Genomic DNA, 72,089 nt, shown 5'->3' on the forward strand with positions numbered 1-72,089 from the left:
TATATATAATAATATATTACAATTTGCCGACTACACCTTGCATAGATCTAGATGGTAAAGTTGATGTGCAGCGATCACAATCACTTTAATTAGAAGAACATCAAAAGATTTGGTCTTTTATGTCATTACCCTTGAGCTTTCACTAGCACAGTTGTTCATGGTTATTAGCTTTTGTATTAACATTGGCTAGAATTCTCCAATATCCTTCCCTTGTAGGCTTTAGGTAGTTGGATTTGAGCCACTCCAAGATTTGCATAATAGCAAGGCAGCATAGATGAGCTCCAAGTACGTTGATGGTGCATCTTAGTGAGCAGTTCTCTTCTTGATTTTCTTTGACCCATCAAAAAGTCAAGTCCATATTAGGTGGGAAGGCTAGGTTTCAAGAAGTAGCTTTACGGTGAAAAATATCCAACCTAGACACCTTTGCTACCATAATAGGGAATGCCGAGAATGGCATGGGTAGCCTCAGCATGTGCTCAAATGAATTCCATCGGGGGATCTAGTAGCATTGGAATTGCTTTTGTGTATTGGCATGTGTAGCAGTGGGGATGTGGGTTTAAGAACTTGTGCCACATCCATATTAGGCTTCCTTTGTAGGTATAAGCTAGCCTACTGTTAGGTCAAGTTCACTGGTAGATGTTAGCTTTGACATATGGACAAGCTCACTTTGGCCATACTAGGGTGAACTCAAGTTCATAGTAAGATGTTAGCTTGGCATATGGACAAGATCACTTGGGCCATACTATGGACAAGTTGTTTATAAGGTCAACTAGGTAGCCATAAGTTTGTCAAGTAGCCAAGGGTAATGCCTAATGCCGTATGACCCATTATAAGAAAAAGGCAATGGGGTCATTGAGTAGATTTTGCACCAAGCTAGTTTATGCAAAAGACACTAACTTGGCCCCAAGACTAGCCTCATTTGACTATATATGTTAAGTGGGCCTCTATATTATCCTTCTCTAATAAGAATTAACTTTGAATGAACAAGAATTGTAGCTTTGGAAGGTGGAAGCATTAATTACGAAGGGTATGTGATCATATAGAAGACAAGCTAGGTAAGAGAGGTAAAAGCTTAAAAAATTTGATCAACATATTATATTTAAGAATTGTTGTTCTCAATATATAACATCTAGCCATAGCTACCAAGAAAACTCTTTGAAAAGGTTAAGAAACTTGTTTCATACATGATCTCTCATAAACATATGAAAGGAAAGGCATTCCTTGAAAAATGTGTTTGAACTTTCCTAATGAACATCTACCATGGAGTTATAATATTCCCGCCATAACACTTCATATCAAGAAATGAATTGCTTGAGACGTTTTAAAATTTACTTATCGAGTTATCACATAAGTGACCACACTTAATTTTTTTAATATCGAGTCTTGCATTAAATCAATTTTGCAATCCGACATGAGAAGACGTCTCAATGTTCCCAGCCAACAAGAAGCAAAGACGCCTCGTAAATAATATTACAATGGCTTGATCATAATTTTTCCCTCATTATATTTGATTTAGTATTCCCGGTTCTATTTAATGCGTCAAAGATCGCATTAATTTTGTAACCGTATAACGAATCGTAAAAGCCTTAATCGGTAAATAAAGAACGCGCAAGAACGAGCATGATATTGAGTAAGTTAAGCATCAAAGAGTATGGCATGACTTTATAAACTAGATAAGTCATTTGGTAACTTGGCCAAAAACCACCATATAAAGTTATTTTGGAAAAAAAAAGACGTTTTTGAAAAAATATGCCAAAAATCATGACATTTTTTACGCTTGGAGGAAGAGAAAGCATTTTAAAATTATCCCCATGCCACCATCCAACAAGTAGGCAATCAAAAAAACATTTTTTATAAAGCTTACTTAGCTCTTGACAAGTAGCCAAAAGAATGAGTCAACTGTATGCTCCCCTTCATGGCTATAAATACACCCCCTCTCCTTCACAAAGAAAGTGAGAAGAAAGACCTCCTGATGATGGAAAATTTTCTCTACTTCTCTTTTCCATTCTAGCTTGAGCCTTGAAGGAGGAAAATACCCCTCTTCTATCTCATTTTCATTTTCTCTACCCTATATTACGCTTTGCTTTCATATAGCCATATCGCTAAGCAAAACGCTGGCAAAATTTTTCTAGACGACCACCAACTCTCCTTGAACTACCATGTTAAATTCAACTAACATCCATGGCTCCATGAGGTTGCAAAAATTCAAGTAGCCCATTTGAAGCAAGAGAAGCAATAAACGAAGTCGATGGAGAAAATGATGCGGTAGGAATGGGCGAAACCTCCATATTACAAACCTGATAGCGGTAACATCTCGTCGGTTTGAAAAAAACTAATGTTTTATAAGGTTATCGTTATATTTGCCTTTAAATAATTATAAATGCATTCTAAAGAAAATGCATATGAACTATCACTTAGGAAAAAAACCTAAGTAATATAATAATTAACTATTCATTGAAAAGACTCTTTCACTTAGAAAAGGATTATATGCTTGTCATTAATAAAATATCTTAATTATGATTTATTTTGTGATATGTATTGTTATTTCATTAATGATGCATGTGATTATAATATCAGGAAAAAAAATAAACGGTGTTAGAAAAGGGAATATTTTATATTTTTTTAAAAAAGTGACTATCTCTATTTCATTTTGCTAATGATAAACAAACACATATGAGTTTTACAATAATTTATAGAAAATCATTTAGATAGTATCATGAAATAATCAATGCATTAAATCAACAAAAAATTACATAGAAAAATATATACTAGATGCGCATAAATTAGGTGTGTGAAAATATAATTCGATGTATGAAAGGTAAAAGAAAAATTACACTTATGATTTTTTCATTGCTTAGAATAAAGTTTTCAGAAAAATAATCAACATTGCACTTAAGACATAGCTAAATGAAAATTGATCATTCTAGATAACGTTGAAAGTTCGACAAATGGTCGGACATCGTTGAATAAACCATGGAATATGAAAATTGATATTTCTAGATAACATTAAAAGTTCGACAAATGGTCGAACATCATCGATTAAACCATGGAATATGAGCAGAATAAAATAAAAATTATTTTCTTACTGAAAACACACGCAATGTTAATATTAATGATTATATTAGTGAGAGCGTCAATATCATGAGTTGACCCACATATGAGTCAGTGAGAAAACCTTACCTAAAATATCGAGAATGTTGAGGTAAAAACAATTGAAATACTCGACAACCCTGAAACTATCAGTATCAAGAAATTAAATAAACATTGGAAGTCTGTAAGACTTGTTGGACGTTGATAAGAATTTATCGATACAAATTCTAAAGTCTAAACATACTTGGAAAAGCATTTGAAATCTTGCTAAGTGTGGGTTAGGGCACGGCAGTACATGAACTGCCTGCCATAGGTATAAATGCCCATATTATCTTTTAGGGTGAAAATACCCAAAAATTTTCATAATGATAAAATAGACTTCAGATTTGCGAAATAACTTGCAGATCCGGAAAGAGTTGCAAGTAGAAAGTGAAACCCTAAGAATAAGGTGAAACCTTAAAAGAGAAACCTACAATTGAGTGGAGCTGCTTCCTGTGCTAAAAACACTTGCTGTTATTTCTTTTTTGATTTGTGCATGCATTGATGGTTGCACAGAAAATATTGATTGTACTTGCAACAATTAGATCTGATTGTAAATATATAATCAGGATCATAAGAGGAAAGATTGTGCTATGCCTCCCCCACGGCTAGACGTGAAACCCTGCTCCAAGGGGGATTGTTTTGCACCACCACGAGAAGCTTTAAACCGGCCCCAACGGTGAGAGGTCACTCTCGGTGAGGAATCCCTTAAGCAGGAGGAGGGGGGAGGGGGGAGTGCCAGGGGGGCTCTGGTCGTAAATCTCTCGATCACTCCTAGGAATTGACTGACCCTTACACAAATCAGGATGGGATCCTGGACTCCCCAATACTAGTGAAGGAACGGAAATCTTGGAGCATTTGTTTTCTTCTGCACAGATAGACGGGATTTTTTTATGAACGGAGGTTTATCTTCTGCGTAGGCAAAAGGAAAAAATCATTGTAAATAACTTTGCAAAATAATAAATAAATATGTTTTGCCAAAATATTATTTTCTCTGTCTTTGTGTTGTGCCATAAAATTATGCGAAGGAACCTATGATAACGGGTTAATTAATGAAGCTGCTTTCATATGTTATAACTTAATGTGATAGGTAATTAGAAAACTAAAGAAAACCATTTGTGGGAAGCGGGTGGGCGAGATCCCTAACAAATCCGTCCTACGGATGGGTGGTCCCGGTAAGCTGGGAGCTTCTTTCAAGAGATTGAATGAAACGTTAATTAGGGAAAATTAGGTAGAGTCAAGCGTTGCGTAGGGTCAAAGGTCTTAAAACCTTGATCATAAATTATTGTAGGGAAAAGGTGTGGCAGTTGTGCCAAAACTCCATTAAGGTTCCCTAAATTCTAACCAGATGTTGCTGGAAAAAAGCGTTGCACTCCATGAACCAAGGGTAACTACAATTGCTCTAGTCAGATGAGAAGCCCTTGTGGGACACCTCCGATGGAGCTAACTGATGCATTGAGACCTCAGTTGTCAAAGTAGGAACCCGAGCTTGTAGGTTGGTCCTTGTGGGGACGCCCGGTACCTTCCGTTATGGGGTGGAATCTGGGAAACCTAGATGATAAACCCTGTGCATTCTCACGAGTGCCGAGCAAAGCCGTCTAAAATAGTTCCCCGATGGACCACCAAAACATGCTACCAGGGAATTGTTAGGTAGGGATGTGACAGGATTCATTTGAGATGGTCTCTCATATACATACACAACATCTACCATACATTCATTTGACACACTAACAAGTATTGGTGTTGATTGTAGAAATTTTGTTTGAGTTGTTATCCATTATCCCTGTAGAGATTGATGGTGTCTTCAAATGTTAACAAGGGTTGTGGATAGTAGGCCATGATGCATGTAAATGTGATGTTATGTTAAACATGCATTTTTAATGTATAGATAGTGAGAATCATAGAGTCATGTTCTTTGGTATATTATATGGTCATATTTATATATATATAAACTTTCACTAAAATTTGCTTGAGTGATTCTCGTTTGTAAGATTTTATGAAACTCAAATGAGCCCATTTTATACTTGCTTAAGTTGTAGATATGTGTGAAGAGCTTAATTTGCCACATAGAATTGGAGAAAATGGACATTATGTATGTTTATGGGCTTCAAATTTTGTAAATATGACTATATTCATCGTGTAGGCATCCAAAAGAGCTCAAGAGGATGTTTAAACAATGGCAAAAGTTATGCACAATGGTGTGAAGGTACATCAATTAAGGCTATAAGGAAGAGGAAAGGAACAAGTTAAATCAAAGAAGATGCAACTACTAGTTTTGAGGGGAAAGCCAATGCCGCTACTAGGGAGCTTTAGGGACTAGGACTAGGTAAGCCATACCCTTGAATAATGATGTCTTCTTTGAGCTAGGTTCTAGATTCTTTATCATTATGTGGTGTGGCATCATGTGGTTGCTTTTTGTGTAGACTGGCAAAGTTTTGGAGGATTAGAGTTGATGGGCCGATCTTTTCATATGTCTATCAATGTTGGTTTGTGTTATTGGCAAGTATACTGAGCATCAATTACATACTTGAGCAGTATCCTACAATAGCAAGGAATTACCAGTCTTGGATCAAAGGTATTTAATTTGGTTGGCTTGGCCTTCATGGAGGTTGAAAAAACTATAGTTAAATATGGTTTTTCATCTAACTCTCTATCAAGGTAAAATAAATGTGTCTCTTGTACTATTTAGGAGAGAAGAATGTGTGCTTTTATATTAACCATATTAATCTTACTAAATTGAATGTGTTTTTGGCCATATCTAAGTGAAATGAATATACATTCCCCAATCTTTCACAAAAATATGCACTTACTTTCCTTTACTATTCATTATCACAAAGGAAAAATAGTATATCATAACTTTGTGAAAGTTTGTACGTATAAAGATTGTAGCTGTGTTTGCTAAAGTGAAGCATGTAATGATAAAATAGAAATGAACGAGTAAACCACATTAATTTAATTACATTGTGTGTGTGTGTGTGTGTGTGTGTGTGTGTGTGTGTGTGTGAATGACAAAACATTATATGCTAACTAACCAATTAATAATTAATTGAACTAATCGTATCTAACTAAATTAAATGTCGTAGCTAGTAGGTGTTGCTTTTGTTTTCTTAATTATGCACACTATTAATGTTTCTCCATTGAATTAATTGACATTGGATAAGTAAGCTCAACGGCTTGAAAAAAGAAAAATCTCAAATAGAGCTGATGAGATGTGTGTGGATAACACCTTGGCAATGAAGGGAGCTGTATGAAATGACAGTGTAACCCGTGTAAGCTGCATAGCCACTACACTTGCCCATATCAATGTTGGAGCATCACTAACATCACATAATCAATACCATCCATACTATCATTGGCATTGAACTCACAACCTTAACTAACTCATCACCATAATCCTCTTCTCTCCACTTTTGAAATCCTATTTCACCTTTCTTATATTATCCACAAAGGGTTTGCTCAAATTCCTTCTCTCTCCTCATTCAAAACCCTTTTTCAATCAAATTTTAAATTTAAAAAAAAGTTAGTTACGAAAGTATAGTGATTGGTCTGCAATGCAAAATGATTAGTAGATACAAAGCAACTCATTTTATAATAACAAATGAATAAAAATTTGAGAGTTCATTTTAAGATATTTTAGGGGGTTTTTTATATTATGCTTTTGATCAAAAAACAAGCATATTGATTAATTTTCTCATTTTTTAGAAATGTTTTCAAAGGTAAAATTGACTTTTCTAAATTTTGAAAGCTCTTGCACATCCCTTCTCTCCAAGCTATTTTGTTCCATTTCACCACTCATAGCTTAAATTATGGCCTCTTCTCTGTGTCTATACAAGCTTTCTTACATAGTGAACTACCTTGATTTCTCTTACTCGCAATGAGTTACCAATAACTAGTATATACAATCTGTCTGTGTTTGTGCACTCTACAATGTCTATCCATCCTCCCTCACACACTAAATTACTTGCTTTTCTTTGATATTTTTGTATGGCTATCTATGTATCTCCAGTTTATCTCTCAAGATATCCAACTCCATATTTCCATTAACATCTCTATTCATTCCTTCCAACCTATCTCTATAGATACCAAACCAACTATTTTCATTAATCTCTCAATATTTCTATCTATGCTCGCTTTTCTTTGATATTTTGGTATGGCTATCTATGTATCTCTAGTCTATCTCTTGAGATATCTAACTCCATATTTCCATTAACATCTCTATTCATTCCCTCCAACCTATCTCCATAAATACCAAACCAACTATTTTCATTAATCTCTAAGTGTTTCTATCTATGCCTCCAATTTATCTCCATAGTCTCAACAGTCCTAATTAATATATATGTGTTGATCTATTCCTCTAGTTTAACTCCATAGATATCAAACCTCTTGGTTTCATAAGTATCTCTCTATATGTTAACGTAAAATATATTCATACTCTCATTTAACTAAATCGTATAATCATTTCATATATTTGTAATTTGGGACGTAAGTAATGAGAAAAATGAATACATGCAAAAAGAAGTTGCATATTGGGATAGAGTTGGAATATGCCCCATTATTCGAAAGAATAGAGTGTACTAGTATATTAATCGTGAAGTTCTACCAAGTTACAAGTAGATGAGATTGAAGCACATGAACTTGTGGGTTGATGGGGGAATCTACCCATTTGATCCCCTAACCAATAAACCACCGGTTTTCTCAAGAGTCACATACTTACTAAAATGTGTGCGAGGGTAAAAATGGGTTGCTTGCTTACACTAGGCGACTCAATGATCAAGCATTCAAAGTGTTCACAACATGCCAATCAACTGTTAAAGACTGTCATGATGTGAAACATGTATGGTATTGAAACATGCTGGTTTGGCAGATGTCTCTCCATAGAAATATTCTCTATAATTTATTGTCCAATGATACTTTCTTCTATACAAGAAAAAGAAAGGTCCTTAGGTATATTCAATAGTTCCCAAACATTAAACAACCAGAAAATTTGGAATGGAGTGACCACTTCAGATTAGACATCAACCTGGTCTTCAATGATCATTCATTGAGCTTTATATGGAGCTTAATGAAGCTAGGAGGCTACTGTATAGTAGAAAAATCCCAATAAGGTGTTGCATGCATGAGGCCTGCTTGTTATTGAGAAAGTTTAATCAGACAAACTCATGAGTTACATTAATAAGCAAAATGTGTCCGTACATGCATACAAACTAGCACATGCAGCCTCACCTTTGGTCAAAAATTTTGAGGAAAATCTTTATGTCCTCATCACATAGTCTTCCCTCCATTACCCTAATGCTTCCAAATGATACTGCTGATCAGCTAATGATGAAGGTCAGAAGAAAGAAAACAGACTCATATGACTTTGTTATCTAGTTCTGCCTGCAGAACGGCCTTCCTTAAAGCATTCTATGAAGGCTTTTGCAAGTTTTTCATACATAGTGTCTTTCATGTATAATTTTCTAACTTTGTGCCTTCCTCTCAAGCCCATCTCCTTTCTAATGGATTCATTTCTCAAAATAAACTTCATGTGTTTGGCAAGAATAGAAACACCTTCAGAACCAACAGGGTGAAGCATGCCACTGACATCATTTTCAACTATCTCTGGTGTCCCACCAGAATCTGTGCCCAAAATCTGCAGACAGATGTAGATTAGCAACTCCAAACTATAACAAAGAGTGTATCTTCCCTTTAATTTGCTCTCTAAACGATGACAAAAGATCTTAAAAGGTTAAAATATTTTCCTCAGTAGAGATGAACAGCTTTCCAAGGATGGGAAGGATGGAAAAAATGATGGCATGTATTAAAAAAGTATGGTCAAGCATGCATGTGAGGAAACATTGCAAGAGATCCAACAGCACACTAGCATGGCTCTACAGTACAAACTGTTTGTTCGAGGAGCCAAACTATTTCCACTAGCACTGTTTCTAAAAAGTTCCTTCAACAGAAAAGCGTACAGTTCTTTATGGTCCTTGAGATCATTTAAGGTTTTCATTACATTTAGCTTATTGATCTGATACCTAAACAATTGTTGAACATAGGAATTTGTGATGAAATGAAAACCTCGAAGTCCCTGAAAGAAAATCATATATGGTTTGTAATACATCTAGCTTATCAATGCAACACCTAAGCAGTTGCCATGTCAAACATAAACCTTCACAATGAAAAATAAAACAGCAAAAAGGTCAGTTTGATGCCCATGATGTCTAACATATGAATTTTGAAATGTTTGCCAGGTTGCACAATGATGCAAAAGACTGCCCCTACTCCCATGCAAACTTGGAGTATCCTTGCATTTTCCATTTTGAAACAGTACAAATATATAGAGAGGCATGTGTGAAAGCTATACCGGCAAACCAAAGGCCATGGCTTCTACAGTCACCCTGCCGAAGGTTTCTCCAAGACCCTGAATTCAAAAATCATCCAGTAAGTACCCTAAGTCAATAAGTATCAAATATGAACCAATAAATGTCAAAAGACTTGCTACCCATTCCTCATACAGATTTTTTGTATGCATAGAACCTTTGCTACTTTTGTATGGGTAAGTCTTCACTGTAAACAATATTTTCCTTATGTACTATTTAAGATATCCACATTGCTTGAACTTCTACATGGTTTCAATTTTGAGGTTTTAATGACACTCAGGTAAAGTATTTCAAAATAGGTGTGCTATACAATCCTTACCTATGGGTGTACTTTCTCAAGCCTAATTCCGATGCCTTAATATATTTTTCTGCTTGGGTGTTGCTGGTGCATAACCAAACTAGTCATCATCTAGGATACATGAAGAGTGATAGTGGGAGTGAGTTCACCTCCCACAAGTTGGTATTTCATGCTAGCTTACATCTGCCAACTCCCCGTCACATAATGGAGTCCAAGGGCGTAAGAACCGGACCATCATGAACATGGCCTGCTCTGTGCTGTTCGTAGCAAAGCTCCTTGAGCGCCTTTGGGTCGAGGTTGTTAACACTTCAATGTACTTTATCAATTGGTATCTGATTGCGGCTAAAACCAGCCTTCCTTCTTGGAGAGGGAGGCAATTCCCTCATCAAGCACTTGATTCCAGCAATCAGCAAATAAACATAAATTGAAATGCATACTTTACTTTTAAAATGAATAATAGACACCTTGTTGGCCCCAAAACTCATGCCCCTTTCGATATTTATTTATCTTCAATTGCCAATGGATTTATTACAAGTTGAGATTCCACAATCTCCTCAAGCTATTGGCCAAATAACTATCCTAGGATCCAAACTGACACCAACTAACCACCAAAACCCAGTTGGCATAACTTATAACTTTTGCCTTTGACACCTATTGCATCCTCAGAGTCCTTGGCTCGTTACCATGAAGTAACTGCCCATAAGGCAATGCTCCAAACCCCTGCTCTGTTGAACTTGATTGAGTCTGAGAACTGAAGTCAGCTCTAGCTGAAAAGCATCTAGGTAAAGCTACAACAACTAAGGATGGTCTGCCAAGCCATCCTCTTCCATCCATTTTGCATCCATTGGTGAATAGTTCTCAAACTTCACCAAGTATCTCCTAGAAACTTTACCCCTAATCTTTCTTTCCTTGTGTGCCAAGATTTGTTGGGGTACGAAGATCTCATCCAATTCCTCAACCTTAGGCTGAATTTCACAAGATACATCCTCTAGCACATCACCATGAAAAGGCCTCAGTAAACTAACATGAAAGGCATTATGTATCCGCCAATGTGGAGGTAATTTCGGCTGATATATCACATCATTTATCTTTTCCAACACTTCGAAGGGCCCATAGTATCTCACACTCAACTTTAGATATAACCTCTCTTCCTTTCATCTTTTTCAGCCTTGCCTTTTCAAAATGCAGCAATATATAATCACCCTCTGCAAACTGTAAAGCATGTCTATGGCAATCAACTGTCTTCTTTTGCTTTTCCTGTGATTTCTAAAGTGCATACTTTATCTTTGCATAGGCTGCATCCAAGTTTTCCACATAGCGATCAGCCTCAAAGATCTTATCCTTAGTCTACAAGATAGACGATATCTTCTTGCCACCCTCAACCACCTCAAATGGAGCTTTGCCAATGGAACTATGCACTATGTTGTTGTAAGCAAACTCAACCAATGGCAAATACTGCTTCCAATGTCTTATGGTCTAAAACATAGCATCTCAAAAGATCCAACACTATGGAATTTGCATACTCAAACCGACCATCTGTCTGGGGATGGAAGGATCATGAGAATTTCAGTGTGATACTCATATTCTCAAACAACCCCTTCCAAAATAAATTGGTCATCCGAGGGCCTTGATCACTGACGATGAACTCTGGCATACCATGATACTTAAAGATATGTTGCGAAAACAATCATACTATATGATCAACCTTTATTTTCTTCCTCACCGAAATGAAATGGGCCTGTTTGCTAAACTTGCAAATGATAGTCCATATCCCATCATTCCATGTACGTATCCTAGGAAGCTCAAAAATAAAATCCATTGCAATGTTCTATCAAGGCCTATCTAGAATAGGCAAGGGCTGCAACAACAAGCCCGGTAACTTTTGTCTATCATGCTTTAGCTTCCGATATATGATACATGTCCTGACAAACTGCTCTACATCATGCCTCAAAGCTAGTCAATAAAAGAAATGCTCTGCTGCCTTGATTATAGCATCAATACCTCTGTGTCCTATATACGAAGGAGCATGACTTTTAAAGAAAACTCTAGTCTCAACTACTTTGTGAGATACAATCATCCATGCATCATTAGAAATCCATCTCCAAACACAAAGTACTCATATCTCTAACCATTGCAAAGCTGATCATAAGCATTAGCAAAGTCCGAATCAACAACATATTGCTCTTTCATGGCATCCAACTCAATGTAATAAACCATGCTGACGGCTGAAATTTATGGCTTACGTGACAGTGCATGGTAGACGAGCATGACATGATGTCCATAGGCCTACCTTATGGAGTTACTTTCGAAGTTTGGTATGGAAGAGTATCGGCCTATCTCTTGCCCCATGGACCCAGAGTCCAAGATTTTGGTTACACAAGATCCCCTCCTAGAAGCTACCCATTATAGGTGCCTTGCGGTGTATTAATCTAGCTTATTCACAGCCAGTCGAGTATTTCCTTTGTGGGGCATTATTGTCTTCTTTTATGAAAACTTCTACACAAGTTCACTAGAGAGCTACATTGTGCACTCTGTGCTATTTACAAGGGACTCAATCCTATGAGATCATATACGGAGAGGGGACCACTCTTTTTGGATGGAGTGTATTGGATTGGGCAAGTGATGTGGATTTGCGATAATCCACTATAGGTTATGCTCTCTCCCTTGGATCGAGAGCTATCTCATGGAGCAATAAGAACAGCCTGTTGTGACACTTTCTTCTACAAAGGTTGAGTATCATGCTCTTTGTTCTCCAACTCTGGAGGTAGTTTGGCTCCACGAGGTGTTAGCAGAGATTAGCTCTCCACAGATAGGACTTACTCAGTTGTGCATGGATAACGCACGTAGAGGTTTGGTATCATTATGTACAGGAGCAAATAATGGATTCCAAGTTAGCAGTGGTCTACTATCCCACTGCGGTAGATCTCTTTATGAATCCTTTTTCCAAGGCTTCTATGCTTCATCCCAGGATCTAAGAGGGGGTGTTAGCCTACCTTATTTTGTCAATATACCATCTCTTTGTTTGTGAGCCCTAGTCAAAATCTAACAGGACATTTGGAGCTTTTAAGATGTTCTCTCCTCCATTGAGTGTGCATTTCCATTGTTTCTTTCATCCTGCTAGCTGCTCACCAGCCCCCATACTGTTGCAATATTTATTGGCCTACCACATTGTGATTTCGTTGCATTTATAGTCAGACAATATTTTTCTAGTCGGTCAAATCAGCAATCCGCCAATTTTGACTATTTTTTGCTATTTTAACATGTTGGTGTTAAAAGTGATGTAGCAATGGAAGCATAAATAGATGCTATAATAAACTATTCAACATAAGGACACAAGAGAAAAACGCAAAAGAACACTATAAAGAAGAGAACTCAGAAGAATGATCGGGAAATGGAATCCATATACCAAACACGAGAATGACGCGTACAATAGTGAGTCACTGGCTCGTAAGCACTAGCACCAGCTCCCTCTCTCCAACAAAACCTATAGGTGATGATATGACTGACTAAAGAGGGAACCCAAAATAAAATCCCTAGCCATGCCACAATAAAATCCCTAAAATGCCTAGCCATGCCCGAAACTGTTGAGAAATAGACAAATGATATATGCTCCACGAAGAGTTGTACTGAATCCCATATGCACAGTGAGGAGAGTGGAACAACCCAACTCCTATAAAGCATTGTACTTGACTATCACTTTTATATGAATGAATACAATGTCATGATGCTTTGTACTTTCAGTTAAGTGTCTTGTCATTGTCAATCCTACACAAGATTGTGTTTATGAGTCCAAGCTTCCATCTTGGAACCTAATCCACTTGTGTAACAGTTTGTCTCTACTTGTCCATGTCATCATGAGTTTGGTCTTCATCTTTCATCCGCCATAGCTTTTGTCATACTCGAGATCTGCATCTTCTAACATGGTATCAAAGCGCAGCTGAGCATGGCACAGCTCCATTTTGCTCTCATCTAGCTCAGCTTGAGTCCAAGACCTCATGTCCCACTCCTTCTCCACTTAACCTTGTGGCAGCCATAGCCAACAGTATCCTGCCTGCTTGAAGCTCTCATATCTCTCTCTACCAGCCAAATTTTACCAAGCTTCCTTCTGAAGAAGTGTTCCCCCACTACTAAAGCTTCTTTGTATCACTTGAAACATTAGCATTGCCCTGCCACAAGCTCAGCATTATCAATTTTCTCAAGCTCTGTTCTATGTCTGCCATAGCGAGATCTGTACCTACCTCTGATTGAGCTTCTTGATCTCCACCTACAAAGTATAACTTCACTTGCTTTCTTTTAGGGGATTGCTCTTTGGCTCTAAGCGCTACTACGTATTACATAACATCACGACATTGGTCATCGTAAGGTGCGGCATTCAAAAATTCGTGGTCACTAGAAATTTTGTGCCTGTATCAGTTCGTACAGCTCGATCTCTGTGTGCGCGCTGCGATCCTGCCTCTGGTTATGGGGCATTTGAAGAATGACTCCTAAGCTTCATCTTCATCAAATATGCGACGGAATGATCCACCATAGCTGTGTTGAATCGTCAAAAAAATCAGTCGCCTGCACCTCAAACCCTAATAGACTCCATAGCCAAAGCTCCAAATTTCATCTCTTACACTTTCTCAAGCTCACTAGAGCTCCTGCCACTCAAGTGGACTACCTAATCAGACCAACAAATCAGTAAGGAGGATCTTGCAGACTTGAAAGACTTGGAGCAAGCAACAAAAACTTCAGCAAGAGAAAGGTTTGAGAAGCCTAAGCATCAACATTCAAGACATAGTATCTATCAATACTTAAACAGTGCTTCTTGGCACTTGAATCTTCAGTTTACTTCGAAGATTACTCTCAGTCTGTGTGATGATTTAAAGTCACATTGATAAAATCCCGTATAAATCTCAAAATCTTATTGTCAAATAATAGACACTGCCCAAGAGTTCTCGTGGTAAGACCTCCTACTAAGATGACTGAAGTGGAACAAATAGCAAAGTTTAATGGTGAAGGATTTCATGCCTGGAAGGAGAATACCATGTATCACCTTATACGAAAGGACTTGTGGGACCTGTTTGAAGATGATGCAGATAGCAAGAAGGAAGATGATGAAGACGGGTTCGTTGAAGAAACCAGCTCAAAACCAAAGAATGGAATAAGATGAATAACAGGGCACTAGGCATCATTGCCTGGGAACTAAGTGATGATGTGCTACATCATATCTCTAGCATTAGAGATGCTAGAACTGCTTGGGAGGAACTTGACGAGATGTTTAATATCCAACCAAAGAATTCAAAGGTAAAATTACTCATGCAATTTTATAAACTAGATATCAAAGACAATGCTTCTATGACCGCACACATTAACAAGTTCAAGAGCCTAAAAACCCAGCTTGCAACTCTTAAGAAGAATATTGATAAAAATGAAGCAATAGCCGTACTGCTTGCAAGTGTAAATAAGAATCCATATGAGAACCTTGTGTCCACCCTAAGTAATTTTTTCCAATCTCTTACTCAAAGACATTGAGCACTCGCTGCTTGATGGAGAAAGCAAATTTAAAAGCAAAGATGTAAAATAGACCTGCAAATTTTCAAGGAGAGAGAGAGAGAGAGAGAGAGAGAGAGAGAGAGAGAGAGAGTGTGTGTGTGTGTGAGAGATTGAGAGAGTGTTATACACCAAAGGAGCTACTAGACCCAAGGAAAGAGGTCGAGGATTCAACATTGACAACAAAAGTCGGATGATATGACATTATTGTGGTAAGACTGGCCATATTGCCAATGAATGCTTTCACAAAAAAAGAGCACAGCAGATGCCGAATGACCACCACCAAAGTCAATTCATGAATGAAGAAGAAAAAGAAGATGCTTCCGCTACCATCAACAACTCTAACAGATTGTTCTAAAGGAATTTGTTCCCATAGTGGATCTCTATGTTTCTCTTAGTGGATTTGCTTTGTACAAACCCTTGCCAAAGATGTAGTCTCAAGCTTTAACTTTACTAGGCTACCTATAAGCTAGTCTCTCGGGCCATGTTATCGTATAGGGGGGGTAAAAGCCAGCAAGTGTAGGGACTCATCATTTGAGGGGGGGTGTTGAGAAATAGACAAATGATGTATGCTCCAAGAAGAGCTGTACTGAATCCCATATGCACAGTGAGAAGAGTGAAACAACCCAACTTCTATAAAGCATTGTACTTGACTATCACTTTTATATGAATGAATACAATGTCATGATGCTTTGTACTTTCAGTTAAGTGTCTTGTCGTTGTCAATCCTATACAAGATATTGTTTATGAGTCCAAGCTTCCATCTTGGAACCTAATTCACTTGTGTAACAGTTTGTCTCTACTTGTCCATGTCATCATGAGTTTGGTCTTCATCTTTCATCCGCCATAGCTTTTGTCATGCTCTAGATCCGCATCTTCTAACATAGACTCACAATACAGAAAATGAAAATGCAGCCTGTTGGACCAAAACGTAGCCTACAAAAGGTTGGGAATAGAGCGATTGGCAGCAAACAGCAGTCATGAAGCTGTAGATAGCGTGTAGCAATCAAAAAAAGTCAACAATCAGCAATGGGCAGACCTGTAATCAGCAGAAAACAATAGCAAAAGCATAGATCCTGCAATCTAATACTATGTTAGAAATGGATGCAACAATGGAAGAATAAATACATGTTGTAATAAACTACTGAACATAAGAATAGAAGAGAAAAACACGAAAGAACATTGCAAAGAAGAGAACTCAGAAGAATGCTCAAGAAATGGAATCCATATACCAAACACAAGAATGATGTGTACAACGAGTCACTAGCTCGTAGCCTGTAGGCACTGGCACCAACTCCCTCTCTCCAACAAAACTTGTAGGTGATGATATGACTAAATGAGGAGGGAGCCCGGTATAAATAGGAGAAAACAATGCCAAAATAGGAGTAGGTCGACCAACATAAAATGCCCCAAATAAGCATCATAAATGCCACAATAAAATCCCTAAAATGCCTAGCCATGCTCCACGTAACTCAAACTCGCACATGAGCTGTCTAGATTGTTAACAGTTGGTGGCTGGGCAAATCGTTCTTCTCTGTCTCTCCAATAGTTTGCTAAAGTCATTCTTTGTCTCCGTCATGGACTACAAAGCTGCACTCTCCATCACCATCACCGTCACAAGTGCTATCATCATTATTCAGCCTAATCCGATGCCCTCACTGACACCTTGGGCTATGTGCAAGGATTGATCAATCCTCATTGTATTCAGATTTCCTTCATTATTCAATGCAGATTTCTCTTCTCTTCCTACTCTCATTTCTCCTCTCCTTTTCTCTTTGTGTTCATGATTCTTTTCCATTGCGCACTCTCACAATGTCTTGAATACTACTAAATATGCCCTCATCAGTTATGTAGAACAAGACTTGCAGGTTTTGGGTTGGCAAAGGGACGTAGTAATTGAAGGAAATATTACAAGGCACTTGGGCTATCCTTTAGGGGTGAATGTTTTGTCTAAGCAATTGCTTGATTGGATCTCCACACGTGTGGCTAACAAATTTGTTTATTGGAAATTGCAAGCATGATCTTTTCAAATATGCCTTAAAGTTGCTCAAACAAGTGTGTTGCCCATGATTTCTTACTACTTGTCATTGCTTCCTTGGTTCAAGACTGATTTGAGGAAAATCACACAATCTATTTCTTTCATACTTTGGAAAAATGACTCTACGCACTCTAGGATTTCTTGGATATCTTGAAGCACTGAAAAGAATGAGGGATGGTGCAATCTTGGATGTCGAAACTCACATGGTGGCTATGTGTCTTGGTCAACAACCATGAGTCTCTATAGCATGATTTTTTCCTGAAGACAGGAGTATCATGTATGTCAATATCAAAATTCAAGCCCCATGGTGGCATGTTCTCACTACTAGTAAGTCTATCAAGCTCCCATCTTCTATGTTATTGACTCACTTGGTCCGTTCATGGAAAGTTGTGCTTCAAAAGTCTAATTGGCATCCAAGTGATAATCGTTTGCAAATCAATTCTATGCAGGCTGAATTGCTGGCAATTTCTAAGATTGTTCCATGGGAAGGGAAGAAACAAGCTAGACCTAGGTTAAATCGAGTGGCACAACTTGCATTGATTTCTATTGCTGATGTGCTTTTATCAACACGACAAACCTTGACGTTAATCTGAAGGATCTTTCATGTTCCTAGAGGATACCATGACTTATAGGAAACTATTTCATCATCTTTGCATGTTCTCCAACCCTTTCCCAAACTACTTTCAGATGGTCCCTAGCAAGATTGGAGAATTAAAGGATGGCTGCAATTGGAGAATGCATTAATCAAATATATCATTTGCTTATTAAGGATCATAATTGGTTGACACACAAGTGCAATTCCATTTGGAGTCTTCACAAAGGCACATCCTAGTGGAAATCTACAATGATGGTGGGTTGGCTCAACAAAATCCCCTTCAAATAAAAAGTGCTTATTTGGTGCATATTGGTGGTGGTCTCCCTCTTGCTTCTACACTCTCTAGATGCAATATCTCTAATGTTCCTTGTTTTTTCTGTACTACAAGTGTGAAGGTCTATCATCATCTACTTATCTCTTGCCCCATGGCAAGAAAGATTTGATCTCTTTTGCATTGTGCGGTCGAAGCCACCATGTATCCCCATCATTGGATATTTGGAAAGCCTAAGTTGTCGAATCTTGAGTGGCCATCATTGGATATTTGGAAATTGTCAATCTAGGGTTACTGCCATGACTAGACTACCCAAAATGCATTCATTTTTTAATATCATTCTAGAGTGTAAAGTTACATTGGTCGATTGAGAGGTCTTCTTCAATAGCAATTTGGTATCATGCAGTATGCAAGCATTCCTCCCAAGGATGATTTGGTTTCTTGGTATACTATAGTTTGTTCTATTCTTTTGCCGGCTATTTAACTCACTTCTAACATCTATACTTTTCCAATAATTAATACAATTACCCTTTACAAGGGAAGAGAGAGAGAGAGAGGATTTCGAAAGAAAAGATAAAGAGAGAGAGAGAGAGAGATGTCACATCAATCAATTGCAAAAAATCCTAATACATATATATGTTTCTACAAGCCTCAATAGCCTAGCACATTTGATACATCTAGATCTTTTAAGTGATTTTCAAGGAAAAAAAGCCTACTTTGGGTTCAATAAATAGCAAAAGCAAAACTTACTAAGATGTGTCCATGTATATTGTGCAGTGTGCTTGGAAGACATGTGCATATTCTTCGAAATAAACACATGTGCATGTGCCTCCTAAGCATAGTATATGTGAATGTGTTTTTTTAATAAATTTACTTTTACTAATTATGATAGTAAATGTAGTAACTTTTTGAAACTCCTGAAGGTGAATTCTAGCAATTACCCATCAAAACATATTTCGGAGAGCATTGCTACATCCAGATCTTTTAAGTGATTTTCAAGAAAAAAAAACCTACTTTGGATACAATAAATAGCAAAAGCAAAACTTACTAAGATGCGTCCATGTGTATTGTGCAGTGTGCTTGGAAGACACATGCATATTCTTCCAAATAAACACATGTGCATGTGCCTCCTAAGCATAGTGTATGTGAATGTGTTTTTTTAATAAATTTACTTTTACTAATTATGATAGTAAATGTAGTAACTTTTTGAAACTCTTGAAGGTGAATTTTAGAAATTACCCATCAAAACATATTTCGGAGAGCATTGCCAACTAAGAAAAATTTCAACGATTCAAACAAGGTTGTACAAGAGTGTACTTAGGCATTGCCCACAAAGAGAGAAAGAGAGAGAGAGAGAGAGAGTGTGTGTGTGTGTGTGTAACCAGCCTTCTTCCTCAGATAGGGTGGTAAATAACTTGATTAAGCACTATTTACAGCAATTAACAAATCTACAAAACAGAAAAGTATACTTTACCATATAATCTTGGACATTGGACACCCTGTTGGCCCCAAAACTTAAGCCTCTTTCGGTATTTATTTAACTTAATTGAAGAAGAAGTTGATGTAAAATGGGATTCTCCCAACCCCTTTCAGTATTCCAACTCCCCTTGTTGTTCAATGTGACCAGCAAGTCTTTAATCTAATTTGTCACTTAATTTGGGCAATCAATTGGCCTTCATCCGCTTTGATGGAGATGGAAAATGCCCCAAATTCAATTATTTGCTGGTCCCTCCACTTGAATAGGCTAAAACGAGCTTCAGCCCTGTTGAATCCAAGTGTTGGAGCTTCCAATTTCTGGCACGCTTCTCGAGACTCTTACTAAACCCTAATTTCTACTGCAAATTAGGGTTTACAACAGAGAAATCTGAAATTTCTCAGTGTCACGAGGATGTGAAAATTTGATACTTTGCTTATGTTTAATTGACATTTGATTAAAGGATTAATCAAATGTGCAATTAAAAGATGCACATGTGTTGCACATGTGAGGTGCAAGCTACTTTTTCACAGTTGAAGGCCGAAGGATCCTGTGAAAAAGATGGGTATCAAAGGCAAAAGTTGTAACAAGTTATACTTGTTAGATTCTAGGTGAATTTTGGTGTCAGTTTGCTCCTAGGACCATTAATTGGCCATTAAGTGTCAATGGTGACACTAGGGACTAGGCATTAATTAATGGATTAATGATTGTCCAAGGGTCAATTAATGCATGGGACCACTTTGGGTTGCAAATGGCCTAGCCAATTAATTTTTGGATGGGCAAGGTCAATTTTCTGGGCATGGATTAAGGGCTGAATTAATTTTCAGAATTAATTAGTTCTGAAAATTAATTAAATGGCTGGAAATTGCTGAAAATGGATTAAGAAAGCTGCCACTTGGCAAAACTTTCCCATGCAAGTGGGGGAAAGGCTAAATAGGGCTGAAGGGAGAGGGAAATCTCGTTTTTTCATTTTGGAGCTGTTGGAAAGAGGTGTTGGACTGTTGCTGCCAGCTTTTGGGGCCATTTCCCAACCATTGGAGACCATTTTGGTGATGGAGATTGCATATTCTTGACCTTGGGAAGTTGGCAATTGCTGCTGATGCACTTTCTCCTAAAGATCACAGTCTCTGATGCTCCTATTGTTGTTGGTGCATCCGTTTGGGGCTAGTACAGTAGGGTAGCAGCTGATTTTGATCAATTCTTCGCGACAAATCTCAGAATTTTCTCTCTCTACAGCATTCTCTCATCTCCTTCAGCCTATGCTCAGCCATTCTCAGCAATTCTTAGCCATTTGGAGGAGATTTCAGCCATTTTTGGTGGGCTGATCTGTAATTTCTGCAGTAAACCCTAATTTACAGCAGAAATTAGGGTATCTACTGTCCAAGAATGTTATGGTAAAGTGTGTATTTCATTTTATGTGCATTTATTTATAACTGTAATCAACTCTTAAATTAGGTTATCAACACCCATCCAAGAAGGAAGACTGGTTTCACTCAGCCTCTAGTGATCTTAATGCTGCAATCTTTGAAGCAAGGCAATAGAAAGGCTCAGAGATGACAGAGAATGTTGAGGAGAGAGAAAGTTAAGACTTTCTTCGCGAAGAACTGAAGAAAATCTCTCATTTACTACAAGTGACCTGTCTCAACAACTTGTAGATGCAAAGAATTGAAGAAAATCAGTCATTTATTGCTGCTGTCCTATCTCAAGAGCCTGTAGATGCTATCACCTGTTGTTGATTGGTCTTCTCCTACCCCTAGTTGCCTCGAAAGGTCCCCCAATGGCTGCAAATCAGACCAATAGTATCTTCTCCCTCTCCTGCAAGCTAAATACACTAAAAATGCCTCTCGAGCCTCTAAAGACGTTTTTCAGTCTTGCACGGGCATTTTTGACAAGTGGCTATCTTCCCAAATGGTTTTTCCAACATTATCCGTAATTAAATATTAATTTTTAATCTTTAAATATTGAAAATTAATATAATAATTATTTAGGTGCCTTGGAAAATAATCTAACTGGTCAATAATTAAATTGGCTAGGCAACTTCCATTCCCAAGTGTCTCTGTGTCATCTTTGACCATCAAATTGGTATTAGGTACCATTAAACGCCACTTCAGTAGTGTCACAAACTAACACTTATGGCCAACAAATGGCACCAGATACCACCAAGTACCTGTGTGGAATAACTTATAATAACTTTTGCCTTTGATATCCCGTGATTTTCTCGAGTCCCGAGCTCGTAAATTTACTCTAACCCCAGTTACACCTCACATTTGCAACATTTACTTAGCCATGTGATTAAAAATTAATCCACATGTTAAGTGAGGTTTCAAAACTACATATCCTCATGACAAAGAGAGAGAAGTGCTAGTCTTAAGTCAATTCCTAGATCAAAATCATCTAGTAATAGGAGTAAACATGGAGATACCTACATTTGCAAGTTGATAAAACAAGTGCCTTACCTCTAGGGTAGCTACCTGATTATAGGGAAAAATGAGAGGGATTAGAACCAAATCAGCTTGTGAGATAGATCAATATATAACAAGTCCATCTCTGAAGTATCATTTAGAAACTAAAAGGAACTAAGTCTAATCAAATGCATCCCTTGTCTAACATCTAGTGGCAAAGAGAGAGTAAGTAATTTGCAGAGAAACACAAAGGCACAAAAAGAGGAAAGGAAAGCGGGGGGGTGGGATGCACTTGCACTCGTTCACTCACTCAACATGGTATAGAAAGGTAACACAATATGTAAGAGCAAGATATACTCTTGTATTATTCAACGAAAGAAACGATACAACGTAGGCAAATCCCAAGACTACACCCTTGTGACACCGCATATATAAGGGTTCACCACTGGGTATAGGGAATCACATGTAGAGTGGAAACCAAGCAGGACTCAAAGTTACTTCTACTCCCTACATAGATGTTTCTGGTAGCAACGCCGTGGTATAGCTATGAAGCCCTTACACTCTCCCACGCTTACTGGATTGTTGTCCTCGGCAATCTAAGGGTAGAGGTTATTGACTCATTCGAGGTCTTAACACAGCTGCTTCTAGTAAGCTGGCCAGTGTCTGCCGGTCTAGGACTTGACACATTAGCAGGGTCTTAACGCAGCCTTTACTATTAGACTGGTTAGTGTCTACCGCACTACGACTTGGGGATCTTAACACAACTTTTCCTATCAAGTTGGTCAGTGTCTACCCATCTAGACTGCTTTGTTACTTTTGGTTTTTTCTGGCTACCATGCGGATCCACCCTCGACTCAATTACATTTGAGGAGTGGAGGCATTATTAGGTCCTATGATAAGTCAAGTGATGACTTGAGGGGCATTGGAAGAATTATTGGGATTCTCCTTAAGCTAGGTAGCGAAGGTATCATTGCCACATTTGCGAGCCTCCACTTCCGAAATCCAAGTAGCTTCTTTGAGAGGGCGTCCTTCCCACTTGGTGAGGTACTCGAGATAACCTTTGTGTTCTTGTCGCCGAAGGAATACTTCTATTTCTTTGAAGGGGCCATTGGAGTAAAGCAGTGGGACGTGCTGCACCCATTGGTTGTCGGGATAGAACCTGCGCAAAAGGCGGACATGAAATGCATTATAGACACAAATGCTTTCTGGCAGTTCGAGCTTGTATGTTACTTCGTTCAAGACTTGAGTGATGCGATAGGGTCCATAGTAGCCGTGATTGAATTTGGGGCTCATATTCTTTGGGAGAAACATATGCTTGGAGCTAACGAGGACCATGTCTCCCTTGGTGAAGAGTACCACCTTACACTTCTTGTTGGCATGTTTTGTCATGGTGATTTTACTCTATTCTAAACTTTGCTTAGTTGCTTCATTGCGGTTTCTCCATTTCTTCAAGAATTCTTCTATATCTTGACCCTCAACTTTGGCAGCTCCTCAGGCTAAGGCAAGGGTTGTGATGACTTCTTTTCCCGTAGCTAACTCAAAGGGGGTGTAGCCCTAGCAGAGTGGATTGAGTTGTTGTAGTGAAACTCAAGCACATCAAGGTACAAGGCCCAATCTTTTTTATCCACCCAGGTATAGCTCCTGAGATAGTCTTCAATGCCTTGGTTGACTCTCTCTATTTGCCCATCTGTCTCGGAGTGGAAGGAGGATAAGAATCTCAACTGTGTTTCTAGAGTCTTAAAGAGTACCTTCCACATATCACTCATGAATCTACCATCTCTATCTAAGACTATGGCTAAGGATAAGCCATACAACTTGAACACGTGTGAAGAAGGGGCGGGCTACCTCCTTGGCATTCAATGGTGGCTTAACAAGTATAAAGTGAGCTTGCTTTGAGAAATAGCCCACCACTACAAAGATGATGGTGTAACCATGGGATTCTCGGAGCTCCACAATAAAATCCATGCTAATGACATCCCATGGCCGGCTAGGAACTAGCATTGGTTGAAGTAATCCTACTGGCTTGGAGCGTGGTGCCTTCATGAGTTGGCAAGTAGGGCACATCTTGATATAGTCTATGACTTCTTCCTTCATGTTTGGCCAAAAGAACTGCTTTCTGAGTACTTCAAGTGTCCTGCTTTGTCCCTTATGCCCACCTAATTTTCCATCATGCACTTCATGTAATATATACGCAAGCTGTCATGCATTGGGGACGAGCACTAACTGTCTCCACCCTTGGATGGTCTAGGCTCTCATCGCTTCCACTAGGAATTTCCTGGATGCGCGGGGGTTGCGGCTCCTCCCCTCCATATGCACTAGTGGCTGCTACTCTAGGCCCACTTGATGAGGTTGTGTTATACATGAGGCATCGGTTTTGATAGTGGGGACCCCGCACTTGAAACATCTAATCCCTGTGGTTGAGCCTTGGGGTCTCCACCATAATGTGATTGATCTTGCGGACCCATATAATACACTCGGGATTGGTTTGTAGTGGTTGTTCCCCCATTGGCCAACTGCTTCTCTTGGCACTAAGGCGGATTGTGATGCAACTAGGCTTATGCCTGAGACTTAACTCCACACCTCTGCAAAGGGGCCTCTAGGGTCTCGGAGTCCAAGAGTTATTGGTGAGGTTGGTATTGAATCTAAACTGGCTCCCTTGGGCTGTCCTTCTCCCTTCTAGGTCAACTAATCTTTCAGCCATCCTCATGGCCTCAGCTAAACTAGTTGGCTCCTATCTCTTCACATCTCTTCTAGCCCATTCTTGCATGCCAAATAGGAATCCATGCAGCTCAGTGTCAGTGTTCGTGTTGGGTAGCTGCAGCATGAGCTGCCTATATTTGCTAACATACTCCTTTATCTTTCCTTGTGTTTGCTTGAGATTTCCCTATTCATCTTTGAATTTCTCCATCTTTGGGATAAAATAGTCTTTGAGTTCCTCTTGGAGTTCTTCCCATGAAAAAATAGTGTATCCTTGCTCCTGTTCCAGTAGGTACCAACTAGCAGTGTCTTCCTCTAAGTAGATAATTGTCACTTCTCCCTTCCTATCTTCAGTGATCTTGGCATACTTCAAGTATATGTCTACTTCTGTGATCCACTTCTTCAAAATCAACCCGTCTCTCTCTCCTTTGTACTTGGTGGGTTGGGGTATTTTGAACTTGCCATAGTTGTCTTCTAAACTGTCACTCTCTTCCTCTTCCTATGGTTGTATCTTTTGTCTTTTTTCTTATCCTTCTTCTTGTTGCCTGCTTCAACTACCTTCTCCTTGTCTTTCCTTGTATCCTAAGCTCTCCTAAAAGTCTCCTCTCTACCTAACCTATCCATCTCTTCTTGCAATATGTCTTTTCTCCTCTTCCTATTGTTGTATCATCCACTCTCTGTAACCCTACTCCAGTTCTAGTTTTCTTCTCCTTTCCTCTTCTTCCTCCTTCATTTGCATGTTCCTCCAGATTAAGTCCAATAGGCCTGACATGTCCTCTAACTGCCTCTCTAGGCTAGCTACTTTCTCCTCTTGAGCTACTCTCCATTCTTGACCTAGGCTCTTCTTCCTCTCTTCCATCATTAGGATGGGTGCATTCTCTTTGTTGTCCTCCATGTGGTCATGGAAACCCGCGCCTCAGCTTTTGGTGTTGTCGACGCGGAGAAACCGCGTTTCACCTTCGGATGGTGGTTGTGTTGCGGGGAAGCCATGTCATCTTCAGATGTTGGCTGGTATCGAGGTCACCATGACAAGGGTTGTCACGTCAGGGGCTAACGTGACAGGGGTCAACACGACGTAGGTTGTCTTGACACAGTTTCTTTGGGGCACTAGATCTCCTCTCTTGCTTCCATGAGCACTTCTTCACTCCGAGCAAGAGTTGCTCTGATACCAAGTGTGATGCACCTACACTCGTTCACTCACTCAACGCGGCATAGAAAGGTAACACGATATGTGAGAGCAAGGTATACTGTTGTATTATTCAATGAAAGAAATGGTACAACATAGACACATCCCAGGATTACACCCTCGTGATGCCGCACATATGAGGGTTCACCACTGAGTATAGGGAATCACACATAGAGTGGAAACTAAGGAGGGCTCAGAGTCACTACTACTCCCTATATAGGTGTTTCTGGTAGAAACACCATGGTATAGCTACAAAGCCCTTAAGGGAAGAAAACGGGCGGGGGGGGGGGGGGGGGGGGGGGGGGGGGGGGGGGGGGCGCGCGCAAGGGCGAGATTGAACTTCCACAAACTTGGGGTAAAATTCAATTTGCTCTAACCTAAAATGCACATTTACAAGCAATGCTAACAAAGCATGATATACAAACCCACCCCTAAAGTTGACGACTGTTCATGTTAATTCCAGCTGTGAAGTGAGCATCTATTATGCATGTTGGGAATATTTTAACTTGTTAAGCAAGTAAAGGGATACCAAGATTGCCAGCACAATACCTGGGAATTCATTATATAAGCATCTGAAGCAGAATAGAGAGAGGACACATGAACGGTTACAGGCGTCCAGAGTACATGATGTGCAAGGTATGGATGATCACGTATAAATGCCAGCAGCCTCTCTACATATTCCACTTTGTTACTTTTTGAGCCTACTGAACCAATCAGAAGCTTCAAGTTGATCTGTTTAGTCAATTGGTCACTGTGAATCTCTTGCGTATGTAAAGATAAATCTTCCATAACCATAGCCAAAGCTTGAATGAGCTTTAATTGACCCTTCCCAGGGTTTATACTGCTCAATGTCGTCAGAAGCACATCATCAGGCCTCAGTCCCATCTTTGAACGAATCGCGTCTCGCAAACTTTCTCTCTTGTTTTCAACAAGTTCCTTTGACTCAAATAATCCAGCTTTAGAAGCAAACTCATCATTTACAGAAAGAGGTATGACTTTTATCAACCTGGGTAAAATAACATGCTCCAAGTCACTCCATGCTTGCCATTGCTTTAACTGTGATTCAGACAGGAAGATCAAAGCCTTCGCAAAACCAAGCAAATGCTTGGAACGATCGAAGTATTCTCGTCTATTTTCCATTATCCACCATGCCAATCTTCTTGAACCTTTTTTATACAGAAGCAAGTACTTATCTGCAACAGATCAGCTAAACATGTAAAAAGTCAGTCGGTCCTTCAGAACAGTCTAATAAATCTTCATAAGCAATCAACAAGCAATAATTTGGAAAAGAAAGCCTTACAACAAATGAATCTCAAATCAAACAGTTTCCATGTGTATATAGTAAGGAGAGCAATATTTCTCAATCAGCAGTTGTTATTAGGGAGCTACAGATCCAGGCATGCATAAGCAGGCTGGAGCTGGAAGAAGATTAATGATCTGCTCATGTATAGTAATCAGTATTCTACATCATACATGTGAACCATGCAACAAGTCACTTGTTGACCTATACCCTCGTCCTAGTGGTCCCTTATAAGTCAAATGCACTGCAGTTCCTTGTGCCTTTACATAAACCTCCTCTTTACTGTATTTTGAGAATCTGCGATGAGTTATGTCAATCCCTGCTTTGCATTGTGAAAACAAATACTCTAGTCCCCTGTTCAGCAACAATTCTTCCAAATCCAGAAATGCATAAGCAGGCTGGCGCTGGAAGAAGATTAATGTACTCATGTATAGTCATCAGTATTCTACATGTGAACCATGCAAAAAGTCACTTGATGACCTGTACCCTCATCCTAGTGGTCCCTTATAAGTCATGGACTGCAGTTCCTTGTGCCTCTACATAAACCTCCTCTTTACTGTATTTTGAGAATCTGAGCTGAGTTATGTCAATCCCTGCTTTGCCTTGTGAAACTAAATACTCTAGTCCCCTGTTCAGCAACAATTCTATAAGCATACATATAGGACAACCTAAAATGCTGTAGATTCTGAAACCAGTGAAAGCAATCTTGAACAGTAAAGGACAGCAATTGGAAGCATTTTAATGCACACCCATTTACAACAGAAGGTGTGTGGCTTTATGTGTCAAAGGATTGGGCAGAAAGTTGCAGGTCGGCAGCTTCAGCAGGTATCACATATGCAGAGCATTTGTGGGTGTGCCGAATTAAGGAAAAAGCAGTTTTGGTCAAATAAATCACAGTTTCACAGCAAAAGCGTGCAGAGAGTTTTGTCAGTGTTGAATCAGGTCAAACAGAAGTTAGACCAAATGTATTTGGTCGTACACCTATGACAAGGACACAACTAGATCCAAGACAGCCCTCTTGGTATTGTGAGAAGAAATTTAGTGTCTCAATGAAGAAAGCTTGTGGCACTGACATGTGAGCATACAATGACATGACAAGGGCTCAAGGTATGCAGCCTAAGGAGATAACCAGGTCTGGCAGCACTCTCCTAACACAGCAAATTTGGGCTAAAAAAGATTGGCCTAATCCTTGTTATTTTCATCATTGACTTGTGCGGAGTCTCTCTGCCTTCCTAACCAAATTTTTATCGATAATACCTTGAGCTTGGATTATGGACTTGTAAACTAATAATCTTGAAAACATGGATTGCGTTGAACACATATCTCCACTAGGAGTTTGGGGGACACTATCACGGGCACGTACATTTGATTAAATTATTAATCAAATGTGCAAGGTTGTTTAGCACATGTGATGCACAAGGCAATTATTTCATGGTAACAAGCCAAGGACCCCGAGGATACAATGGGTGTCAAAAGCAAAAGTTGTGATGAGTTATGCCAACTAGGATTTGTTGATAAATGGGAATTAGATTTGACCCTAGGTTGTTTTACCAATAAGTGTCAATGGTGATGTAAAGAAATACCTTGACACAGAAACACAAATAACAATTGTATGACAAAGCACAAACCAATAAAAGAACACAGTGAGGGTTAGGATGACTCAAAGACAATGAACACAATGAATAAATGAAATGATATGACTACTGAATATACAATGCTCATGCAATAAACACACTATGTAATGAATGAATATTGAACCTCGAACTCCTGTATCTCAAGGATCATGGTAGGGGTAATGAGCTGGAGAGTGTGTCATACTCCAAACGGATCCCGAATCGCAGCAAGGCAGCCTCCGAATATCGAACACCAGCAAACGCAGCCAAGGAAGGCTAGATCTGATGCAGACAATAGTGAAGGAGAGAGAAAGACTAAAAATGCAGGCTGCAAGAGAAAACAGCAAACGCAGGCAGTGGAGAGAAAATCTATTGCAATAGCAAACAAGAGAGAGAAAACTCTCAAGCGTAGCTGTGAGGAGAGAGAAAATGATGGCGACAGCAGATAGGAGAGAGAAAACTGCAGTGACAGTAGTCAGGAGGGAGAGAAAATTGTACTTGCGACAGCTGGGATCTGCAAACGCAGCAATATGCTAACGTGGCAGGCTATACGACAGTTGTGCAGGTGGTCAGCAACAATCGCCTGGCTAGAAACAACAGCAAATGGAAGGTAGAGAATTGGAAACAGGCGCCAGACTGTAGATGACAAAAGGGACTACTGAGACTGCGATGTCCACCGCGAGAGGGGTGTGGGCAGCAAGCTGAAAACACCTAAAACTTGCAAAAACAAGATTGAGAAGGCTGAATGGAGGGCAACATACTTATTTATAGAAAGTTTGGACCCTCCCAAGTAGGTTTGTGCTTATGGGACATAGACACTCTCTAGGAACGCATTTCTTTTAAATAAACAAGGTTTCTTTATTAATTAAGCATGTTTTCGGACTGTTTTAGTAAAGTTAATGCATTTTTAGCTCAACACCCCCTCTTAACCCCAACAATAGTGCCATGAGAAGGAAGGCCAGCCAAGCCCTTTTTCATTATATTTTACCCCAAGGCATTGTCAGAGTGCAGCGGTGCGGAAGCGTAGGACTGAGAGAGAGAGAACGCAGAGATAGAAGAGAGAGAAAGAGACAATGGAAGATGAAGATCTGCTGTATAAAGTGTGCTGAATACAAAGATATGCAGATATATACACGGGCGCAGTGCGCTGGACTGCGTGTCTCCACCTCGACGATGCAACCTGCTGTTCACCTCGAAGTCCGCTGCAGTCTGCACAGTCTCCTGTCTGAAATCTGCTATCAGAGGGATCTGGAATGTCTCCGAAGTAGAGCCTGGGGAAGTGCCTTCGTAAACAAATCCGCAAGATTGTCCTCCGTCTTGCAGTACTCCACAGTGATGGTCTCATCCAGAAGCTTCTCGCGGATGAAGTGGTATTGGATCTCTATGTGCTTCGTCCGGGCATGAAAAACAGGGTTCCGTGCCAAGGCAATGCAACTCTCATTGTCACATTGCAACAAAGTAGGACGAGTCTGGGAGCACCCAAGCTCCTCCAATAATCTCCGAAGCCACACAGCCTCACATGTGGTGGAAGACGCGGCCCGATACTCCGCCTCAGTAGACGAAAGGGCTACCGTGGGCTGCTTCTTGCTACTCCATGAGATAACACCTGCACCCAAGGTAAAACAGTAACCTGTAGTAGACCGCCTGTGGTCCACATCGCCGGCCCAATCCGAGTCGCTCCAACCTGCAAGTACAAGATCTGAACCATCTGTCCCTGCGGGATAATGAATCCCTAAATCAGACGTCCCCCTCAAATACCGAAGTATCCTCTGAGCAGCCTGCCAATGCGCCGTCTTAGGTTCACTCATGAACCCTGCCAAGAGCCCAACAGCAAAACATAGATCAACCCTAGTGTTGAGAAGCCAAATCAAGGACCCAATCAACTAACGATAGCGGGAAGCATCCGCCAAAGGAGAAGCTGAATGGGAAGTGGCCTTCCAGTTCGGATCCATAGGAGTAGAAAGGGCCCGACAATGCTCCATCTCAAAAGACACCAAGAGCTCCTGTACATATCTCTGTTGAGAGATGAAGATCCCCCTCTGAGACTGATAAATCTCATGGCCCAAAAAGAAATGGAGTAGACCCAAGTCCGTCATCTCGAACGTCCGATGTAAAGCTGACTTCGTCTCTTGGACCTGTTGTGCAGCATCACCTGTGACAATCAAATCATCAACATATAAGACAAAAAGCACACAACCATCCTCGGAAGTGTGAACATAAAGCTGCGGATCGGCCTTGGAACGCCGATATCCCAACTGAGACTGGAGGAACGAATCAATCTTCTCGTTCCATGCACGCGGAGCCTGCTTGAGGCCATACAAGGCCTTCTTCAACCTGTAGACTTTCCCATCTGAAGATCCAAAGCCAGGAGGCTGCTCAACATAGATCTCCTCCTTCAAATCACCATTGAGGAAGGCCGACTTCACATCCAACTAGTAAACAGGCCATCTCCTATGGCCAGCCAAAGCAAGAACAGCTCTAATGGTCGCCATACGAGCTGTGGGGGCAAAAGTATCATGGCAGTCAATCCCTGGGCGCTGTGCAAAACCTTTAGCAACAAGGCGAGCCTTGTGCTTATCCAAAGAACCGTCGCTAAGGTATTTGGTCTTGAAGACCCACTTGACGCCAATCACCTTCTTATTCGGGGGACGGGGCACGAGTGACCAAGTGCCATTCCTCTCAATAGCCTCCAACTCGGCTTCCATAGCTTTCTTCCATGGTGCGGACTGTAAAGCCTCCTTCACGGAGGTGGGCTCTCGATCCTGCATAACACGGGTCATCAAACAATAGTTAGAGCAAACAAGCTCCGTAGAATGTGCCTGGTGCCGCCGTGACCGCCGCGGACCATCCTGCGGTCCCCACTCCTCAGGAACCCCCTCGATCCCTGAATCACGGAGTGTGTCACGGGCCCAGCGAGGAGGAGGCCGAACCTCCCCTCGTCTATCCCAATCAGCAGAGGACTCTGGAATATCCACCAGTGGTAACTCCTCTGAGGTGACCGGTGAAACAATAGACTCTGTGTCAGAAACAGAATTATAATCAAAAGGCACGGGCTCCAGTGGAACTGTAGAAGGAGCCCAACTCTCCCCTGGATCTCCAAGAACGGGATGTCCCTCACCCGTTGACATAGCCGGAACCTCCACAAACCGCACATCGCGGCTAGTGTACACATCCCGCTTGACGGGATCATACAATCGATAGCCTTGGGACTGGGAGTTGTAGCCAACAAATACCTGTCGTCGGGAAGCTGCGTCAAATTTATCACGGTGAGCCTTGGGAATGTGAACATAGGCATCACACCCAAAGACCCGGAAGTAAGAAACATCTGGCTTCGTCCCAAAATAAGCCTCAAACGGGGTCATCCCTTCCACGGCCGAAGTAGGGGATCGATTAAGGATGTGGACGGCAGTAGCCACAGCCTCGGCCCACAGAACCTGAGGGGTCTGTCGGTGCTCCATCATGGTGCGCGCCATCTCGATCACACTGCGGTTCTTCCGTTCAAGAATGCCATTTTCTTGAGGAGTGTTGGTATTGGCAAACTCCTGGTGAATTCCTTTATCTGCACAAAACCGAGCAAACTCATTAGAAACAAATTCACCGCCCTTGTCGAATCGCAAGGTCTTTAACTTCCGGCCCGATCAGTTCTCCTCAAAGTCAAGCCAATCCTTGAAGTGTGCGAAAGCTTCTGACTTTAATGCCAAAAAGTAGGCCCATGTCATCCTGCTGTAGTCATCCACGATCAGCATGAAGTACGAGCTCCCACACAAGGACTCATTCCTCATAGGGCCACATAGATCCGTAGATACAAGCTCCATCGGTGAAGTAGAACCGCCGCGAAGCTGTGTGGGGAATGGCATCCCTATGCTGCTTCCCCCGAATGCAGGAGACACATGGCTGCTAGCTCACCACTATATCCGGCAACCCTCGAACAAGCTGTCCACGTGACGCCCTCCGAAGATAATCATAGTTCAGGTGACCAAACCGAGCATGCCATAATTCTGACTGTGACTGAGAGGTAAGAAGAAGAGTAGAGAGGGCGGTGGAAGACTTCAGTTTATAAATGCTGTTCTCCTCATATCCGGATGAGAGAACCTTCCTCGATCCACGCTCAAGGACTCGCACCGTAGTACTGTCAAACTCCACCAAAAGACCAAGGGAGCAAATCTTATGAACTGAAAGGAGATGGTACCCTAAGCCTGGTACATGCAAATCTCTGAGGTATGGGTACCACCTCGTCCATCGGGAATAAGCTGCATCTTACCCCAACCTGCAATAGATACTGAAGAGTTGTCTCCAATGAGAATCTGCCCACGCGAGGGTCGCAATTGGGCAACACCATCTGATGAAGGAGTCATGTGCCGTGAGACACCACTATCAACGATCCACTCTCGAGCCTAGGGAGCCGTCATCGTAGCATCAGAAGCATTCGGTGAAGCGTCCTCAATGACAGCTAGATGAAGAAATGCAGCTGATGAGGGTACAGCCATCGCTCCAGAATCCTTGGTGTCCTTCTTGTCTTTGTCAGGGCAATCCTTCTTCCAATGGCCAGTCTTTCCACAAATATGGCGTGTGGAGTCTTTGTCCTTGTCCTTCTTGGACTTGTTATCCCCCTTCTTCTTCTTTTGGTCCTTCCCCTTCTTCTGAGAGGCTTGACCAGTCAGCGCCTCCGACTTGGAAGCATTCTGTCCCTTTAACTGTTCCTCTTGGTCCAAGACCATAGGAACCAACTCTTCCCACCGAAGAGTAGACTCTCGCCCCGAAGCAATAAGGGCAGAGTAAAATGTACCGAATCGTGGCGGCAACTGGGACAAAAGTGTGATCGCCATGTCTTCGGAGGAAATCAGCTTCCCCGCATTCTGAACCTGCATCTGAAGCTGCCTTAGCTTGTTAATGTGCTCCCGCAACGAAGAAGACTTGTTTACGGACAAGGTCCGCATCTGTACCTCCAAAGAAACCCGCTTCATAAGGGTCATCCGATTGTACATCTGATCAAGCTCCAGCCATATCTCCCGAGCCACCATCAAGTGCTCGATGTGAGCGATCACGGCTGTAGTACATGATAGAAAGAGAAAGGAACGAATCCTGGCATTCAATTTGTCCCAATGAGACTGAGCCTTGGCCAACTCCGCACGAGCATCGGAAGAGAGTTTGGACTCATCTCTTACCGAGGGCCGGTCGATCTCCTCCTGTACCAGCTCCGCCAAATCATAGGACTCAAGGATGGCCAACATCATGACGCGCCAAATACGGTAGTTGTCGCCGTCGAGCTTCTGATCTGCAGGAAGAGCTGGTAAGACAGGCACCTTCCGGTCCATAATCAACTGGAACTCCAAGTCAATCTCTGTAGACATCTTCACCTGTAATGCCTTCACAAACGCAAAAGCAGCCCCCTCTGACTGTGAAAACTCAGCCTGCTAAGGCTCTTCCGCATCCTGAACCTTCTTCACCCGCCGGAGGCGATGAAAAAGCAAAACCTGCACTTGTAGGCTGAAAACTCAAACTTCCTCCGCGTCAAACAGCAGTAAACAGCAGCAAATCCACCACCTGGACTCCTTTCCTGTGCGTCCACACTTGCTTCAGCCTTGTTTCAAGGCGCAGCCCTCCTGTCTGCCCTCAAACGCAAAAAACGCAAATTTGTGTCGCGATGGAAACTCCTCTTCAGGTTGATTCTGCGCTCAGTCAGCCCTCTAACACTGCTCTGATACCATGTCAGAGTGCAGCGGTGCAGAAGCGTAGGACTGAGAGAGAGAGAGAGAACGCAGAGATAGAAGAGAGAGAAAGAGACAGTGGAAGATGAAGATCTGCTGTATAAAGTGTGCTGAATACAAAGATATGCAGATATATACACAGGCGCAGTGCGCTGGACTGCGTGTCTCCACCTCGACGATGCAACCTGTTGTTCACCTCGAAGTCCGCTGTAGTCTGCACTGTCTCCTGTCTGAAATCTGTGAACAGAGACGGAATCTGCGCGTGTCACCGGTCTGTAATCTGCGAGCAGAGAAGTGTGGGAGACTATGGAAATCTTCGGCTATTTATAGCCAAAAAAACAGGGCACAAACAGGACAGGTCGGCTGCATTAAATGCAGCCGACTGGGCTGCAGGCAGTCGGACTGCCACATGGCAGTCCGACTGCATGGTCCGACTGTGCAGCCGACTGCCTGCCTGCCTGGCTGTGATCTCTAACAGGCATCCCACCCTAAAGCAGCCATACATAGCATCGGACAAAGGGTGCGCGTCGGCTGCCCAGTGGCCTACTAAGACTACAGAGGCAATGATTATCTTACCAAGGGAGTCCAAGTGATCACCCCAAAGAGGACAGGGCATCGAACAAAGGGTGCTCGTCAGCTGCCCAATGACCTACCAAGCCCTACAAAAAGGCAGATGGAATCAGCTATGGACTTTTTTCTTTTTTTTAAAGCTTTTTCTAGATTTAATAGATTTAGCATTAAATGAGAATTGCAAATCAGTTTTCAGCCTATTGAGTATCCGTGCCCCAATACAGGGGAGGTCAGATCCAAGACCTTCACAAAACAAGCATACTATCCCTACCATTACTAGGTGTCAGTGAAGAAGGAAAATGGCTAAGGTGTAGATATAGAAAATATGTAAAGCAAGTGAGATAAGCTAGGGGAAAACTGCCTTGGAGACTGCCATGGGCAGTGCCACGAATATGATGGATCTAGAGTCAACCACTCCAAAAGACCGAAAAGGCATAAATGCACACAAATGCATGTTTACATAAACAAAATACCAATACATGGGGTAATACAAAGGCAGATGCAAGATGTCATGCTCACACAAAATGCAATGCAACGGTGCCACTTCGACTGTGCCCTCGTAGGGGAATTGTTCACTTACCCGAGTGCCCTTTTACAATCATATCATCTTGATGGTGCGGATGAAGTTACAAATGCCCATAATACAATACAAAAGAATAAATGAATGTCTAAAAAATTGTAAGCATCATCACTGTCACTATCAAGAGAAGAAGTCGCTCCCTCTCAAATTGGAAAGGAAAGCAAGAGGGAAGCACCCTCTCCCCGTCAATCTGAAGAAGTGGGGGAGGATGTACCTAAGCCAATCCTGGGCAGCAAGCACTAAAAAACTGGCTGGTTGACTGCTTTGGTCAAGATGTTTGCAAAATTATCTGATGAAAGCACAAACTCTAGGCGGATGGTGCCTAGCTCAACCTGCTCTCTGGAAAAGTGGAAGTGGACTCCCACATGCCGCGTCCATGGGGTGATTGATAATAGGATTGCCCGCAAGGGCAATAGCACTCTAGTTATCGCAATAGACAACGATGGGAGAGTCACAAGTAAAATGAAGTGCCGCCAGTAAGCTCCTCAAGTGGATGGCCTCAGCAGTGCCATCGAAGAGAGCCCTATACTTAGCCTCGACCATGGAAGCCGCCACCATCTCTTACTTACGACTAGACCATGAAATGTGAGCCGTGCCCAAGGTAAAGAGGTAGCCGCCATTGGAACGCCAGGTGTCAGGATCTCCTATCTAATCAGAATCAGTGTACCCCTCTAAACATAAGCCAGAACCATATGTCAGGCCACAAGAATAAGTACACTGTAAATAATGCAACAGACGAAGACATGCAATCCAATGTGACATCCTAAGTACTATGAAATACTGACTGAGTATGCTCATTGAGTAAGCTAAATTTGGCCTAGTGTGAATTAACCAAAGAAGTTTCCCTGCAATAGATCGATAGGTATATACATCAAAGGACTGACCTAGGGTATCCTTCGACAAGTGGACAGTAGGATCAAGAGACATGGCCACTGGCCGTGTCTGATCCAAAGTGTGATATTCCATGAGCAGAAGTGGGTACTTCTACTGTGACAAAAAAATACAACCCCCAAATCGAACTACCTCCATCCCCAAGAAATAAGACAACAAACCAAGGTCTATTATCTCGAAGGTAGCACTAAGCTTGGCCTTAATTTCTATGATGGCAGCAGAATTTGAGCCTGTGATAAGTAGGTCATCAGCGTACAACAGGATATAGCTAACTCCCTCTACAATAGATCGAACATATAAGTTCGGGTCATAAGGGGTAGAATGGTAGCCATGAGTCTAAGAACTTGTCCATCCTATGGAACCAAGACCGCGGTGCCTGCTTCAGCCCATAAAGAGCTTTCTACAAGCGAAATACCTTATCCCTCGGGTTCCCTAAAGGAAAACCTGGTGGCTACTCCACATAGACTACCTCCTCCAAATAACCATTGAGGAAGGCACTCTTCACATCCATTTGATATATCGGCTAACCGTGGCGAGCGGCTAGCGCTAGAAGTAACTGAAAAGATATCGACTGTGCAGTAGGGGCAAAAGTCTCTTTATAATCAATGCCATGCTTCTGTCGAAACCCTTGCACCACAAGGTGAGCCTTGTACTTATCTAAAGTCCCATCAGCTTTTAGCTTGGTCCTAAAAATCCACTTTGTCCCAATGACTTTCTTGTGGCTCGAATAATCCACCAATGTCCAAGTCTCATTTCGGTCAATACTCCCTAGCTTCTTTTCCATGGCATCTCACCATTGAGGACGCTGAAGAGCCTTCTGCCATGTATCCCGCTCAGAATGCACAATGTAATCAGCTGTAAACAACGATGCAAATGATACTTGAGGAGCAAGTCGAGCAGATCTTCTAGGTCCCTCCAGAGTGAAATCAGGTGGTAGAATTCCCGAATCTCGCATGGTCTGCTCGTACCAGCGAGATAACGGGTCTCACAGAGGGGGCCTGGGAGCTGAAGAATCTACAAGAATGTCAAGAGCGAGAAGTAGACTACGCTCAGTAGGCATGATCTCCGATGATGTGGAAGGAGGAATTGGATCGAACTCCAATACAAAGGACTGCACGATATCCCTCTCGTAAAAAACGACGTCCCTCCAAACGATCACCTTATTTGTACGAGGATTGAAAAAATGATAGGCTTTCGCTTCAGAGAAATATCCAACGAAGATAAGGAGATCAGCTCGAGGAGTGAACTTTCCTATCTTATCATCAGGTGGGTGTGGTTGTATGTGTGTGTATGTAGGCACGACACCTGAAGACTTTGAAGTGGGAAATAACAGGCCGAAAGCCAAAGAATGCCTCATATGGGATCTTCTGAGAAAGAGCCGCAGTCGGGCACTGATTGAGGATATACACTGCAATGTTAACACCCTGGACCCAAAGGTATACAAGGAGCTCTACTGCAAACAGCATAGAGCGTGCCATTTCCATGACTGTTCGGTTCCTACGCTCTCTGACTCCTTTTTGAGAGGGGGAGTTGGTAGAGGTGAGCTGGCGAGAGACGCATGCTACTGTAGAAACTTGGAAAACTTATGGGAGATAAACTCACCACCGCTATCACTCCTCATGCAACCAACACGACCAGTTTGGTTATGAACCAGCAGCACCCAAGTAGAAAAATATGTGAAAGCATGGAACTTATGCTTAAGGAAGTACACCCACATGTATCTAGAATAATCATCCACTATCAAAAAGAAGTACAGCACGCCATTGAAGGCAATAGCAGATGTCGGCCCACAAAGATCAACATGAATCAATCCAAGAGACGTCTCAGCACAATGTGTGGACTGCTCAGTGAATTGGGTATGGTGTTGCTTCCCGAGCTAACATGCTTTACAAACATCTGGAGCTAGATTCACGCGTGGAAGACCCTCAACCAGCGCACGGCATGATAACTCATAAAGAGAGTCATAACCAAGATGCCTTAAGCAAAAATGCCAAAGACGCTCGTTGTTCATAGGCTCCCAAGGTGTGGCTAATTCCTGAAAGCTATGGAACACGGAGCCCTCGGCTACCAACTTGGTCAGAAATCGTGTCATGTGGAATAGGCCATTAAGTTGTGGCTCACCACGAGCAATCACTAAACCAGTCTGAGAGTCAAGGACCTCGACTGTGGTCACTATAAAGAAAACTACTCTCCCCAACCGGCAAAGCTATTGAACACATAAAAAGTTCATCCCAAGCTGAGGAACATGGTATACATTGTCCAGCGAAGCCAGATCTGAACCCTTCTTAATGGCAAAACTGATGCAACCTTGAGTCTGAATCTTGACTGAGGAGTTGTTTCTAATCAGTTTTGACTGAGGAGTTGTTTCTAATCAGTTGTTTCTAATCAATTTGGTATGAATTTTGCCTCAATTTGAGACAAAAATTTTAATCAGTTTTGGCTCAATTTTTTTATCAATTTAAGAACCATTTACGGTCACTTTTGTGGTGACTTTTGCATTAGTTTTTGCATTGATTGCTTGTCACTTTTCGCAATGAGTTTGTGATCAATTTGGGATCACATTTGCAGCAATTTATGATCAGTTCTTAGATCAGCAAGTGATCAATTCATGCTCAATTTTCAATGGTTTGCAGCCAATTCCTTGGACAACAGCATGTCAGTAAATGCCATTGATAATTTCAGTCATGCTTTATGCTGAATTAATATTTTTCTATGGTTGATGGTCAAAACAGTTGAGAAACATGAGTTATGGATGCATCCAATGAGTTTCTAGCAACAATCTAGAATGATTTTCAGCTTTATGTTATGTATATGCTGGCTAGAATTTTCTAGGAGTTTGGGGTATGTAGCATGGTTGGACAATAGTGCACAATGTTGTGATTGTGATGCCTTATGGAAATTCCAATGCAGTATGCTTTTCCTTTGGCACAATCCCTGCATTGAGGACAATTGCAAGGATTTCAAGGGAGAGACCTACCACGAGAATGTGAAATTTTAATATGCTTTAATCTTTCTGATAAGAATTAATGTTTTTCTATGGTTGATAGTCAAAACAGTTGAGAAATATGAGTTATGGATACATCCAATGAGTTTCTAGCAACAATCTGGAATGATTTTCAGCTTTATGTTATATATATGCTAGCTAGAATTTTCTACAAGTTTGGGGCATGTAGCATGGTTGGACAACAGTGCACAATGTTGTGACTATGATGCCTTATGGAGATTCCAATACAGTATGCTTTTCCTTTGGCACAATGCAATGCAATCGAGGACAATTGCAAGAATTTCAAGGGAGAGGCCCACCACGAGAATGTGAAATTTTAATATGCTTTAATCTTTTTGATAACATTTTATTAAATTATTAGCCGAATGTGCAAGGTTGTTTAAGCACATGTGATGCACATGGCAGATATTCCATAGTAATAGGCCAAGGACCCCGAGGATGCAATGGGTGTCAAAGGCAAAAGTTGTGATAAGTTATGCCGACCAGATTCTATTGGTCAATTGGTATCAGATTGGACCCTAGTGTAGTGGTTTGGCCAATAAGTGTCGATGGTAACACTAGGAACTAGCATTAATTTATTAATTAATGTTGGTCTAAGGGTCAACACAAGTTGGGGACCACTTTAGGTTGTAAATGGCCTAGCCAATTTAATTATGGATGGGCACATTTAATTTTGGGCAGGGTCATAAGGGCTGAAATTAATTTTCAGGATTATTTAATTTTGAAAATTAATTAAATGACTGAATAATGCTGAAAAATGGATACTTGGCAAAAATGCCCGTGCAAATTGAGAAAACGTTTTTGGAGGTGGGTCTCAGTCATTTAGTTAGTTTACACCTTGGGGGGGGGAGAGAGAGAGAGAGAGAGAGAGAGAGAGAGTTGTTCATCCATTTTCTGATCAGAGAACAGCAATTTGCTGCAAAAGACAGTCATCTAGGGGCCTCAGTGGGTAGGGGACAGCAATGAGTAACCTTTCACAGGCTAGCAACAACATTTTCTGATCAAGTGGCAGCATTTTGCAGGTGTCTCACAATAGGTAACTGCATTAAATGCAAGTTGGAGCAGGCAGCTGGCAGAATTTAGGGTTTCATCGCAAAGAAAATCAAATTTCTCTCTCATCTTAGCTTTCTCTCACATTCTCCAACCCATTCTCAAGAGAGCTCAGCATTTCTCAGCCAAATTTGGTAGACAGCAAAGAAATCTCTGCTCTGTAAACCCTAAATTTTTGCAGAAAGTGGGTTTGACAACCACCTCGGGACCCGTGGCAATTGGCGAAGGCATCGTTCACTGAATTCAGCCTCTGAAATTTGTGTAATTGTCAAGGAATTCAAATGCCAGCCCATTCATTGTTATTTGGGGTAGCATTTGGCCAATTGGAGGTTCCATTTGTGCAAGTCCTAGGTGAAAAATCAAGGGGCAATTGGCCCGAATTGATTGCTGATTGTTGCTATAGCAAAGAGGCTTTTGGAACAACAAAGAAGATTGTAAATCTCAGCTTGTACTCATTCCATTAATAATCAAGTTAAAGAAATACCGAAAGGGGCACCAGTATTGGGGCCAACAAGATTTCCAACGTCCAAGATTATTAAGGTAATTTGTACATTTTAAGTTATGTTCATTTGCTAATTGCTGTAATTAAGTGCTTAATCAAGGAATTAGTTTCATGTAGAGAGAGAAATTTTAGAGTTTCATCGTCAGAAAGGCTGAAAATTTGCCATTGCCCTACTCAAACAGACATAGAAGCTATCACTTGCAGCTTAGGACCACCAAAAAATTGTTGCCCCCTCATGTATGTTGTCACTTGCACTAAAAGAACCTTGGGTTGTCGCCTACATCTGAAGGGCTTTGAACTATCCTTGCCTGCTGAAGGATTGGTCCCAAGTGGCTGCAAATCATGTCAGCAGCATCTCCTTGCTCTCTAACAGCCTTCTCTCACACAAGTTTTTCCAAGTGGCAGCCTTCTAATCCCATTTTTCAGCATTATCCAACTTATTAAATAAATTTTTGAATTATTATTTTTAAAAATTAATTTAATAATTATTTGTTCAAAAAAATAATTTCACCAGCCAATAATTAAATTGGCTAGACCAAGTTGTATCCCAAGTTTCCCTAAGCAATTATTGATCCTTAGACTAATGATTATTAACTAATTATAGCAAGCAACAAATTCATATAAACCAAAATTCAAATGTTACCACTCTTGGACAGTAGACTCCTGATTAGCCCCAAGGTCTCGGGACCCTCAACAATATTTCTTTACCTTGTATTGGATTTGGATGGAGTAAACTAAGATTTGGCTCCAATCTCCTTCAATTTCCAATGCCTTTTGCTTCTAGGGGTGGATAGCAAGCCTTCAAACCAATTTGCCCCTTCGTTGAACAAGGGATTGACCTTCTGTTCACAATGACAAATTTAGCCCCAAAATCCATTGTGGCTATCTGACCTCTTATACTCTCTAGAATTTCCCAAATTTCAAGAATTGAATTCAAGTGCTATACTTTCATCTCTTGAGCACGGGACCCAAGGTGGTTGGTAAACCCTAATTTCTATTGTAAATTAGGTTTTACAACAGTTAACCCTCCTACTATCCACTTTTAATGGCTGATGTCTCCTGAAAAGGATGAGAATTGCCAGGGAATGACTATAGAGAAGAGCGAAAGAAAATTAGAGAAATTGAGAGATTTGTCACCAAGGTTGGTTGCAATTCATTGTTGTCTTGCTGAGCAATATTAACAAATAACCTATAGCCCATTGAAACCAACCTTCCTTTTCATGTAGGGTGGTAAATAACTTGATTAAGCACTAATTGCAACAAGTATAGAATTCACATAAACTGAAAATACAAATGTTGACACTTACTTCTTGGACAATTGATACCCTGTTGTCCCCAAAAATTGACGCCCCTTGCGATATTTCTTTAACTTGTATTGGTAAAGGTTGAAGTACATTGAGGTCTAGCCTCATCTCATTCAATCTTCAATACATCTCGCTATCCACAGCAACCAGTAAGCCTTCAAACCAACTTGCCCCTTGGTTTGCTTAGGAATTGGCCTTCAATTTGCTCCTTGGAAGACAAATTCTTCCCCAAACTTTATGTTGGCTAGCTAACCTCTTGAAATTCTCATAAATCCCCAAATTTCAACTGCTGAATTTCAAATAGTAGCCCCAATTTCTGAGCACCCTTCCCAGGGTGGCTGGTAAACCCTAATTTTCTGTTGTAAATTAATGTTTCGTAGCAAAAATTCTTCAATTGCACCCCCTTGGGATTGAATTTGGTTGAGACCTCTTCAGGGAAGCTGTGAATTGGCTAAGAGAAGAGAGAGGAAGATGGAGAGAGAGAAACTTCAAAGTTTCATCGACAAAACTAGCTGAAATTTAATGTTGCCTTGTTATGAATGCTTGATTGACTACAACACACTATCAACAAGAGCACCACATGCAATCACCTACCCTTGTGGGCCCCAAAATTGTTGTCACCTCTTGTAGACAACCTACAAGGATTGTCACCTACCTCCAATGGCCTCTTGATCGACTAGGGGCAACTCTTTGACAGCCTCCAATGGCTAGGCTGATCACCAATGGCTAGGAAATTGCTCCAGCAGCTCTCTCTCTTCCTCTCCCAACCTCCACAATACCTCCACAATGTTGGAATGAGGCTCCACCAGTCTCTATAGCCTTTCCCTCACTTGCATTGAAGCTTTTGCCAATTGGCAGCCATCCTATTGCAGTTTTCAAAATATTGACTCTGAAAATTAATTTAATTGTTAATTCTTGCTCAAAAAATTAATTGTGCCAGGCCAACAATTAAATTGGCTATGTCAATTTGCCATCCAAGCAATCTTATTTATTAGACCCTCAATTGGCATTAAAAAAAATTTCCTTTAATACCCACTAACTTCTCACAGTCTTGGGCCCATCATTGTGAAATAACTAACTTAAATGTCGCATGTCATCTCACATTTGCACATTTGATTAACACTTAGTCAAAATGCAGAGTAAAGCATTAAAATTTCACATCCTCATGATAGCCCAATCTACATGGGAGCCCAACATGTAATCCACTAGCCCCTAAAAGCCCTGATCAACTGTCGTCTAATCTCCTCAACCTTGAATTTATTGTAGCATGCTGCAAAATGGTATCCCTTCAACTGAAATATGCCCAAATAGCACGTGGCTTCAACAAAACCCCTCTCCTCCTAGCTTGCCACAATTGGAATTAGCCTTCTCTCTCTCCTCCAACCCCCAATCAGCCTTTTTGCTCTTTCATTGGAAAGTTTTGGTTAGTGATAACCTTCCTTATCCAATTTTCAGCCAAATAAATTAAGTTTTAGAAAATTAACTCAACCCTTTGTCCCTACCCAAAAAATTAACAATGACTACCCACAATGAAATTGACTAGGCCATTTTGTCTCCCAAGTGATCTTGAGTATTAATTGTCCCCTAAACTAGCATTAATTATTTAATTAATGTCTAGTTCCTAATATCACCACTATCATTTAATGGCTGATTAAATATCCTAGGCCCAAACCGACACCAAGCACACACGAGTACCTAACCAATATAACGTGTTACAACTTTTGCCTTTGACACTCATTGACATCTCAGGGTCCTAGGCCCATCATGGTGACTTAATTGACTTGCACATCATCACATGTGCACATTTGATTAATGCCTAAGCTAAATGCTAAGCAAAGAATAAAAAATATACGTCCCAGTGACAATAGCCTTGTGATTGCAAACATTAATTGCCCATCTATAATTGAGACCACTTGTATGCAAGTGTTGAAGACCCAATTTGTGCTCGAATGTACATCAATTCAAATGGCAATTTGGGCCTTTATATTGTCAATCGCTTGCGACAACCCTTTAATCTTGAATTTGTAGAGAGATTGGTCAATTGGTTGGAGATCAATCTCCATGTATTACACGGTTTGAGGAATACAAACTGAAGAAATACTGCAAAGGACCACTTTTGGGACCAATTGGTTGTTGATTGTGAAACCAGCCTTTCTTCTCGGATAGGGTGGTAATTCCTAATCAAGCACTTTATTATAGCAATCAATAAAGTAGCATAAACTGAAAATGCATAATTTACCTTAAAATTCTTGGACAATAGGCACCCAGTTAGCCCCAAAACTCGCACCCCTTTCGGTATTTCTTTAACTTTATTGACTAATGGATTGGGTATAAGCTACACAATCTCCTTAGCTGATCCAAAAGCCCCTTGTTGTAGATGCAATCAACACACAAAATAGACAAATTGCCCCTTGAATTTCACCCAAGACTTACTCTACCCCAAACAGCCAAATGTTGCCCCAAATTCACAATGGATGGGCTGGCATCTGAATTCCTCAATAATTCCACAACTTTCAAGTGTTGAATTCAGTTTTCAATGCCTTCTATTGATGCCATAGATCCTAGGGTGGTTGCTAAACCCTAATTTCTACATAGATTTAGGGTTTACAACAAAATTTCCCCTACTATCCACCAAATCTGGCTGAGATATGCTCCAAATGACTGAGATAAACTTAGATCTTCTGAGAATTGACCGAAGGAGATGAGAGAATGCTAGAGAGAGAAAATTCAAAGATTTCTCGTGGAAAAACCCTCCAATCTACTTGTTGTCTATTTCAACCAACAAGAAAAGCAATTACTTGCAGCCTGGGAGCACCAAAATGTTGTCACTAGCCAACTGATGATGTCGCCATCCCCTGATAGGCCTTCTCCTACTATGAGTTGCCTGTTGATGGTTCCAATCACCTGTTATTTTCTACTCAAAAAATGGAGTAGCAACCTTCTCTCTCTCCTCCTCCAACTGAAAACTAATCTCAACAACTGGGACCAAGTCCCATAAAGGTTTTTTTCAATTTGCACGGATATTTTTGCCAAGTGGCAACCTTCTAAACCCAATTTTCAACTTTATCTAGCCATTAAATTAATTTTCAAAATTAAACAATTCTGAAAAATAATTTCACCCCTTTAACCCTGCCCAAAATTAAATGTGCCCATCCACAATTAAATTGCTAGGCCATTTGCAACCCGGAGTGGTTCCCAATCTCTATTAACCCTTAGATTGGCATTAATTAACTAATTAATGTGAGTCCCTAGTGTCACCACTGACAGTTATTAACCAAAAATGATCCTAAGGTCAAAACTAACACCAAACCACCAAATCTCAGCTGGCATTACTTATCACAACTTTTTGCCTTTTAACACCCACCACTGCATCCTCAGGGTCCTTGGACTATTACCATGAAATAATTACCATATGCATTACATGTGCTAAACAACCTTGCACATTTGATTAGTAACTTAATCAAATGTTAACAACAAGATTAAAGCATCACAAAATTTCACATCCCTATGACAAATTACCTTTTATTAAAGTGACAAAGTGTTAATTTCACTTGTATGAAGTAATTGCTTATTATAACTACCAGTTAATCAAGTTATTTATCACTCTATCCAAGAAGTGTTAGCAGATTAGTCACTTCATGGTTGAGTCTGTACTTGTGGTACAGCATGCTGGGCTCAGAGATTATTTAGGCATTTTATTTGCTATTATTAATTGTGGTTTGGCATTATTTACAGCCAATCAGCCAGCATTTAATGCTGGTCGACCAGTCATATTTTTGGAATTTATTTGCCCTATTTATTGTCAGGCTCCCTCCACCTCGTTCATTCATCACCTGACAGTTCTTGGGGAGAGGGAGCAGGTGCCAATACCTCCACAGCCGGTGACTCACATTGCTTCTCTACTATCTCATGTCTTGGTATATGGATTCCATTTCCCGAGCATACTTCTGAGTTCTCATCTATATTGTGTTCTTTCTTTCCCTTTCTCTTTTGTCTTGTGTTTCAACGGTTTATTACAGCTTATGTTTACACTTCCATTGCTGCACCACTTTTGACATAGTATCAAATTTCAGGATTTGTGTTTCTGTTGTGTTTTCTTGCTGATTTCAGGCTTGTTTTCACCCTTGCTGATCACGCATCTACTGCTCCAACCAGGCGCCCTGTTTTGCCTGCGTTTTTTTGTTGATGTTAGCATCCATACAGCCTATGCAGTCATTTCATCTTGCGTTTTGGTGTCTCAGCATCTCCTCCTAGCTGGGCGCTTGCATTACTAGGCCGTTTTTGCTGTTTTTGACTGATTTTTTTACTTTTACAGCAGTTTTTGTCTTATTTTGGTCAAATTTTGGGTTATGTTGTATGTGAACTCTTGCTTTTTGCAGTCTATGCTCGTGGTTTGGCTGTGTTCCCTCTCCAAATCCCTTCTTTCTCTACTTTTCTAAATCCTCTACAGATGGCTCCTCCTTGAACATCCATTGATGACAAGCTCCATGGCCCTGATTATTACACATGGAGTGCGGTGATGAAGGCTTGGTTTATCCAAAAGCGGTTATGGTATGTGGTTGGCGGAGCTATGGCACGTCCTCAACAGCCTTCTCTAGTTCCGTCTGATTTTGATGAAGACAACCATGAGGAGGCAGTGCTTACATGGGATTCGGATGATGCCCATGCTTATTCGGCATTACTTCGGTGTATTTCCAAAGAAGTCCTACTGGCGGTCACCTCCTATAGGACAGCTTCAAATGTATGGTCGAAGTTGCAATTGATGTACGAGGCCCCTTCCACCATGAGGGCCGTTACTCTCTATGGCCAGCTCCAACAACTAAAGTTTGAACCCAAAGATATGATTCAATCATTCCTACTTCGTGTTACCCAACTCCAAGACCAGCTTCGCACTATGCAGTCTGCCCTATTAGAGGCACATCTTGTTGGTACGGTACTCCACAAGCTTCCTCAAGAGTTTGATGAAGTGGTGAATGCTTTACGGGCGCAAACATCTACAACTCCTGTCAGTTTTCTTCATATGTCCTCGATGCTACTTGAGCATGAGGCTACTTTGCAACTATAGAGGAGGCTTCCGTCACATTATGGAGGTTCAAGTGAGGCTCTTGCCACTTCAGAGAGGGGTTTGAAGACAAAGAAGTCGAAGGCCTGGCCAGTGTTACCACTGTGGCAAGAAAGGTCATTTAAGGAAGGACTACAAAGAGTTAGCAGCTTCCAGTAAGAAAATGGAGCACAAGACGAAGCGGGATGCAAGCTCCTTCGACGAGTCATCATCTACCTCAGATTCTGACTCAGCTTCTCCGGCCAAGGCGAAGTCCAAGGCACGGAAGGGATCTTCTTCTTTCGATCGTGGGAAGGGCTTAGTGGCCCCTTCCTCAGCTGCTTTCTAGTGGTGGTGATGAGGTCATCCCTCACGACTCTCCAGTGCCAAAGAGGGAGTGTGAGAGGGTGGTGAGATGGGGCAACTGTGCATCATCTATATTTCTATATAGATGCACAGGATCCAAGAAGGAACATCCCTGACACATCGTGGCAGGTACAAATCCTGGAGCTGGGATTGACATCCAAGTTCATGATGGGCTAATTCTTTGACAAAGAGCGGGTGGCTTTCATCTAGAGCTCACATGAGAGGACACTTTGGCGGTCTGGCCAAAGAAGAGGCATTCATGATCATTTATGCGCCGCGGCATTGGTAACAGGATGGTCACATGTGCTACTTTAGAGGCATTGTTGACAAACATTGAGAGCTGCTATTATCTTCTCTATCTTCAAGAGCTGGTACGATTGACATTGACATTAGGTTCTCTTCAAGCCACCTTGGTGGTGACTTGCGCTACTTGGGTATCCATGGTTCTACTCTGGTGGACTTTGTTGTACGTACTATGATGCGACATTATCATTGTATATTGTATTGTATCAGATCACCCATGATCTGAGAGAGGGTATTAGCAGATTAGTCACTTCATGATTGTACTTGTGGTACAACAAGCTAGGCTCAGAGATTATTTAGGCATTTTATTTGCCATTATTTATTGTGGTTTGGCATTATTTGCAGCCAGTCGGCCAACATTTAATGCTGGCCGACCAATCATATTTTTGGCATTTATTTGCCCTATTTTTGTTAGACTCCCAAGTGCCAGTACCTCCACAGCCGTTGACTCACATTGCTTTTGTATTGTCTCGTGTCTTGGTATATAGATTCCATTTCCCAAGCATACTTCTGAGTTCTCATCTGTATTGTGTTCTTTCTTTCCCTTTCTCTTTTGTCTTGTATTTCAGCAGTTTATTACAGCTTATGTTTACGCTTCCATTGCTGCACCACTTCTCACAAGAAGAAAGGCCAACTTCAAGTAACCTCTTTTTGGTTTGCATTCAAGCTGCTCCACTTTCGTCATCTTTATCAACTTGATCTACATCTTGTTGCTACAACATTGTGATTAAATTTTACACCGTCTTTTTCAAACTTTCAGTCATAGATATCCTCAACTTCCCTCGACTGTTGCATGACATCACCCTCAACTTCAATTGGTTACAACTACTCCAAATTTGGTGATATTGCTACACTTGGGATCCATACACAAAGGTCTTCACCCTCTGGTACTTTTCCTAAGCTCACTCCCATGAATGTTTGTGATTGTTGGACATCTCCACTTCTTACGTATCACATCTATATTATCTTCTTCATTCCTTCATTTTCCACATTCATTCATTCATCAAATTCTACTCTTCTATCATTCTTGTTTTTTTGCATCTTTGTCTACCTTACCATACCTTCCTAAGGGATCTTGATAGAAAAGAAAGAAGATCATTTCAAAAATCTCCCAAATTTTGGGTGTCTTCTTACAAATTTTTTAAGTATTGTATCTAGTCAAAAAGATCTTGGATCTTTAATTAAAAACCTAACAATATATGAAATATGGACAAAGTATTGCTCAAACACTATAGCATCTCATATACAGCAACCTTGCAAAATCACATGCTATAGCTTCCTTTTCCTCTCTCTTTTTTTTTTGGAGGGGGGGGAGGATTTATATGGTGATTTATATGGTATCTTGCCAATAAAATTTTAAACTTATTGTTAAAACACAAATAATATTATAAACATACAAAATCAGGGAAGAATACTTTTTGACTACAATCAAATAGAGTCTAATATGCACATGGCCTTGGAGGCTTGCACACATAGGTGTGATATAAGTTGATTTTGTTTCAAACTTTAGTTTATGATACAAATGATCAGAATGACAGGTTTAGTGTACTCAGAATGATGCATCCAGTTTTGAAAGAGCTCAAAGGGCTGGCTAAAAGAGGCTATGCATCAATATGCAGAATATTTTGTGAACAATGGACCAACAAAGCTTACCTATCCAAGAAGCACAAACTGCAGATCCTGCAATCACCAGATCAGCTCTTGCTGCAAATTTGAAAGTAGCCGGAGCTTTGCTTTTTAAAACCTTGATTCCTCGTGCCAGGAGTTCTTGTAGCAATCCACCCTTTTGGCTTAGTGTAATCGCTATTATTTTTCCACCACATCTCAAAATTTCACTAGCAAGTTCCATCATTGCCAAAGGAGACCCTGTCATTGACAACTCATGAAAAACGAGCACGAAAATTTTCCCCCGTACAAATTCTCCAAAGGCTCCATCACTGCGGCATGCATTAAGCCTCTGTTCCAAGACAGGACCAAGAATTCTATTCTCAATCTCATCAAACGGTCCCACAAGGACTCCAACTGAGCCATTTACCAGGCCAACAGAAGGGAAAAGCCATGAACTAGGCATATGTAATGTACTGAGTAGCTTGTTTGCAGTAGCATCAGTTGCAAGAGACCCTTGCTGTTTATCCAATATCGAGGTGGATTTTGAGGTGCTATTAACAGCAACCATGGACGGGGGCAGCAAGTTGTGCTGTGAAGAAATCACATGGCGATCATCTGTCAGGTGGTGTGACCCATCAAATGAGACATCAGATCTCTCTTGAGTATGAGCCCATTGTATAAGGAGACCAATGTAGCCCCAAATCCCTATGACTACAAGCCATGGGAACAATCTTCTACTGAAAAGCTTGCGATACCAAGGGGGATGAGTGAGGTGACGGCTGTCTGATCTGGCAGCAGTCCTGACAGAAGGTGATCTTCGGAAGGAAGGAGAGGTACGAGGCGTGAGCCTGCCTGACAATGTGGTCTTCAGGCTGCGGGAGATATTGATTGATGGAGGCCTCACGACAGTCCCCAGGTGATCAGAAGAAATGCTGTCTTGATTTTCAATTTCCATCACTGCAGTCGCAGCAAATCAAAAAACTTTGTTTCCTTCGCTGAACATAAGAATGAACGGAACAATTATCCTCTCATCCGTGACGGTTCAGCTAGCCTTTGTCTTCTGCGATGCGTGGAACGTTACAATGCAACAGTAATCCTTCCAGCCGTGATGATTTCATTGCACTTCTTTCTTGCGATGAACGTTTCGCATTCCTCTTCTTAATGTAATAGCCTCGTCATTCGCGTCTGTGATTTGGATTCTAGAAATGAGAACGAAGTCTCGCTTCCTCTTTTCTTTCTTCCCTGTGCTTGGTTAACCATCTAGCAATAAGAATGAAGACTGACTTTCTGATCTTAGCCTGCCGTTGCATCTTCTCCCTCTTCTTCTTCTTCTTCTTCTTCTTATTCTTCTTCTTCTTCTTTGTGACCCGTGTTGCTAGTTGCAGCTTCGCAGGAAACGGCGAAGGCGGACGCTACTTCTAGAAATGAGAACGAAGTCTCGCTTCCTCTTTTCTTTCTTCCCTGTGCTTGGTTAACCATCTAGCAATAAGAATGAAGACTGACTTTCTGATCTTAGCCTGCCGTTGCATCTTCTCCCTCTTCTTCTTCTTTTTCTTCTTCTTCTTCTTCTTCTTTGTGACCCGTGTTGCTAGTTGCAGCTTCGCAGGAAACGGCGAAGGCGGACACTACTAAAGATCACCAAAAAAATCTCTAAAGATCATCAAAAAATATACAGGCATGAGAGTGCGGACTTCTCGACCAAAAGCATGAAAATGAGGGCTGGACGACCTCTGAATCGCTTTCTTTTCTTCATGACCAGCTCCACGCGATTGTCCGACAAGGGCCTGGGACGGAAGGAGACGGCAGCTGAAGGCACCGCACCGAGGTAAAATCGCAAATCGATGAAACCCGGATTCCTGTAAAAGGAGGGTGAGGGAAGACCAGTCTCCAGATAACACCGCTCATTCCACGACAAACGAAAAATAAAGAGAAGGAGGGCTTTGAATCGAGATTCGAGACGAGAGCTGTCCATGCATTCCTTTCTTTTCTGGTTGAGAGCTTGGAAGGTCTGAACCTTTTCTTTTAGCTTTACGTTTGAACTTTGTTCGTTTGTAGCCTGCAATAACGAATCTGGGACATTCACCAGCGTCCGTCGTAAAAATACCCCAATTTGCTTTGCCAGGGCCCCAACTCCCAACTGAAATGGGGCCTTGGACCCTACATGTGTCTCCCAACGCCAAATAAACTCTTAAAAGTGCCATCACCAGCAGCCTCAAGGTGCTCCGTGCCTAAGCTACTAGCCAAAGCATGGCCCTAAGCCACTACTTTGTACCACTCTTCGCGCCGAGGGAAATAACAAAGGCGGAGGAGGAGGAGGAGGAGGAGAAGGAGGAGGATCCCGTTACGAGTCGAGAGTTGGCATTAAGGGGCTCTACATAGACTATTAATATTTAATATACTATGTTATAATAGTTTATAACAATAAATTGAAGAAGCTAGAGTGCCTGCCCATCTGACTCTAATTCCTATGTTTCACCAAAAAAAAAAATCAAAAATATATTTTAAATCCATTCATAACCCAAAAAAACAATAAAAATAATAATTTAAAAACATCATGTAGTGCACCTGTAATAATTAATCTAGTTACGAATATTATTAGCATATCCTTCTATAATGATATCAACATAATTAACATATTAATATCCATAAGATTATTAATAATGTATCCTTTTATAATGATATTTACATAATCAACATATCAATGTTAATAGGTTGATAACATAATTATAGATATTATTCATTATAGTATTATATTAATAAGACATACATAGTATATTAATACAATCAAGTACATGCTATTATATTATTACATTAATATCTTGATAATTACTAAGGTGTTAATAATTACATAATTATAGCATCTATGTGTGGTAGTAGAAGGTGTGGCATGTGTCGTTGCCCACCTATTGCATGAAAGACAAATGCGCGGAGTCCCAAGATGCCCACAACTCCCATGTTCCTATCCATGTTGTGGTGCCTACATCCCAATTGAAGCTAGCACAATTCTCGACTCCCCAGTTAATGTTGTTGTTGCTACATGCACTTTCATGTCCTATCATCAGCCATGTTATTGTTAGCTATAGGGAATGTTATGGTGTCTTGTATCAAATCGCCTATGTTTGCAAAGCCATCACCATAGCGGGGTTTATATCTATACCACCATTCAAAAAGAAAAATGATTAATGACTACTCTATCATTATTTGGAATAAACAATTATAAACACTTCCAACACCATAGATCCTTCTATGTTTATAAGAGAGGATGCAAGAGCTTAAAATTTTTTTTTTTTATATTGCAAGTTCTCTTAGAGGTGCAACCTCCATGTCTATGTTGCCAATTGTCTAGCTCCTTTACATTGCTCCCCACACCCCAATTTGTGTTTCTATATCTCTAATTGGCAAGCCAGTTAATGCTACGTGTAATCGATTACCCAGTTAACGCACATATGGCATGTAACATGTGACAATGCACTAGAATCACACAAATGATGCAACTTTTTGTGTGTCATCATAAACATTAGGCTTTTGCATGTTTTGCCCAAAGGATTGACTCGTAGTTCTCCCCCCCCCCCCCCCCAACCTTCTACATGCTTTGATCAGAGGATTGAGCCCAAATTTAATTGCCTTACATCGTTTTCTACATACTTGGAGGACACATGCAAAGGATAATTTCCACATGTTCGAAGGATCGACCCCAACTTTTTGTGAGCTGGAAAAATGCCACACAAATTAGGGTATAGAGAGTGGCACCATACAACATACATGAAGCACCTATGATTGGGATAAATAGTAGCATGGACACGGAGACTACATCTCTAATAGCTAAAGGGTAAAGAAGAGACCAAGGCACTTCTCCAAAATTTGCAAACTATCTTGAAGTTGCTTGCACTTGCAATACTTAGCAAGAGTATGGCTAACAAAATCATTTTATACAAGGTGATCAGGTAGAGAGAGAGAGAGAGAGAGAGAGAGAGAGAGAGAGAGAGAGAGAGAGAGAGAGAGAGAGAGAGAGTGTGTGTGTGTGTGTGTGTGTGTGTGTGACTCTTGATCAACAATATTATTGAGCGATGTTGCATACATGAGAAGCTAAATAATCCTTAATCAATGAGGTAAAAAAACACAAGGATTAATGAAAGCTTTACAAGCGGGTTGCCACATGGCACAACCAAATGAGCTTGAAAGGTTGTGCAAACCATGGCACCAACTGAGTGCTTTGCAACAAGAGAAACAACATAGGTGAAGAAGGGGGAGGAGGAGGATATTAAAGGAAGAAGCCCGAGTGAGAGTAAGAGCAAGTGGAAGCAATGAAGGTTCAAATGGTATCAGAGCTTTGAATTAGAGCTTGATCATGGAGCTTTGTCCAGCATTACTTCAACCCAAATTGAAGACCTAGAGCTTGGAGCTTCAATGGCAGCCATGACTTCTTCCCCTCGAGGTAAGATTTCATCTCCCGCCTCTCCCCGTCCCTCATAGGCTCTTTGCAAGTGTTCCTTAGTTTCATTGGGCACCTTGTATGCCCCCATCTGCCCCCTTATCCTCAGCATAACCAGCAGGCCCCACAACCGGCTCACGTTTTTTTTTGCGCCTGTTTCAAAATCTGGTTCGAAAATCCTATTTTTTCTCATATCTCAGGCATCCGGAACCTGATTTAGGCAAGGTAAGAGTCTAACTTGGGTTTTTGGCATGCTTCGGACACAATGGTGATGTCAGATCTACCAAATTTTGATCACAACATTTTTGTAATAGATCTGAGTTGATTTACAATAAGAAAATGTCATGCTCTTAGCTTATGTGATGCTTCCGAGGCTTGGTATTTGATGCCCAAATACTTTGGGAATGTTTGCCCAATGTTTTGAGATGCTTTAGGACTTTGTTTGAGCTTCCATAGCTTGATTTATGCAGGGATTTACTGTTGTACATTGTTTGGGCAGCAAGGTTTTATCAGGGACGACTTATGCATAATGCTCTTTGTTGACATTTGGGTGTCCTGTTGGATGTATTGATGCTTGGTCATCATGGTTTTTATGCCTGGATATGTTATTTGAGAGCTATTGAGCCTTGATTTGGATGCAGACACTTCGTTGTTGGTTTGGATTTATGCTACCTTCGTTGACAGGTTATTTTACCTCCAGTTTGGTTATGCCTATTGGTTTCGAGCTATGTCTTTGGGATATGCAATGAAGTATTAACCTTCGGGGTATGACATCGAGCTTGTATTTGGTTCCGGAGCTTCATTTGAGCTTGAGCTCGGCTTTGGAATGCATTTGATGCTCCGTCTTGGATGTACATATGGCATGTATGTTACCTATGTCTGACCTGTCGACATGCTTAGCCTATGCCACTACTACATGCTACTTACATTGTTTGGAGACGATTGCTACTAGTGCCTTGTCTTGGCTTGCATCTGGCTTCCGGGAACTTACTTGGAATATTTCTTGGCTTGCCAAAGTTGTATTTGGGATACAGTTGATGTCTATGGATGCTCTAATTGGAGGCTAGAGAGCCTATATGCTCATGATGTCTTATTGATATTGGTCTTGGATCTTTCGTCACTTGTGCTCTCATATGCCCTTCTTGAGCTTCTAGGCTTGATCCATATGGCTTTTGTGCTAGTGGCAACATCGTTGGATGTTTGACAGACATTGAACAGGTGGTTTATGCTATTGAGCTTTGAGTATTTTGAGACTCGGATCTTCTTCACTTGGATGTTGCATGGTTGATATGTCGTGGTCCGCATATGTGTACTTGGGCTGATTTGGGCTTCGCATTGCCTGAGCATACACCTCTTTGTGTCAGGTCTTGCAAGTGTTGTGTACACTTTGCCCTATTACACAGGGGGTGTGCCGGCTTACTGACAGATTTGTTTGACATGCTTGGGTGTTTGCTCGATGTCTGTATGACTGTCATATGCTGATTTATGCCTGCTTGATGCTGGTTATGCTTTGACAGTTAGTGGTTGACTTGGTGCATTGATTTTGCCTATAATTTGCTCTCATTGTACCTGGCTGTAATTTATTATAGTAAGCAGTTATGTATGGACTGATGTGGAATTTTCATGCTGAATCATCTTGATTTTATATACTTTTGATGGTATTTGGTGGGGGAAGCATCATTAGCTATCAGTTCGTGGTCATTTTGCCTTGGTTTTGGTGGTATTTTTGGCTATTTGCAATAGAAAATAGCAAGCAGTTTTAAACTATCTACACTGTTTTGGACTGCATTATGGGTTCTTCTTCCACCACTGACAGTGCTATCTTCAACATCACTAAGCTTGATGGTACGAATTATGCCTATTGGAAGAGCCAAGTTTGGCAGGTATTGGTGTAGAAATCGCAGATAAAGCCACTAAGGATACATGGCAAGCAGCTTGAAACTATGACTGATTGGGATGAGCTTGAGGAGTTATGCAAGTCCACCCTCATCTTGTCTCTCACTGAACAGGTGCATTACAATGTGGTTGAGGAAGCATAGAGTGCTTGGCAGCTTTAGGATAAAATTAAGAACTCCTATGACAAGAAAAGTCCAGCAAGTTAGATGTATTGGCTGAAGCAGCTTATGGACCTGCGCATGAAGGAGAATATGACAATCTCTGCTCATTTGAGACAGTTCCATGTTATTCTCAAGAACTTGACTTCGCAGGGTATTACCTTTAATGATGAGGTTACTCCATTGTTTTTTCTTGGGACTCTAAGTGAGTCATGGGATGTATTCTGCACTGCCTTATGTACTCCTGCTACTATTTTGAACTTGCATGATGTAGAGAGTGCTCTTCTGCAGGAAGAGATCAACCGTAAGAACTTGGATACCTCTCGTGTGTCGCATGCTATGATTGTTAGAGGCAGAGATGGTAATGGCAAGAATGACTGTGGAAATGGCCGTGGCAGAGACTTGTAGAAGTCTAGGTCTAAGTCGCGTGGTAAGTCACGCAGCAAGTCTCGTGGGAGAAATGCTAATGTGACATGTCATCATTACGGCAAAAAGGGTCATAGCCCATAGTGTCATGAGTTGCGCAATGAGAAGCGCAAAGAGAAGGGGAAAGACAAAGTACAGGAAAAGTCATTTGATCGCAGCATTATGCCTGCGAAAATCCAGTGTGAAAATCGAGGAGATAAATGTCATGCAGACTGATGACTCTAATGAGGAGTACATACTTGCAGCTAGTTCTTGTGATGCTACGTTGTTAACCGATGCTCACTCTATGTATGCGCAGTGCTAGCATTTGGATTCTGGTGCTTCATTTCATGTTACACCATGTTGTGAGTGGTTCCACTCCTACTGCACTGTGTCTGGTTCAGTTCGCTTGGGTGATGACAGGTCACTTGCTATTGTTGGCATTGGGGATGTACAGCTATAGTTCTCTATTGGCATTACTTTTCTGTTACAGGATGTACGTCATGTACCTGCGCTTACATGCAGTCTTATGTGTCTACAGGGTAGCTTGATGATGCTGGGTTTCATGTTTTATTTGGGGATTCTGCCTGGAAGATCACCTATGGTAGACTTGTGCTTACTAGAGATGCCAAAGCTGGCAGCCTCTATCCTCTTGTAGTTGATGGGTCCTCTGTTGACCATGTTTTGTCAGTGGTTTTCATCCCACATGTATCTCTTTGGCATGCCCATTTGGGCCATATGTCCTTGAAGAGAATGAAAATATTTTCTGATTTGCAGTGCTTACCACCCCTTGACTACACATGTTTTGATTCATGTGAGCATTGTCTTTATGGCAGACAGACTTGGAATACACGTAAGAAGTCTAGTAGGACACGCATGAGTGAGACCCTGGCATTGGTACATTCAGATGTCTGTGGATCCATGCCCTGTTAGTATATGGGTGGTCCAAAGTATTTTGTGATATTCATTGACGATTTTTCACGTAAAGTCTGGGCTTACCCCATTAAGCTTAAGTCCGATGTCTTGGTTATATTTCAGAGATGGCTTGCATTTGTTGAAAACAGATTGGACATAGGCTGAAATGCCTTAGGACTAACAAAGGGAAATAATATGTGTCACGTGCTTTTTAGCAACTATGTGACAAGAGGGGTATTAAGCGTCAATTGACCGCCCCCTATACCCCACCCTAGAATGGTTTGGCTAAGCGGATGAATAGAACCGTCGAGGAGCTCATACACATTATGCTTAGCCATGCAAGCTTACCACACAGGGATTTTGGGCTAAGGCAGTTAGTACAGCTGTGCATGTCATAAATAGATAATCTTTTAGTGGTTTGGATTTCCAGGTTGCAGAGAAGGTATGGATTGGGAAACCTCCATCTTATGCGCATCTACGTGTCTTTGGATGTGAGGCATTCTACCATGTGTCCAAAGACAAGCATACTAAGTTGGATCCTAAGAGTGCCAAATGCATTTTCCTTGGCTATGGAGATGCAGAAGAGATAGGTTACCGCCTTTGGGATCTGCAAGCGCGGAAAGTCATCCGCAGCCATGATGTAGTCTTCCATGAAGACAAGATGCATAGGCAGCTTGAGAATGTGGTAGAGATATATAGGGTTATATTCCAGGAGGAGCCACGTGCTCCTGCACAGCCAGTTGGATAGCTTGTAGCAGCAGTTGGTACACATGGCCAGGGTGTTGGACCAACCGCAAAGCCTGCCGTGAGACGGTCTACTAGAGATAGACGTCCACCTGATATATTTGAGCCCTTTATGCATTATGTCTTAGTTACAGATGTAGGAGAGTCTCTCACCTATGATGAGGCTATACGCAGGGGTGACAGTCACTCCTGGGAGAGGGCTATGCAGTCTGAGATAGACTCCCTGCACAAGAATATGACTTGGGATTTGGTTGCACTGCCTTAGGGCAAGAAGGCTTTGCCATGCAAATGGGTGTACAAGTTGAAAAGTACCCCTAGAAACCCCAAGCCGGCTTATGAGGCAAGACTTATCGCTAAGGGTTTTAAACAGGAACATGGAGTTGACTTTGATGAAGTCTTTTCTCCTGTGGTCAAGATGACCACCCTACGCTTGGTTTTTGCCTTAGTCGCGCAGCTTGACTTGGACTTGTACCAAATGGATGTTAAGACTGCATTTTTACATGGGGATTTGAATGATGAGATATATATGGAGCAGCCTAAGGGCTTTGCAGAACCTGGCAGGGAGCACCTAGTGTGCAAGTTGAAGAAAAGTCTTTATGGCTTGAAGCAGGCACCTAGGAAGTGGTATCATAAGTTTGATGCCTTTATGCAGTCACAGGGCTACAACAGAAGTGCTATGGATCCGTGTTTTTACATGAAGAAAGCTCGTGATGGCTCATTGCTTATTTTGGTACTTTATGTGGATGATATACTGATAGCAGGGAAAGCTCGTGATGAGCTGGATGCTTTTAAATCTTAGCTGAAGAAGAGCTTTGAGATAAAGGATTTGGGACAGGCCTCTCACATTCTTAGTATGCGCATTGAGCACGACAGGCATAAGGGACTACTCTACCTCTCACAGAGGGAGTACATTCATAAAGTCATTGAGTGTTTCTGCATGCAAGACGTAAAGCCTATTAGCTGTCCATTACCTTCTTATGTGAAGGTTTCACAGGCCGATTATCCGCAAACGGATGAGTAGAGAGCCGAGACAGTCAAGCTCCCTTATGCATCAGCTGTGGACAGTTTGATGTATGCCATTTTAGCCACCCGTCCAGATATTGCCTTTGTAGCTGGTGTTGTGGCAAGCTATACGGCTACACCTGGCAAAGAACATTGGGATGCTGTAAAGGGTATCATGAGATACCTGAAGGGAACAACAGATATGTGTATTTGCTATGGCAGTCAGGATACAAGAGTTGTGGGCTACATAGACTCCAATTATGCAGGACAAGCAGATAGTAGGAAGTCCACTTCCGACTACGTCTTTACCTATGCTGGAGGTGTTGTTTCTTGGATGTCTAGGGTTCAAAAGTGTACGGCTCTCTCTACCACACTAAGGCCAAGTATGTTGCGGCTAGTGAGGCTTGCAAGGAGGCCATATGGTTGGGCCATTTGGTTCATGACCTTCGGATTGATACTATATCTACGCTACATTCGGATTCTATGAGTGCTATTCAGCTAGCCAAGAATTCGGTCTTCCATGCGAAGACGAAACACATTGAGGTGAGGTATCACTTCATACGTGGGCTCGTGGAGGACAAGTCTGTTGACCTTGTCAAGATCTCCACTGATAAAAATGCTATAGATGTGCTCACGAAAAGCCTCACTACTGAGCGCTTTGCCTTCCTCAGGAGATTGATGGGTGTGAGATGAGATGACGTTTTTCCTCATCCTGTTGTACATGTGTACATTATACTGTCTTTTCTTTTTCTTTTCACTCCTCGCTAGGGAAGATTCACCTTTAAGTGGGAGGTTGTTGGGGGTAAAGCCGCCTCTGCCTAGCCGTCTGTATATTACTACACTGACAGTACCTGCCACTGCATATTGCAGGTAGCGAGCACCCGTCATTGTCACTTTATTCTTTATTCTTTTAGTGGCAGTTTGAATAAAGGAAGGCCCGATCACACATTATGACTGTTGGAGTTCCCATTTGTATCTCTCTCTCTTCTTGCTCTTGCTCTCCGCCATAGCTCACTTCCAAGCAAGCTTCGATCATTGTCACCTTTTAGAATTAAGAGATTAACAAAAAGAATGTAGATGCTTCCCACACCTCTCATGCTTTGACAGTCAAAGGCAATAATGGTAAAAATGATAATGACCACCATGGAAGAGACTCTCGAAAATCTCATTCTTAGTCACATGGACAGTCTCATAGTAAGTCCCATGGCTATAAGTCCACATTGACAAGCACAATGAAAATGGAAATGACAAAGTGCAAGAAAATAATGATGATCACAACATTGTCCCTAGAAATTTCTAGCATCAAGATTGAAGAGATTAATATCGTGTAGATGGATTCTGATGATGATTATATACTTGTAGCTTCTTCTCTTTATGTTTCGCAATTGAAGGATGCCTCATCCACCTATGCTCAATAGTGGCTTATTGATTCAAGGGCTTTGTTTCATGTTACCCCTCATCGAGAGTGGTTCCACTTCTATCACAGCATGATAGGATCTATCAAATTGGGTAAGGCCTTGGCATTAGATATTGTTGGTATTAGAGATGTCGACCTACAGTTTGCTTTAGGCAGCATATTTACTTTGCATGATACACACCATGTTTTTGCTTTGATTAAAAGCATACGTTCTGATGAACAACTGGATGATGGAGGTTATGTTGTATCCTTTGAGGATTCCTTATGGAAGATTATCTGTAGGAATCTTGTCCTGGTGCGAGGTGCCAAGTCTGGCACTCTTTATCCCTTACTATTTGTATATGGGCCTATCAACCATGTTTTAGTAGTGGCTACATTTCACATGTATCATTATGGCATTGTCACCTTGGGCACATGTCATTAAAGGGAATGAAAATGCTTACTGATTTGTAGTATCTTTTGTCCCTTGACTATAAGTATTTGATTCTTGTGATCCTTGTCGTTATGGCAGGCAAAGAAGCCTCTGACTCTTGTTCATTCTGATGTTTGTGGACCTATGCTCTACAAGTCATTAGATGGTGTGAAGTATTTCATTACTTTCATTGATGGCTTGCTTTTGTTAAGAGCCTATCTAGCTATAGGCTAAAATGCTTACGATTTGACAATGGAGATGAGTATGTATCTAAAGCCTTTGAGTAGTTTTGTGATGAGAGGGTTATTAAGCATCAATTAACTACCCCATATACCCTACCCTAGAATGGTATGGCTAAGCGCATGAATTGGATGAGCCATGAGAATTTCATAGTATGCTTAGTTAGACAAGCTTACCACAACACTTTTGGGCTGAGGTAATTACTATTGTCGTACATTAATTAATCGATCCCCATGTACTACTCTTGACTATCAAGTTGTAGAGAAGGTATGGTTTGGAAAACTTTCATCATATGCTCATTTGTGTATCTTTGGTTGTAAGACTTTCTGCCACGTTCCCAACAAGGACAAGCATAATAAGTTGGATCCTAAGTTCGTGAAATGCATCTTTATTGGTTATGGGGATATAGGTGAGGTGGGCTATTACCTATGGGATCCATAGAGGTGAAAGGTCATTCCTAGCCATGATGTTGTTTTCCATGAGGAGAAAATGCATAAGCAGCCTGAGTAGGTCATTGAGGTACACTAGGTGATATTTTAGGAGGAGCCCTGTGTTATTATACAACCAACTAGGCAGTCTGGAGTAGCAGTTGATGCTCCAATGGCCTAGGAGCATGATGTTAGATAGGATGATGTATGGGTCCTATGTCTTGTTTTGCAATGGTCTACTAGAGATAGATGTCAACTTGAGCGATTTGTAACTCTATGGATTATGTTATGGTGAGCCTCTTACCTGTGGGATAGTCACTCTTGGGAGAGAGCCATGTAGTTAGGGTATGACTCATTGCAGAAAAATCATATGTGGGATTTGGTTTCTTTGCCTAATGGAAAGCATGCTTTGCCATGCAAGTGGGTGTACAAGTTGAAGAGTACCCCTGGACGCCCCAAGCCAGCATACAAGGTCAAATTTGTTGCTAAGGGTTTTTAGTAAGAGCATGGTGTTGACTTTAGTAAAGTCTTTGCTCCTACAGTCAAGATGACTACCCTATGCTTGGTATTGGCATTGGTTGTGTAGCTAGATATGGTGGAGCTCTATGAAATGAATGTTAGGAGACAAAACACATTGAGGTGCATTACCACTTTATTAGAGAGGTCATTGAGGACAAGTCCATCGAGCTTGTCAAAATCTCAATTGACTGAAATCCTGCATATCTACTCATTAAACGTCTCTTAGTGAAGCATTTTTCCTTCCTTAGAAAGTTGATGGGCATTGGATGAGATGACATTTTTCCTGATCCTGTTGTACTTTATGTATATTTATACATTGTCACATTTTTCTTGTTCTCTTCTCACTAGGGACACATTTTCCTTTAAGTGGGATTTGTTGTTGGGGGTAAAGGTGCCTATGTCTATGCCATATGTGTATTCTCTACATTGACAGTACCTGCACACTTATATACTACAGGTGGCAGGTGCTCATCACTCTCACTTTATTCTTTATTCTTTCAATGACATTTGAATAAAGGAAGGCTGGTCCATCTTGAGTCTCTGTCCCTTGCTCTCTTGCTGGGGTGAAGTTTATTGTTGAGAGTATGAGAGATACAAGAAGCATCTATATTCTTTCTATTAACCTCTTAATTCAAGAGTGTACTATCTACATCCTGTATTTTTAGCCCATCAGCAAACATATTTGCATACTGTATCCCATGGCGGCTCAGGCAATGTAACCACCAAGAATAAGGGAGGAAGATTATCCTTGAAAGCATGAGAGGTGTAGGAAGCATCTACATTCTTTCTATTAACCTTTTAATTCAAGAGTGTACCGTCTACATTCTGTATTTTTAGCCCATCAATAGGCATATTTGCACACATAGCAATACGGAATGTGTCCCATGGCTCAAGCAATGTAACTAACAAGAACAAGGGAGGAAGATTATCCTTGAAGTCAATCCCCTGTGAAGATAACTGGTTGAAAAAAGAACGAAACTCATTTAAATGGGTGGACATGGAAGTCCCCTCCTTTACATGAAGGTCCGTGAGTTGCTTCGGCCAATATATTTGAGAGGCCTGGCTCTTCTTGCCATAGACATTACGAATCTTATCATGTAACTCCTATGCAGTTTGCCTCTTAGAGACAACATTATAGAAAACTTGCTTAGAGAGTGACAAAATGATTGTAGATTTGCATAAGTCATCCAGTTCAGCCTCCTCTACATCAAAGTGTTCGGGCTTTACACCCTTACATCTCAATGGCTTAATCTACAATTTTTGCACTAAAATCTACTGAATTTGTGCTTTCAATAGCTATAGTTAGTGCCATCTAGTTTGTTTATGTTTAAGATAGCACTGTCATTCAACCCACTAGCCATAATGCAATAAATGAAAGCACAATCCAAGATAAACAACCTATTGTAAATGACAACAAAATAAACCAAAATTGAGACCAAGACAATGTCTAAACATAGGACATTAGCAAAGAGTAGGGCTATCTGCTAGTTTCTAGTAAATGACAATCAAAGTCAAAGCATCTGCCCTCATGAATGATGCATAAACCTGCAATTATTACAACAAGTTAAAAATTATGACAATGGTAAATCCAAAGCTAGGTGTGAGCAATCAACTTATAGAATCCAATATGCAAATGCTAGGTATATCTTGCAAGAAGTGGGATATGTATAAACCACTAGCAGTCATTGAGTATGCAACCAGTACCGAGAACTATCAACCTCAATGTGTTAGAGAGAGAAACATCCAATAGGCATAAGTGTCATATAAATTGTAGGTCTCAAAGATAACGGAAGGGAACTACTAGATACACAATTGATTGAGCAAGTGTGAAGAGGCTCAATACATAGCCAAGTAGGATGAATACATCACTGGCAACAACTTGACAAAGATAGGTGATGGTCAAAGCATGAATCAAATAAGCCAATTAGGCAACAAGTGCATCCAAATAGCATCCGGAGAGCATAGACATAACTCAACCAAGTCCCATGGTCTCATTGATGTAAGCTCAACTACATAAACCCAAAGCTCTACTCAAATACAAAATATCCAAGTGGCTCAAGTGACTCTCATTGGAACAAAACCAAATGCCAAATCAACAATGCAAGCTCAAAACATTAAGTGCATGCCCATCCGAAATCCAATATACATTAAGCATAGAGCCAAGAGCATAAACACCAGTAGAATCTTCAAGCTTGTAACTACGTAAGCCACTGAAATACCCAAGTCAATGCTCTAATATATGTAAGCAATCTCAAAGTCAAAGCTCAAGAGCTTTCAAGATCATATCCAGGTGTAGACCATCAATCATATGCATCAATAGACAGAATGAAGCACTCGAATGACATCCAAGAGTAATAGGCACAAAAATTTTATTATGTAAAAGCTTGTTGTCCTATTATCACAATTGTGAATGTCTCTGCATAGCCCGAGGTATTTCAACTCAAAATAGTCCCAAACACATTCCAAGACATCAATATAACATCCCCCAATGATCTGCTAGCATGAATATGTGGGCATACAAGCATCAATAGAGCTCTAGACAATGAAGTGTGTCCATGTGTGTACTACATCAAATTGTCCAAAGTATACAATTTCAAGTATCTTTGAGCTCAAAATGAGCATCCAAACCCACAATGCTAATGTTAGAGGGGTGCTAACTAATGTTCAAGGCCTTGGTAAGCATCCAATGAGTGGAGAAGGCCAAATAAGAGTTGCTCAATGCCTGCAATAGAAGGGATAGCTTGTTGTAGCAAATTGGCACATCTGCATGGACAATCGAGGAGGATGTTGTTGCACTTGATGACCTTGATGGAGCCTTAGACAAAGCCCGAGCAACCCAAGGAAGTTCTTGGAGTAGGCACAAACAAGCCTTGAAGTAATGAAGGTCAATGCTCACCCAAGAATGAAGAGCTAAACCTTTTCAAAATTGGGATGAAGTAAATTAAAGGGAAGCTCCTCAAACCAATGCTTTGAAACCAGTTGAAGGAAGAAGCCCAACTGAGAGCACGAGCAAGCGGAAGCAATGGAGGAGTGAGCAATTGTAGATGGAGCAAGAGAATGAGAGAGAGAGACTCGATATGTGGGAACTCCAATGAAAGAAAAAAGAATGAAGTGATAGTGATGGGTGCCCACCACCTGCAATGTATAGGTGTAAAGGAGGTGTTAGTGTAGTGAATACACATGTGACGTAGGCACATGCACCTTTATCCCCATATAGATATCATTAGGAGTTGAGAGTTAAAGTTGAGGGGCTCTACACATACTATTAATATTTAATATACTATATTATATACAAAACCAACTGCCTTGGATGCTTTTGCAAAGTTGGAGTACAATCCAAATTTCTATGATTGGTGGATCCCAAAAACTACAAAATATTGACCCTTGTATATAACTAGCCTTTTTTTTTCTCACTCTATATATTTTTCTTTTGTTGCACTGATAAGAGCGAATTTGACTTTTGAAACAATGCTATATCTTCTGTGGGGGCAAGATCAAGGTATGATATCATAGCTTTTGGTCACAATACAATAGTGAACCAATAAATAAATAAATTATAATGTTTTATATTGTTTTACATACACTACATGGTATTCTCAAGATTTAACCAAGTGAATGTACGCAAATAATAGGTGACACAACAATGCAATGCACTTCATGTTTGAAGCCAACATAATTGATAGTAGAATCTTTCTTTGAAGATTCCAAGTTATGGCAACATCATGACAACCAAATCATTTGAGAGACTCTCACAAGGACAAAGACATATGAGTGCTATCAATACCGACATCCCAATTTCTTCATCCATCACATTCCTTGACTACAACATACAAAGGTCATCTACTTATTGAGGGGAAGTCACGCTTGCTTCTTCAATACTACAAGTCTTCAACACCTAATACTAGTTTTTCTTCACCAACTCTATATCACCAAAGAGACAAGGTGCTTTCAAGGTTCAAGGCTTAGTCTTCCATTCTTTGAGCCAAGTCTACTATTCTCAATTAGCCTTTCAATCTCTCATGTAACTTCCACTTTGATTTTGTAAGGCTATTAGCCCTCTTATTTGACATTGTATTACTTCAAAAGAAGACTCAAAGAAAAAATTAAAAAAGGATACAAAAAGAGAAATGTAGGAAGAAAAAGAAAAAGGCAAGCGAGAAAAAAAAAGAAAGGAAAATGATAGATGCACTACATTGCACCTAGGGGTCCTTAAGTTGGATGCGTCTAGTGGCTTCAAACTCCCCCTTGTGTTGATCTTGCAGGAGAACCATGTGCTTCAAGAGCTTATTAGATTGGACTCCACCTTTTTTCCATCTCCCCAATGGTGTCTCTCTAATAACTTTATTTTCCCTTAGCAACAACTACACTTTCTCTCATCTTCACTAGTGCAAGATTCCTTTGTCAGCAACCCTCATCAAGAGAAGAGTGCATGAAGCAGTATTCTAAGAATGTATTAGACTATGTATGCACATGAACTTACATAATATTTGCACCATAACCTATTCATGATTTTGGGCCCTCAAGTGTGGGACAACAATTTACGCTTGCCTGAAGTTCGATCCATCTCCTAATTCCACCTACACGTACACAAGTCACCATATAAGCAAGTAGACGCACCCCTTAGGGAGAGCACAAGTTGGCTAACAAGACTTTTGTAGATGATTATTTGAAAGACTGAAACCCCATCAACATCTGTGGCCTTTGCATCCTCGTTCTTCCATGCTTCATTTCTCTTCTTGTGCTATGCCATCAGTGATTCAAGAAAGATGGGCCTTGAGAAGAACCATTTCAACTTCTAACACTTTAGGGTTTGAAATTCTTTCAACTTCCTAGGAACCTATGTATTCTATCACAAGTTCAATCTATGTTTTGTGAGATATAATAGGATTTCCTATTATTTCAACCAAGCAACCGATGTGGATGCATAAGATCTATCTGGCTTAATTGTAATTTAATGCGTATTCTTGAAAATTTTCATATATATATTAGCATGAAATTTCCATGCAATTTAATGGCTTCTAAGTGCGATTTTAATTGATCACCTAAGGTGAATGCGATGAACAAAATTTTCCTAGTGCGCTCATTATCTCGAAACATGCTCAATTAAGTTGCAATAATTAATGTAAATATTCTTTTCTTCCAATTTATTTTCCCTAATACAATGGGATGCACCTGATTCATAAGAGATGCATTTTTCATAGTTGCGGTCCCTTGGTTCATGGTCCCGTTGGTTGTGGTGGGAGTTTTAGTGTTTGGAGAGATCTTTCACTTGGGGCCATCGTTTGCAAGTGGATTCGAGAGATAAAGAAGAAGGAATGAATTTGAGATGAGAGAGCGTAAGATAAGATGGCTTAGTGGAAGATCGAGATAGGGGGAATTGAGCCAACTCTCTCCCTCACAGCCTCTCGGGGTTCTTAGCATTTCCAAAGAGATACAAGTGGAGGCTAAGTACAGTGGCCCCTAAGAGAAATTAAGAAGTATTAGTACTCTTTTGATCTCATCATTCCAAAGGCTAGTTTCTTGAGACTTGTTTAAGAGATTGTGTAAGAACTCTATTGAATAGAAAGCAAGAGATGGCTTTTGGCATAGGGTCAGAATAAACCTAATCGCTTCACAAAAGAATATCTTCATGCTTTGCAGTGTGCTGCAGTGGCCTTTTTAGTAGACTTAATGGCTAATGCTCAACATTGTGCGATATATGCAAGGCACATTAATGAATTTCAACTTCTAAAAAATCTTAAAGTAGTGTTGAAGGATGTGTTTGTTCCAATGGAACAAATATTGTTTGTAATGTTATCTTTTTTGGAATGGTATTCTCCATACGAGTCCAAGAAGATTAAAGACTGCACCAAAGAGTGCGAAAGAAGCACTAAGAAGATGAAGAAAATATTCTCCACTACCGATAACAAAAATCTTCCCGTAGTGGATCTGGTTCTCATAGTGGATGTAACAAACCCTACCAAAAATGTAAAGTTTCAAGCCTTAACTTGACTAGGCTGCCAAAGAGCTAGTCTCTCGGGCCATGTCATCATGAAGGGGGGGCAAAAGCTAGCAAGGATAGAGATTCATAATTTGAGGGGGAGTGTTGAGAATAGAAAATGATGCTTACCCATAAGTGGCTTTGTATGAGAGGTATGACAAAGATGTATGCTCTAGAAGCTCTAGGAAGAGTTGTCCAAAATCCCATAAGCACAGAGAAGAAAAGTGGTACTATCCATAAAGCTATAAAGGCATGTACTTGACACTCATTTCAATGCAATGGTACAATCAATTTGAGTCACTCAAGATTGTGTTTATGAGTCCAAGCTAATCTATCTTGGAGCCTAATTCACTTGAGTTATAATTCCTTATTCTAATAATGTATCGTGTGTATGATTTTTGTCCACCATAGCTGATCTAGCTCTAGATCCATGTTCCTTGATACTAACGCGCTTGAATAAAACTCCAATAGGATTCATAGAAAAGAAGAGACCATTAAAAAATATAACCAACTTGTGTGAGAGAGTAAAGAAAAGGAGACTAAATCTTGCAAAGAAATATGTCTCTAACATATCGGGCATTAATATTCGAGAGAGCGAGGAGATAATTAATCTTTTAAAAGAGACCATGAATAAGAAAGATATTTTGAGAATTCTTAACTCTCCTCGAAATATGAATTTGAGGGGTCCAACTCTCAAAAAATTAGTAAAGGACTTAAAGGACATGGTAAAACCAAATGAAATTGTAGAGACATGTGATACTACTGGAATTAGTCGAAAAGGTTATTGTGCTATCTTTAGATTATGGTTTAAAAACCTTACATGTAATAGAATGAGTGCATTTGGGTTGCCTCGGGTCGTTGCAATATTGATTACAAGGACTGCTATGAATTGTAAGATTCCACATATTTTTTGGGAATACATTCACACTGAAGGGTCTATACTATACAAAAAGAAAAAAGAAAAATCTATTTTTGAATACAACGCATTTAACAATATATGGGTTGATCTAAGAAGAGTGTAGATTACAATGGTCCACATGTATAATCTCATGATAGAGGAATGCCATGACGTTTTGAAGTTTTCCTTGAAGTTAGATTAAGCACATATTCAAAAAGGAAAAAAGAGGGAAAGAGTCAACATTTGCATCATGAACAGGATGTCGGACTACACTAATGGTAAGGGTCAATCACCAATGCATAAGTTCCAATTGGAGATAGAGATTTGGTAGGTCAATGTAGCTCAGGTACTAATTGAGAATCATCAAACATTGAAATGGTTGTTCACTCATGCAGGTATTCTAAACATTACTAAGTCTCAAAGTGGAGAAATATTGGTGGTTGATGGGTTGGTAAATTTGACATGGAATGACATATGAGTGCCGACTTTAAAACTATCAAATGTATGCTTGGAATATGCAATGAAAAATAAATAAATATTATTGTGTGTATTGCATGAAAAGTGTTGGGTCTAAATATTGAAATAGCTTGCACCTAGCAAGAAGAGCCCCAACTAGAGACTCTATAGATTGGAGTAAATTTAAAAACATAGAAGATATATGGCATCCCATTATTTCAATTTCTCTTTTAGAAACGTTTATATTTGTACTTTACATGTAGAGATTAGAATAATTGACAAACTTTTTAGGTTGCATCTTGACTATGTATACTCAATTAAGCCCTTGTCTTTATTCAATGAGTGTATTGACAAATGTGAGGCATTACTCTCAAAAATGGATTTTCATGGAGGTCAAATTCACTTAAGAAAAGATCCAATACTTTCAAGAAAAACAAGAGATGTCTTAGCTGATGTCTCTATGGGAGACTCAAAAGCCAGATACTTTTTAGGAAACCATATAGAAAAACATGTGAGCATTACTTGGGAGTATTGGGGAGAGCTGTGTGGGATAACGACAAATGTTGCAAGCATACCACAACTTGTATTTCTAAGGATGGAGGTTTGGAGACACCTCGATGCCTTTCTAAAGCTTCTTGAGCAACAAAAGACAACATACACATATCCAAAAGAGTTCACATGCTCAATTACAAATCTTGTTCAAGTAATAAAGGAGGCATGGGGAGAAAAGGATATCATGTTTTATTTGGTACCAAAGAAAATATTTACTCTAAGTTTTCTTTGATAAAAATTTCAATGATGTAAAATGATTGTTACTCTCTTGAATTGCAACACATCCTTCATATCCATAGGCATTACTTTATGGAGGAGCAAGGCCCCATAGCAACTTATAGTGGCCAAGGCATGGAAAAATCTGTTAGAAGTCAAGCTCTCCCATCTGTCCGTCTTTATGTATGACTGACATCTGTGATAGCTAGTGTGCAGTTGTCTGCATGTGACTACATTGAATAAGTCGGTTTATCTAGTCAGTGACCTGACTAGAGTTAGTCAGTGAGTTAGTCAGTCTAGTTACACTTACACTAGGTTACTCTTTGTAGTGTGGGTATTACTCTAGTGTTGAATAATGAAAGAGAAGAAGAAGAATCTGATGGTTCTCTATTAGCTCCATCCCTGTCTCTCTCTCCCCTCTTTCAACATGGTATTAGAGTGGGACTTGGTGGACTCCGTGAAGCTGGAGGAAGTGAAGAGGACCTGACTTAGGTTTTTCCCTGCATTAAACAAGCTGCCATTGTGGGCTGCAGGTGAGCATTTGTTCATTGCATACTCCAGGGTGAAGATCAGTGCTTGTGCCTTGTTGGGAGCCTTGAGGAGGCCAAGAAGACCACATCAAAGTGTGTATCACTCACTACCATCACCATCATCTCCAGAAGCGTGCTGAAATCCAGGTTTGCAGGCAGCGTGAACTGTGCCTGTTTGCTGTCATCATTTGTTGGGCTGTACTTCATCAAATGCTAGTGTCTTTGGTCATCAAATGCTTGGTTATGTCATGTATGAAGTGCTTTGAGATTGCAAGAAGCAAAAGCTTGACTTTGAGCTCTGACATGAGCTGAGATCAGAGTGGGCAGATTTGAAAAAAAAGGCCTGCACTACTGTATACACAGTGTTGAGATATCGAGCTCCACTCGTGATATGCCAGGGTGACTGTTGTGCATTTATGTCATCGACTTGTCAGTTGGTGCAGATGCGGTTGATACACCGCCCATGAATAATAGCTAGATGACAGCTATCCTTATCTACTCTAGTTCGTGGCTCAGTTAGTATGCCACATTAGTTAGTTGAGTTTGGTTTGAGACCCATATATAGGGTTCTTCTATTTCTATGTACTTGACTTCTTTTTAGCTTACACAACTAAGAAGAAAAAAACTGTTTTCAGCCTCCACATCTGTGTGTATTCCCCTATTGTGCAAGCAAGAAAGCTACAAGTGAGACTCCTTCCTTCTCTCCTACAATCTTGACATGGTATCAGAGCCTTGTTCGTGGTAAGGAGCTCAAGAAAGAAAGCCAAGTTCGTGGTGTTCTAGTAAGAGGACCAGTGTTGCTTTCATTTTTCTGTTTTGGGAGCAAGTCTCTACAGGTAGCACAGCCGGAAAGTGCAAGAGTGCATTGTCTCAGATTGAGACGCCCTTCGCGGTGAAGCAAGAGGGCAGTATATACTGCAGGAGAGGCCTTTAGCCCTTGGTGACCCTGTTTTTTTGATTTGAGACCATTTCGGGGCCTGTTTTGGAGGTGGAAGTTTTCTACACGCACTCAGGAAAAGGCCCAGTTTTATGCTGTGCGACCACTGTTCTACAGGTCGGTGAAAAGTT

At 40.8% G+C, this 72,089-nt stretch overlaps 1 protein-coding gene across 3 annotated transcripts; it reads right to left on the bottom strand.

Annotated features, from left to right (window-relative positions):
- Positions 1-7,823: 7,823 nt before the first annotated feature.
- Positions 7,824-51,874, bottom strand: LOC148020769 (UDP-Glycosyltransferase superfamily protein). 3 transcript variants are annotated; one of them, XM_087698583.1, is made up of 5 exons: positions 51,550-51,874; positions 49,867-51,449; positions 26,531-27,174; positions 9,473-9,529; positions 7,824-8,758 (listed from the first exon to the last, which is right to left on the bottom strand). In XM_087698583.1, exons 2-5 carry the CDS (start codon positions 50,774-50,776, stop codon positions 8,492-8,494), a joined length of 1,878 nt encoding a protein of 625 aa, XP_087554709.1. In that variant the 5' UTR covers positions 50,777-51,449; positions 51,550-51,874; the 3' UTR covers positions 7,824-8,491. The 3 variants fall into 3 exon arrangements, 2 of the variants coding, with proteins under 2 accessions (XP_087554709.1, XP_087554708.1); XR_015694629.1 differs by having other exon boundaries at positions 7,825-8,252; positions 8,353-8,758; positions 49,867-51,874; XM_087698582.1 differs by having other exon boundaries at positions 49,867-51,874.
- Between the last annotated feature and the right edge of the window lie 20,215 nt (positions 51,875-72,089).

This window comes from Lygodium microphyllum, chromosome 18 (assembly GCF_053477565.2).
Source record: "Lygodium microphyllum isolate KBCC chromosome 18, Lygodium_microphyllum_v1.1.10, whole genome shotgun sequence".
Taxonomy (NCBI): Eukaryota; Viridiplantae; Streptophyta; class Polypodiopsida; order Schizaeales; family Lygodiaceae; genus Lygodium; species Lygodium microphyllum.

Excerpts from the sequence above, each read along its gene's own strand:
- LOC148020769 (XM_087698583.1), bottom strand. The coding sequence starts at position 50,776 with ATGGAAATTGAAAATCAAGACAGCATTTCTTCTGATCACCTGGGGACT. Across the intron at positions 27,175-49,866 it reads AGTTTGTGCTTCTTGGATAG|ATAAGTACTTGCTTCTGTAT; the intron begins GTAAGCTTTGTT and ends GATCTGTTGCAG. Across the intron at positions 8,759-9,472 it reads CCATGGCCTTTGGTTTGCCG|ATTTTGGGCACAGATTCTGG; the intron begins GTATAGCTTTCA and ends ATCTGTCTGCAG.